The sequence below is a fragment of the Notolepis coatsorum genome (assembly GCF_963971535.1).
Source record: "Notolepis coatsorum genome assembly, chromosome: 8".
In the NCBI taxonomy this organism is placed as follows: Eukaryota; Metazoa; Chordata; class Actinopteri; order Aulopiformes; family Paralepididae; genus Notolepis; species Notolepis coatsorum.
This window is the reverse complement of record NC_140172.1, coordinates 137,615,949-137,685,551: the sequence shown is the minus strand read 5'-3', so window position 1 is coordinate 137,685,551 and position 69,603 is coordinate 137,615,949. Positions and strand designations below refer to the sequence as shown.

Here is a 69,603-nt window from a genome sequence, read left to right as displayed (position 1 = left end):
TCTCAAATTTCATCACAAGCAACGTGTTGCTCATATGCCCACTTGACGTGGAGAAAAATATTGGCTGGAAGAGCAATGTTTACGAGGAAAGGAAGAACAAGGAGATACGTTGACATTATATCTTTATTTTCTCTCTCACTATTTTCGAGAAAATACGGCGATATTGTCTTCGTCACTGGAGTGTCTGGAAGATGGTGATCATTCTAAAATCCTCCACCGGTTTTCGTATTGGGAGCACGCCGCTGCATGCCTCTCAACTGCAGTTCCTTGCTGTGTTGGTTGGGGTGAAACCTTTCAGGACACAGCTGAACTGTAGGACGCGCCGCTGTTGTGAGAAGCGGTGGGTTTCAGGTTGGTGGGTACTGTTTTGCTTGCGGCTCCACTTGTCTGTTAGTGCTATGGGGGCTAACTGACAATGTTTACGAACACCGGCCCCAGATTAAGGTCTTTTGTTCAGCCTCTTAGGCAGCAGCGGAAGACCTTGATCTGAAGCCCATTATAGTTTAACTAGTGGGCCACGACCATTAACACTGGTGATCCCTGTGTTTTCTGGACGAGTGGATATCTCTCTGTCACCGTGTTAGGCCCCATCTTTCATATCCAAATGAGAGTATTCCCTCACGAGGAGATATGGGCATAGATGTTCATTAGCGGAAGATCTGTGTTCCAAGTCAGCTACACAGGCCAGTTGGGTATTGTGCTGGCTCCGTCGGGTGTTGGTAAAATCACCGTTGTAAAACTGTGTTAACATCTTGTTTCTCTTTTCTCTTAAAAAGTGAGGAGGGTTTCAGAACGGCGGCCTGTCTGGGTGAGTGTTATATCATTGTGTACAAGTTCAGGTGATAGCTGCTTAGCTTACGTGCTAGTGGTGGCCTACTGTTAGCCAGTCAGCTGTTAGCTGCGGCGCTAGCCTGCTGTGATCACTAGGTGGCCTGCCTAGGTTAGGCTAGGAAATGTTAGCTTGCTGCTATCGCTGCTTAGCTTACGTGCTAGTGGTGGCCTACTGTTAGCTGCGGCGCTGGCCTGCTGTGATCACTAGGTTGCCTACCTGGCTAGGCTAGGAAACGTTAGCTTGCTGCTATCGGCCGAGGCCCAGCGCGGGGTGGCTCCGGCCCCTCGCGCGCCGCTGCGGTTCCCAACTCCCTTCTCCCTCACGGGGAGAGGCGGGGGGGGATTCAAAGCTCCCCTCTGGTCGCGTGCGCCGTTCGCTCGGCGTCTCACGGGCAGGGGCGGTAGCGACCGACGGTTGGAGCGGCCGTTAGCTTAATGCTACTCTGTTGAACGTGCTTTGATTATAACATGTTTTAAACACTCTTGACTACGACGTCATCTTTGACAGAGGATGTTCGTCGACCCTGCCCTGAGCCAGGACGGCAAGGACTGCATCAACAAAGGGGACCGTAGCGACGGGTTGGAGCGGCGACGCTGGCCGGGTCGGCAACACAGAACGGCTGTGTTTACTACGATGCCTTGAGACTGCACTTCGTTGATCTACGCTCCGGGTAGGCAAGGTTTGGCCAGACCTTGTACACTTCTTCTGGCTTTCCCTTCTAAATGTTTTGTAAATAACGATGTTTTTCAAAACGAGTGTTGCTGCACTACATTTAGGATACGACGCGAGTTATGTGTGAATTGTCTTGTCACTGGTATTTAGCTTCTCCATGCAAATCGGGTTGTTGTTACAGATGTGAAAATAATCTGGTTTGTTGTGTTGAGAAACATCATGTGTGTTTATATGTACCGTGTACTCACAACTAAGGGGGTTAACTAACCTATAAAGCTATGCTTAGTGACAAATGAGTAAAGAATGATTCTTTTCTCAGCCTGTAATGACAATGAACAGTGTGTTCACATATTAACAGGTTTTCCTGTTTTAACTGGCCGTATTAAGGGTAAAGTAGGAGGATTGTGTTTCCCCCCGGTTCCCTGGGGACTTCTTCATCCTCCTCTCAGACATGTTGTTGCACTACATTGTGTCACTGTGTGGTAGGGATGCGATGTAACCCTTAGCTTGATTGCTGAGGTTGTGCTAAAACTGCTGGAGAAACTTTATTTTCCTAAAAGAAAAGATTGTTTGGTCGCTTTCGTGTGTGCTTAGCAAGGCCTGTGGCCGATACTAATCGAGAATTATGTATTCTCTCATTATAAAAAACGGCGTTCCTCTGTAGAGTGTTTTTGCCATTTTTTGTAGGTGATGATGGGTTGTGTGTGTCATGTGACCTACAACTGGGTTGGACTGGCCACAGAAGCACATGTGTAAGTTTGGTACCGGGGCTCTTGGAGAGCCCTCTCTATTCTGTGTTTTTTCCTTAGTAAAAATCAGATAGCAGGTTAGCTCATGCGCTGTGTGAAGCTGTCAGACGCTTCATGGAGCTGACTATGACTGTGTCATACTCTCTTTTTGTCATTACATCGTATCATGGGTGTGGGGTCGTAAAGGGGTGAACTGGTAACCTTTCCTCCCCCTTTTTTCTGTTGGTCAGGGGTAAACCCACCTGTCCTTCAAGGTTCCTGTCACGTTGCGGTTCGGCACGTTACAGGGTGAGGGGGGGGGGGGGGGGGGGGGGAAGGAGTTTCCTGGTCCCACGGCCTGGAATATTGGGCGTGTGCACCGCAGAAATTCCCCCGCCATAGAGTACGTCACCGTGCGCGTCTCTGTTGGTAGGACTTCCGTGTGCTGTTCAGGTTAAGTCAAGTCAAGTCAAGTCAAGAGTTTTATTTGTCACGGCATACGAGTATACAATGAAATGCGGGTGGTCTTTCCCGCAACGATGTGCAATACAGTGGGTACAACATATAATAGAATCCAATACAAAAACATTGTGCAATAACAGGTAACAGGTAACATGGTGTGACATCAAAATCGGTATCTGTACATAGTTATTTACAGAGCATATAGGACATGCTAGGTAGCTTTGGTAGTGCAATACACTGTTACTGTTGCTAATACTGATTTAAAGTGGCCTTTCCTTTTGGCAATAAGTGTGAGTGTGTGCGCATGAGTGTGTGCCCGCTCATGTTGAAGTGGCTGCTAGTGTGTGAGCGTGCACAGCGTGCGTGTCGTGTGTGTGCTCGTGTGTGCTTATGTGTGGATAGTTCAGTGTTCTGTGGTACTCAATGTTCATTATTCTGCAGGCTCTGGATTTGCACCTCTTGTTGTATAAAACCTGCAGGGGAGGTAGTGCAATACCCGTGGTACGCTCGGCTGAGCGCACCACTCTCTGTAGGGCCTTCTTGTCCTGTGCCGTGCTGTTTCCATACCAGGCAGTGATGTTTCCGGTCAGGATGCTCTCTACAGCTCCTGAGTAGAAGGACTGGAGTATCTTACTATCTCCCCCCATGTGATGGATCTGTTTCGGGGGGTGGTCAGGGCTCCTCCTCACCAAGCTCCTATTCGGGCCTTCTGTGAGTTGGGACTCCTTCCGTGAGGAGGGAGCCTCCTTCAGAGTACAGAGCCTCCTCCTCAGATTGTCAAGGTGAGTGGACCCTCTAGAACAGTGGTGCCCAACCAGTCGATCGCGATCGACAGGTAGATTGCGGGCTGATTTCAAGTAGATCTTGATTAATAAAATTTGATTATTAAAAAAAAAAAAAATTTTTTTTTTTTTTTTTGCTAAATCAACTCTTCTTCTCCTTGTTAACTACAACAAGCAATGCTGTTTGTTATTTAAGATGAGGTCGGACTCGGCACTGACAGATTTGTGTTCATTATGCTGCTTTTATAAAGCCTCAAATGACGGCTTACAATATACAATTTTGGCTGGTAGCTCTCGGGCTAGGTGGTAAATAAAAAAGTAGATCTTGGTTCAAAAAAGGTTGGCCACCCCTGCTCTAGAAGGAGTCCTACTCTATTGTGTATGTATTCGATTCAATTCGATTATTGAGTGTGTATGGGTTCAGTGCCTCCTCCCCGGAGAGCCCTAAAACCAAATTTTTTACATGGCTCAGGGTGCAATATATTCTTTTCAATCTGTACAGCTCGCGTGGGAAGTCTCTCTGGGGATTCCCGTCTCCTTCCTATGGGAGGGTGGTGGGATGTAAAAATGTGAACAATTTTTACCCCCGGCTGTGTAGACTGGGATACATACTGTTGGTGCTTCCTTCTTTTCTACTAAAAAGAGTTGGAGTTAGGAAGTATCACACCCCTCTTGTCGTTCCCCTGGGCGCCTTGGGGATTCAATGACAGGTCTAAATAGCCTGTTCATTGATGTGGGTGTGTCCCGACGCACGTATAGTGCTAGCTCGGGGTGTTCTGTAAACAGGCGACTGACTGGCACGCCTTGGTTGCTTGAGGTTAAAACGGCATTTTTATAAAGCAACTGGGATGGAGGTTTTTCCTCTTCCGACGACCAAATCCGACGACCTGGTTTGGTTATTGACGGATTCTCGTTCATATCTGGGGGATGATGACGGAATGGATCTGAACATATGTAGAGAGGTCTCACGCCCTGGGGGTGGGCCACCGGGCGCGGTTCGCCCGAACGTCTGGGTGGCGCCTTCTTTTCATGTTTAAGATCAACACGCATATCTGCCCCTTCTCCTGGAGTAGGCATGTCGGCGTGGTTAGGGCACGGGACTGGTTCTGGTCACGCTGGTCCGGATCAGTTGAACCCGTTGTCCGCCGGGGATGCAGATCTGCTGTTCTGGTACCCTGAGGGACTTGGGCTTTTTTCAGGGGGAAAAATGCCAGGTCGGTCCGGGTGTCACAGGGTTAAGCACTATGGAGACCCTGGTTGGGTACGTTTTTTACTCAGCACTGTCGTAATGGCTTACGGCCATGCCAACCTGTACACGCTCGATCTCGTCAGATCTCGGCCGCTACGCAGGTTGGTCCTGGTTAGTACTTGGTTGGGAGACCGCCTGGGAATACCAAGTACGGTGTGCTTGGGGTTGGTTCTCCATTCTTTTTCGCTCCTCTCTCACGCATGGCGAAGAGGGGCCTGTTGGGGTGGTCTTTGACCTCCTCGGGTGACCCTGTGCTTCCCGTATCGCCGGGCCCGGTCCGAAGTAATGTTTCGTCGACCCGTAGGCCTGGGTTAACCCTTTTTTGAAAAACTGAAACACTTGTACTGCGGTATAGCCGGTGTATACCCGCAGGTGTGTTTTGGAGTTTTTTCTTGAGGGGTTATAGGAACAACCACCGCATTGGGTAACACCAAGGTGGTTGATTCCCTGGTGTGTTGGAGCAGTGTCAACTCCCGGGTTCACCGTTTGAGGGTGCCCCTGCACGTTCATGACGTCTGCTAATCGTGTCAGCCTTCTCTGCCTCAACCCCTCTGGGTGGGTTTTTTTTAAATGGAGGCTTGGTCATGCAACACCGCCAGCTTCCGCCCCTTCCGCCGGGGCGGCTGTGTTCAGCTGTCCCCTCTGGCGCCTGTCTCGTCCGCAGTCTCCAGGCTAGGGTTAATAGCCTGTTGCCTGGTTTTTCCCCGGTGCGCTGCCTGCTTCCGTTGGTTAACCTTTTTTGTGTGCTTACGGCCATGCTGACTGCCTGTTCTGCAGGGTCAGTGTGCCAGGCGGTGTACTATTGGGGGGACAGGGCCCGCTCGGCTGAGGGGCCTTTGTCCGAATACGCTGGCGATGTGGGGGGCGGGGTCACTAAGTGCCCACCTGGTGGGGTCTTGATGCTGGCATCATGGACTTCTCCGGGCCCCCGTTCCAGGGGGTCCAGTCCCTTTGGTGGGTCTGGGTCTTCCTTCGCGCTCCGCTGCTACGGCCTTGCCACAGGGTTGGGTTTGCCCTTGACCCCGTGATTCTGGGGGCAGTAACGAGGTTGTTCCCTCCGTTCGTTCCCGGGTGGCATGCGGGTTGTGCGTGTGTGTAGTCGTGGGGTCAAGCCACGGTCTGCTCACCCTGTGCGTTGAGTTGCTTGAGTGCCTCTTCGCACAGTTGGGTCCGTCGCCCTCCCGTGAAGGCAATAGGGGGGGTGCCCTCCATTAGGGGGGGTCGGGGGGGCTCGGTCCTCCCTGATCTGATGGTTGTGGGGGGCCTCAGCGGGGTACATTTGTCGAGCTTCTAGCTCCCGCTCAGCTCCTATTATGCAATGAGATGCTGAGCGGGAGCTAGTGTGATACAGAACGTTAGGTTATGACTATAACCAAGTTCTGTTAACACTAGTGGACGCTCAGCATCTAGGCGCCGCTGCGGCCCTTGATTTTTCATTGTGGTGAAATTTGTTGGGAAGGAGATGAGTGTGTGGCACCACCCCTGCTTATATAGGTAAGCGGATGGGGGTGTGGCCAGATGAATTCTGGCATTTAAAGGTACATTTTGAAATGTATTCAGTGTATATATGCTGAAGCGAGATATATGCAATGAGATGCTGAGCGTCCACTAGTGTTAACAGAACTTGGTTATAGTCATAACCTAACGTTAAGTGTCTTGCTCAAGGAGACTTCGACATGCTGCCGGAATTACCAGACGACAGCTCTATCTCCTGACCCACTGTTGCCCCCATGCAATGCAACTATCTTGTTATTGTAACTCGCTACAAGGTTTTCTTTTGCATTGTCCCTGACAAATAAACAAATAAATAATTACAATTGTGGATTTAGAGTTAATGGACAACATGGCGTTCCGACGGATTATGGGTGCAATGCACCTTTAAATGATCAACCTATTTTATTGAGTAAAAATACTGCATGGTAAACCTCAGCTTCATATCGCACATGTGTGTGTGTGTCTGCTGTGTGTGTGTGTCTCTGTGTGTGTGTGTGTCTGTGTGTGTGTGTGTGTGTGTGTGTGTGTGTGTCTGCTGTGTGTCTGCTGTGTTCAGCAGGTCTGAGTCTTAACCAGCAGGATTACCAGTGTCTCTCTGAAGGACACGTTACTTAATCACCCCGATGACTGCGCTGCATATAATCCTATTCCAGCCACTGACGGAGACAAAGGAGAGAGAGAGGACACAAGGGGGAAGAGTAACGTGTCGGATGTATACTTCAAGTATATTTTCTGAAAGTGTACTTTGTATACGTTTGTATACTTTTTACGTATTCAGAAAGTTGACTAAAGTCATGTTAAATTGAAACCACTGAAGTTGTAGTTAGTGTGTTAAAAGTTGTACTTAAGATGTGCTTAGATATATTGAAATGTATACTTTTGATGTATGTTACTTTTGCTTACCAACATACAGTAGTACATGTTAATACTTTATACTGAAGTACAACTTCAGAGAGTAATCCTTTTTGTCTTTTCTGTTAAGTGTACTTACTGTACTGTAGATTACACTGACGGCATACTAATGACTAAACATTAGTCATTAGTCACTAAACATACTCTCAGAAAAGTACACTACAATATACTTCCAACACACATATACTAAAAATTACACAATTCTGACTTGAGCTTTGACTTTATTTACATCATTTATAAATAAACTGCAAAACTACATGATTGTATTAATCCCTTTCAAGTGTACGAACTCACACGTGAGATTAGACTCTTATGATGGCGTCACAACAGATACTGAAAAAAACACAAACATTGTAGAACAGACTACATTTGATCTCCTCTTAGTTGTTGATATTAGCAAACGCGGCAAACAGGAAATCAACTGTAAATCCAGCTGTTTCCAAGCAACGCGAGTTAGAAGATTATCTGAAAACATTTCATTAAAGGTGCTGTAAGGTAAAGTTAAATAGCTCTACACTCTGACAGTCATCTCTGGTATAGATCGTCTGGTCAGTAACACAGTCCTGTCTCTCAGTCCCTCCTCTCTGCAGTAAACACAAAAAACTATATCTGGTATCCCCTCCAACTTTATCCAATCAGGAGAGAGAACCCTAGATATTCTACTTTTTTTTTTTTTTTTATCCACCTTTTCTCCCATTTTCTATATTTTCTCCCATCCCAATTTCGTATCATCCAATTCAACCCTCCCCTGTCACGGACGCTGTTTCTTGCCTCCCACAAGCCGGCTGCAATGTGGACTAAGTCATACATAGCACAAGTCCCCTCCGGTACTTGAGGTAACAGCAGTCGCATCTTTTCACCTGCGCAGCTCGATCTCTCAGTGGCGAGGAGTAACGCGTGGGAGGCTCACGCTGCCCCCGACACTTCCTGATTCTACTGCGCAGGCGCACCAACCGACCTGTAGGAGTCGCTGTCCACAACGCCCGATCCCCACCCATCAGTTTCCCACCCCCTAATACGGCCAATGTGTATTAGTATGAACGACCAGCTAAACTGAAAGCAATGTCCCAGCGTCTCCGCATTCGTGGCGAGTGCCTTGCCCACTACGCCACGTAGCCGCCCGAGATATTCTACTTGTTTAACTAGTTTGTATTTCTTATTTTTGTCAGACCATTTGTGCAGTGTGGAGTTCTCTCCTGATTGGATAAAGTGGGAGCAGGATACCAGGAAATGCATTTTACTTTTTACTGCAGAGTGGAGGGACTGAGAGACCCATGTTACTGACCAGACACTCTATATCAGTGATGGCTGTTTACTGCAGAGCAGGAGGGACTGGGAGACCCATGTTACTGACCAGACACTCTATATCAGTGATGGCTGTTTACTGCAGAGTGGAGGGACTGAGAGACCCATGTTACTGACCAGACACTTGAAGTGTCTTTTCTTCATTTATGTATCTCTATCTAAGTTCATTGATCGTATAGTGTTCTATTTCACCCTTTCCTCTGCATGTTTTTAGGTATTTTCAGATGTTCGGTTTCAAGTAAGAGGAGACTGACGATATGGTCAAAATCAACGGGCGGCGGTGTTTATTAATAAAACAGCTTTAGGAATTAAAACAGTACATCGTCTCTTTCATTTGGCTGTTGTCGTCTCTCGGTGCTGTTCGCTGTCTTAGGTTGTCCATGGCCAACACCGAGTCCTCTCTTGTGGTTCGCTGGTCTGGTTGTCAAGACAACCTGGTCTCCTCGCCGATCCGGCAGGGAGTGCTTGATTTCGTATCGGCGGAGTCCGCTATGAACCTCGGCTCGGTCATCTGGTCTCAATGGCTCTCTGAGTCATCGGCTCTTCAGTAGCCTGAGTGGCGAGTCTCCCTGTGTCGGTGGAGGTTTTCAGCGCTCCAGTTGCGATACGATCTCTGTCATCGTCTGTCCCCATGTCTCTGGGTCTTCAGGTCCGTTCTGGTGTGTCAGCGCTTCTCCTGATGCGAAGCGATTTCGTCTGTCATCGGGTCTCAGTCCCTCTGTGTCACTGCTTGGCTCTGCAGGGATCCTTCTCCGTCTCCTCTGAGTGTCACCGGGTGTGTGTGTCGCTCCAGGTCTGTCTGTCTCTCCAGGTCCCCTTTTGGTGTGAGTCCTGTGTGTAGTGAGTCGCCATTCGCCCTTTTTATCAGCGGGGAGAGAGAGAGAGAGAGGGAGGGGGAGACAGAGAGCGAGAGGGAGGGGGGAGACCCTGCCTGCCTGTTCACGTCCATACGCTTTTCTTATTTTGGTCCACATTCCAACAGAAACCTGTCTGTTGGTGTCCTGTGTCCACATGTTACACAATTTCTTCTGCTGACACAACCAGTTGGTTCTGGTGACAACGGTTTTCACAGTCTATGGGGAGACAGACTGGCTTTTGATGCATAAATAATAAAACATGAGCTATTTCCATCTACAAACTCTTTACCATTCTGTAATTGCATTTTAGAATACTAAGATAATTCTTTATTTTCTAGCCAGTGACTCACTGTCTTGTTTTCAGTTGGATCCACTTTTTACTTTATTTGATTGCTTACTGTTTGTTTTTCCTATTCTAAGTACGCTGTAATCTAGGTTTTAGCTCTATTTTGATCACTTATTATTTTGTTCAGTATTAACATTAATTTACAAACAATGTCTTTGTATTTGGTTCACTTATGGTCAACTTTTCATGCCTGCCAAACCTATTTATCTAAGGTGATTTGGTATGACAGCTCACTTTTAACATAATGGTCCTTTTCTTTACATATGTGTTGCAATGTTTTTCTAAAGCCATCTAACTAATCTCTCTGACAAAGCCATTAGTTTTCTTTATATCCTTAAGGTCTAAAAACCGTCTAGTCTACCTATTAGAGTGGCATTCTACTGTGTAAGGGGCGATTTCCAAATAGCCTGTGTCACCTTTCTGACCTCTGGGTTAGTCAGCAGCTGCCGTGTTGTAACCTGAAATTCCTTCCTTGTCTCATGAAATAACTTCACATGGTGTTCAAATCACCCTGTCTTTCAAATCAACTTCTCTGTTTTATCATTTGGTACATTTATAGTTGCTTATGTTCATGTTTTCATTTAGAAATATACGACAATCCACCCTTAGGGGGTTTAATAACCTCCTATACAACATCAATATTCTAAATTAAAACATGTTAAAAATCATATCCATAATTTTTGCTAATATTTTTAAAAATTTTCAAAAAAATCCAAAATTGACCCAAATCAAACTACAAAACCCCTTTCCATCTGTACAGTTACAAAATCATCATTTCACCTACCTTTCCCTCCTTTCACAGTTTATATACATTATCAGTTATTATTATGACATCCAGTCTAGGTCCGTCTCTCTATGCAAAGAGATGATCGTACCATTCTCAGCTTCTTTTCGTTTAAGACTATATTTATCCATGTACTTAGCTTAAATGTCTATTTTGTGTAATGGACTCTGCAAGAAAAGATTAATACATCACACCACTAAAAGATTAACTCTCTAAACATTTGAGGGAAATTCAAACAAGCAACATAAATCATTTGTACTCCTTAAAAAGACCACTGAGGCCTCAATTATCCTTTGCTTTCATCCCTGTCAGTTATCCCTGTTTAAACCTCCTAAGGCCTTTACTGCTAACTCGTTTTTGACCGTTTTCTTCTTGTTGTATCTTGTGCTAATCACCGCCCCTTCTTCGTTGTATGCAGGTCTCTGGTACTGCTCCGATTTTCCACAGAAGGAAACGATTTTCCCTCTGTCCTTTTTGCATTTTGGATTATTATTTACAAACACACAATAGATTGGAAACATTTATTTTCACAGATACATCTTTACTGTTCTGCATTTTGACAATACATTTTTCTCCAATTCATTATCTATGTATTTCACAGCTTCTTACGTTAACATTCAATCAAATCATCTTTGTCTCATTTCTTTTTGTGCTGTACTGTTTTACTAGATTCAATATCTCAAGATCAACACAACTACCTCCACCCTTGACAGTGGAATAACCATTATTTCACTTCCAAATACCTCGTTTCCCGACAGCTCCTCGGTCCGGACAGTCAGCTCTAGACGAGGCCAATCACCAACAGAACCTATGTGCATGGTCAACAAACCACAGTCCCTTTAAACACACATCACACACACTCCGCCAGCTTTCAACAAGCCGGTGCAGAGTCCTCCATAAGTCAATCATCAAATTCACATGTCTGCACCCTACACGAACACTAACTGGCCAAATTGCGACCAACAACCTACAGAGCTTCCTTATAGACAGAGAAATATGTTCCCCCAACACTTACCATAACCCAAAAAGTGACACAACCCTCCAGATTCTACATCTGGAGCCTTAATGAGCGGAAAACAAACCATGAACCAGCTCCCGTCCATTCTCAGTTTCCAGCTCATTATACCAGACCTCCTACCAGTCTCGCTGTGTCACCACCACCTGCTATCCCTGACCGGCGAGAGAACCCTCCCAGCCAGCCAGTTCCTAAAAAAAATATATAGTCAACCAAAAACAAAGAAAATTAAAAATAAACAAAAAACTGTGAGTGCCTACATGCTACACACCCATCCAACAGAATTAAACTATCATCCAGAGGCATAAATACCCCCGCAAAACTAAGACAGCAAAATTAGAAATCCAAAAAGAAATAAAATAAGTAATGAAATAATAATGTTGTTGTTGTTCTTTTTTTTTTTTTTTTTTTTTTTTAATTCCACCTTGACCACCCTTTGATCAAGTATTGTAATCACTACTATAAATAGTCCTTTGTTTCTAACTCTGTCTAATATTATATGTTCCATTGTTCCTGTCTAAAACCCAACTGTTTAACCCTTCTCTGACACCGTCTGGTTCAGTGTTCACATGACCACAAGAGCCATTGCGGTGACCATTTTTCTCTCTCTCTCCAATCTGTGCAGCCGGGCCAGGCTGCACAGGTGGGAGATACCAAAAATCGTCCACCATACCATTCTCCCTTACGTTTTCCTCACTGCCACAGCAAGAGTTGATCAGACACACTGTAGCAAAAAGGAAAACCCATGATTTGTCTATTAATTAACTGTTAGTACGATTGGCTCATGCATCTGTCAGTCATTTCATCTCTCCTTGTTAGTTGCACATCCATCTTAGTTGCTTCCACTCATAATCTAATGTACCAACTCTCCTATATATTTTTTATTCTATTTTTATTCCAATCAGTCCTTCTTCCCATTTTAACTTATTAATAACTCTATTTTCCCGAGCACCCAAAAGACTTTGTTGGTGCATTTCCGCTTTGCTCTTAATTTACCTATGACCTATGCAGACACCCCCTCTGACAATGTCCCAACTCTCCACATCCCCAGCACCCCTGTTTGGACTCTTGCTTCTTTCTGGACGTTCGCTGAGGCCTCCACCCTTTGTCACATGACCGAGCGAAATGGCCAACCTCCCCACAACCCCAGCACACAGCCGACGCCGGCCATCCCAGGGGTTCCAGTTCACCACGACTCCCACAGTCTCTCGGCTGGCCCCCCACAGTCCTCGCCAGGTCCACCCCTCTCCTGTCCTCTGGTCGCATGTCCTGTTGCCTGGAGGAGAGAGGGGCATACCTGTCCTTTTCCGCTGCCTCTCCTCGGGCCTTCTCTTGTTGGGAGGGGCCTGGAAACTCACCCCTCCTGCGGTTCTGTTCACCCTGTTGCGGCCCAGTTCCCTGTCCGGGCAACAGAGCACAGGGCATTCTTTGATCACAGCGGCCTAGGTCAGACGCCCGAAGCATGATCTCAACAGCTGTCGCTTCTAGTAGCACAGTCTTTCTCGCCAGTTCCCGTTCCAATCTCTGAGTCTCGTGTGCGGCTTGACCGATCTCCAGCTGTGTCTTCATCAGATCTCGATGAACTGCCTCGTGTTGTTCGAACGCCGTCACAAACGCTCTCTGTTGTCTATAGTATGTTGCCTCTTCCCCCATCTCAGCACGGGCGGTTTGACGTCCCATCGTTGGGCTCCGCCTCTCATCTTGGCTTTGGTGCTGAGGGCAGGATGGATGTGGGAAACGGGTGGGCTGTAGAAACTGTTCGTGTATTCCATACCTGCTGTCGGTCTCAGTTCCAGCCCTCCGGCCAGAGTGGACTTCGTGGGACGGCTGTAACCTCAGTCTCTTTTTCTGCCCCTTGGTTAAACCGCAGTCGCCTGCAATGGACACTCCAGCTTGAATCGGTTCTGGTTGGAGTAACACCGTTGTCACTGGTTCACTCCCCTGTGTTGGAATCAAAGTCATCATTCCAAGTCCTTCTGTCGTACTGGTCACATGAGAGAAGTCCATATTCAAATCAATCAGATCATCACTGGTATAGTCTATCTGGGAAATGTCTGCAGAGGCCCTCGGCCTACTCCCCCCAATGGCCCGATCACTAAGGCCCTCCTCCATATCGTTGTTGTTGTTATCCTATTGTTACTGCATTTAACGCTTCAGTTGTTCCTATCAAATGTCCCACTAAAGTGAACTTCCTATGTTACTGTCATTCATTCCACTTTCAACACACTCTTGTAATCACCGTTTGAAAAAACAAGTTTCTCTGTCTTCCACTACTTCTACTTACTTGAGTTAAAACACTCACACTGTCAAATTTTTACTGTGCAGACAAGGATTGATAACTGGCTTATCATTCATACTTATACCAAGGCGCATTAAAGCCGTTTTCCCTAGATGGTTGTGGAAGTCGTTAGAGCACCTGTCCGGCCGAGCATCTGTATAGAAAGAAAGCAGAAATATCCAAACTTAATACAGTGGCATTTCCCTTATTATTTCCACTCTTCGTTATGCATTGGAAATGTCGGGCAACACTATACTAATATATTTAAAGAGACACAGTGTGATTTGCTTGAAAAAATAACGATACAGCTTATCTTGTTTTTTGTCCGTTCCTTCAACAGGAACACTGGAGTTTTCCAATCCCCTGTGTGCTCTCTCCTCCTGATTTCCTGGGAAATATAATCATTAATCCCCTTCCTATCCATTGTCTAATAATCCTTTGTAAACCTGGTCCTTCATCTGATTCTAATCTCTCTTTGCTTGATGAATCTGTTCATCCTAACCTTATTTCTTACTTTTAAATGCCCGATTAGCGTATCGACTAAATGTATTATTCCGATTAGCGTATCGACTAAATGTATTATTCGCTTTCGCTTCACTTCTCATACTACATCCATTTCATTCATCCTTACACACAACCATTACCCCCCACAACACTTAATAAAAATTAATCAGTGTTGCTACTGCTACCAACCACCTAATCAGGGAAAACAATAAACTTTTAGCAACTTAGATCACTAAAACCCTGACCGACACATAGTACAGCTGGCCACGTTAATAATTTCATGGACACCCGCACTATGCCACCGCAATATCCTCCCAGTTCTCCGAATACACAAAGAACCGTCCACACACAGCCCAAAGCGTCCTCCCTTCAGTTTCGAACCTGAACGGAATCACCCCAAGCTTCTACCACACCAAGAATATCACAAATCATCCTACCACCACCTGCACCTAGACAGGCCAGCGCCCATCCGGTACCTACTTCACATATACAATAACAACGCAGTACAAATAAACCTACAACCAAATGCCCACAACACGCCGCAATCTAGGGATGGCGAAATACAAGGAGAGACAGGGAAGGGAAAAGAAAAAAGGAGGGAGGGATACAGGGATCCAGGGACTAAGGGGAGGAAAGGGGGGGGGGGGGGGGGGGGAGCACACAATGCAACATTAACTATTACCAAAACCGTCTAAATCAACCTTAACTTTAATCAGACCAAAAGAATGACCATGAATATTCTATTTACCCAATACTCCAAACCCATGATGAATTGAAAATGGGGGACCCTGATGTAAACAAGACGAAAGTCTTTCTCCGGTCTGCATCCCCTTAACAATTGTGTGTATTGAGCTGTACTGTACTGCACCCACTCTACAACCTGTTAACAAAATCTTTCAATCAACCAATCAATCAGGCAATCTATACTAAACAAAAACTCCCTTTGTGCACCTGTCCCCTCACAAAGTTAAGCCGGGAGACAGGGATGGAGCGGAGGGGGGCGGGGGTGGAGGGGGGGGAAGGGAGGGAGGGAGGGAGGGAGGGAAGGAGGGAGGGAGGGAGGGAGGGAGGGAGGGAGGGAGGGAGGGAGGGAGGGAGGGAAGGAGGGAGGAAGAGACAGAGGAAAAAAGGGGGGGGGGGGTTTCACGCAACCAAAGTCACAAACAAACTCACACATCTATCCCATACTATTCCACCAGCGCCATTACCCCTGGCCCATAACAAATACAGACCTACAATCAAACCAGTAAACACACCCATCATCAACAACAGAAAAAAAAAACGATAAAAAGAACTCACAAACTCCCACAGATTGCCGCGCTTCAAAACCTATTATAATCACAACTGCTCTCTATTGTTTACTGCACCTCGTTCCACCCTTAAAGGTGAAACCATAAAAGAGGCAACAGCGCCCTCCGCTGGAACGTCTTGTCCATCACCAACGCACCACAGCACTCACCACTTCCTGTAGGAGGCGCCACGCCTCCCCCGCAAGTGCGTCATTACGTAAACCACCCCAAGACGTCAACTCGACGTTCTACCTCAACCACAAAACTACAATTCCCAGAACCCTCTACACCGGAAGTACCTGTCCATCGCCTCTCTAAGATCCCGCACTAGCAAAGAGTAGCAACACGCGAGATTCCCCGAGAGTTCAATCATGCTATATTGTTAGCACAGGTAGCTTAGCATCTTAGCTTCGTTAGCTCAGTGCCGCTAGCACCAGCTTAGCTTAGCATCCAACATCACTTCTCCTAAACGGCCCAGTCCTGTTGACTCGAGCGGCACAACACATCGCGACGTTTACACAACCCCAGCTACACCCCGTAACATAACTTTAATCCTATTAAGCCCCCGTTTACAGAACCTATATTATTATCCTCATTCTAGCATGCTCGCCCGCTTGGCCCCGGCCGGCTCCGTATTTTAAATCTAACGCTCCCGATCTAGCCCCGTTATTCCAAATCTAACGCACCCCAAGCTCCGACGCTCCCTATGACGTCACCAGCTCTAAAATCCCCGTTTTCTTTGATCTTTACTACATTATTTTTAAACTTCTACAGCCCCGATTTGAAAAATTTCAACGCACATTACACATCTCCTAGGTTCCATCTCACATGTCATTCATTCAATTCACTCGAAAACGCAACACAGCGTCCACACGTTAGTCGCGTCGCGCTCAGCTAATGCTGGCAGGACAGGGGTGTGGTTTCTCCGTTGCAGCCCTGGCCACCTGGTTCATAATAATACAAAAAATACCTTGGCATTCACTCAGAGCTCCTAACATTCATCCATTTAAACACATATACTAAGCAAAACAATGTTTCATTCATAAACATACCATTCATTTATGCACACATTTATTCCAAACGCATTTCCTTGCTTTTTTCACACAACATCCTCCTATGTTCCAATCTCATGTGCAGTTACCCCACGCATTTCCCCCACAAGTGCATTATCTCCAAAGGTTACTCTCCCCCCCCCCATCATTCCTCTTCTCAGCCTCTCAATCTTCATATTCAGCGCCGTTTGGGGAGCTTTTACCTGTCTCACCCCCAAATCGACCAAATACCTTCTCAAAAATCCGTACCAAAGGCGAATTTTTTAAGCAGATTCCGTCGGGTCACACTACAACAGATCTGTATGAAAACGTCTTTCTAAACTCGTCTGTTATACGTGCCGATTCTAAGAGTGAAGTCCGCGAATGATGGCGCGGCAAAAAAAGCAACCAATTATCTCCCTGTTCTCTATTTCTCTTCGCGGAACCAGGCTATCCCTGAACTTCACCACGGCTATCTTATACTACCCTATACTCCACTCCGTTCTCTGTTCTCTTCGTGGAACCAGGCTGCCCTGTGCTACACCACGGTTTATCTCTTCGTGGAACCAGGCTGCCCTGTACTACCACGGTTTATCTCTTCGTGGAACCAGGCTGCCCTGTACTACCACGGTTTTCTCATTAAACTCTTCACCTTACCCTCTAATGAACCACTCCGTCACGCACAGTCCCACTTCCCGCTATCTGTGACTAATCTCCGTCCTACTGCTCCTACGCCGGTCCCCTCAAATATTTCACCTAATCCCTAGCCTATCCCCTAAACTGATATAACTAAATACAGACATCTATTTCCTCTCCTCACTTGGCCCTGTACCAATTATAGGCATCCTAACTGAACATAAGTGCAGCGCCGGTGTGTGGCTGAGACCAGAGCCAGGTTGTGAAACCTGGACCCCGGTACCCCCCCAACACCAACATTATCCTGGTCCATTTACAACTCATTTCTACCTAATGCAATAGCAACCCCAAAATGCGAGCCTGCTTCGACCATTACTAATCTTAAACACCATCATCACTACTTACCTAGTCCCGCTGGCCGTGGCTGAAGTGGACGATCATTCAGTCGCAGAGGGCTTCGATGATGGGGAGAGAACCTCTCTGTGGTTCAACCAGTTCTGGTCGAATGCAGGACGGGTCATGGCACCATTTGAAGTGTCTTTTCTTCATTTATGTATCTCTATCTAAGTTCATTGATCGTATAGTGTTCTATTTCACCCTTTCCTCTGCATGTTTTTAGGTATTTTCAGATGTTCGGTTTCAAGTAAGAGGAGACTGACGATATGGTCAAAATCAACGGGCGGCGGTGTTTATTAATAAAACAGCTTTAGGAATTAAAACAGTACATCGTCTCTTTCATTTGGCTGTTGTCGTCTCTCGGTGCTGTTCGCTGTCTTAGGTTGTCCATGGCCAACACCGAGTCCTCTCTTGTGGTTCGCTGGTCTGGTTGTCAAGACAACCTGGTCTCCTCGCCGATCCGGCAGGGAGTGCTTGATTTCGTATCGGCGGAGTCCGCTATGAACCTCGGCTCGGTCATCTGGTCTCAATGGCTCTCTGAGTCATCGGCTCTTCAGTAGCCTGAGTGGCGAGTCTCCCTGTGTCGGTGGAGGTTTTCAGCGCTCCAGTTGCGATACGATCTCTGTCATCGTCTGTCCCCATGTCTCTGGGTCTTCAGGTCCGTTCTGGTGTGTCAGCGCTTCTCCTGATGCGAAGCTCCAGGTCTGTCTGTCTCTCCAGGTCCCCTTTTGGTGTGAGTCCTGTGTGTAGTGAGTCGCCATTCGCCCTTTTTATCAGCGGGGAGAGAGAGAGAGAGAGGGAGGGGGAGACAGAGAGCGAGAGGGAGGGGGGAGACCCTGCCTGCCTGTTCACGTCCATACGCTTTTCTTATTTTGGTCCACATTCCAACAGAAACCTGTCTGTTGGTGTCCTGTGTCCACATGTTACACAATTTCTTCTGCTGACACAACCAGTTGGTTCTGGTGACAACGGTTTTCACAGTCTATGGGGAGACAGACTGGCTTTTGATGCATAAATAATAAAACATGAGCTATTTCCATCTACAAACTCTTTACCATTCTGTAATTGCATTTTAGAATACTAAGATAATTCTTTATTTTCTAGCCAGTGACTCACTGTCTTGTTTTCAGTTGGATCCACTTTTTACTTTATTTGATTGCTTACTGTTTGTTTTTCCTATTCTAAGTACGCTGTAATCTAGGTTTTAGCTCTATTTTGATCACTTATTATTTTGTTCAGTATTAACATTAATTTACAAACAATGTCTTTGTATTTGGTTCACTTATGGTCAACTTTTCATGCCTGCCAAACCTATTTATCTAAGGTGATTTGGTATGACAGCTCACTTTTAACATAATGGTCCTTTTCTTTACATATGTGTTGCAATGTTTTTCTAAAGCCATCTAACTAATCTCTCTGACAAAGCCATTAGTTTTCTTTATATCCTTAAGGTCTAAAAACCGTCTAGTCTACCTATTAGAGTGGCATTCTACTGTGTAAGGGGCGATTTCCAAATAGCCTGTGTCACCTTTCTGACCTCTGGGTTAGTCAGCAGCTGCCGTGTTGTAACCTGAAATTCCTTCCTTGTCTCATGAAATAACTTCACATGGTGTTCAAATCACCCTGTCTTTCAAATCAACTTCTCTGTTTTATCATTTGGTACATTTATAGTTGCTTATGTTCATGTTTTCATTTAGAAATATACGACACACTCTATATCAGTGATGGCTGTTTACTGCAGAGTGGAGGGACTGAGAGACCCATGTTACTGACCAGACACTCTATATTAGTGATGGCTGTTTACTGCAGAGCAGGAGGGACTGAGAGACCCATGTTACTGACCAGACACTATATATCAGTGATGGCTGTTTACTGCAGTGGAGGGACTGAGAGACTCATGTTACTGACCAGACACTCTCTATATCAGTGATGGTTGTCAGAGTGTAGAGCTATTATTTTAACATGTAGACCACTTAATTTAACAATGAAAATACCACTTACAGCTCCTTTAACGTACGGTACACCTGAACGTGTTAAAAGTGAAAGGATCCAGACGCAGGTGAGTGAGGTTTTATACATGCTTATGTGACGGATCATACTGGTCTGCGTTGTGTTTGATGTTAAATGTTAATGTCCCGAGTGGGAGTCGAACAGGGGGCTCCCGCGTCCACGGGCGACGACACAGGCCGCTGCACTAAGAAGTAAATTCACTCCTAACTACCGTACCTATGCGTCTGTTAACCCTGTTATGGGGAAGTGAGTTTAATTTACCAGCCCGCACTGCCACAGTCACTCGTCAACACACCTGTTTCCGTGACTGTGGACATACCCACGGGCTTCCCCGTTACACTTAAACATCATGTGTAGGCGTTGTGATCGGACCGGAAGATGGAAGAATTGACAGACACTCTATACAATTCTAAGCAATTACAAACTTTAAACTTTAATGATCCGTTGTAGTATTTCTGTAATACAGTGTCATAGTCCTTTTTACATAATGCAGAGCAGTTGTGCCTCATCTCTCTATCAGCTTTTTACAGTTGCCTTATTTTGTATGCTAAATTAATAACAGGTATAATTAAGAGGTGGATCTCCTCTCATTGTAAACGAGCTTGTGTTCTTCACCATGTACAATTTCAAACATAATCTCATTATTTGTTATTAACAGGCAAATACTTTTTTTGTTTGTAGGGTCTTGGCGTTAAATAGCAGTGCCTTTATTTACCATACCAAAATAATGTTATTGTAGACAAAATAGAACTATTCAATTACATAAAATGCATGTGAAAGTAAAACGTGGATACAGTGTACTAATTATTTTGTTACCACAATTGTTCATTTGAAGGGTTGAAATGTAACTTGTCAATTGTTCATTTGAAGGTTTGACATGTAACTTGTCAATTGTTCATTTGAAGGGTTGAAATGTAACTTGTCACTTGTCAATTAAGGGTTGAAATGAAACTTGTCAATTGTTCATTTGAAGGGTTTAAGTGTAACTTGTCAATTGTTCATTTGAATGGTTGAAATGTAACTTGTCAAGGTTTAAATGTAACTTGTCAATTGTCCATTTGAAGGGTTGACATGTAACTTGTCAGTCATGGACCACATGTCGTGACTCATGTTTGGGGTTAAGATTTAAATATACTTGAGCCTCAGAATAGAATGTACTGCAGGGATCTTATCCATTTTGAACTTCAATCAATCAGAAATGTAAACAGAAATGGCTATTTATGAACAGATCATTCATCATTACTCCTCCTGACTTGATTAAATGGAAAGTGAATTGACCTTGATGTGTTCTTCTCACATTCACATAATCACGTACAATAAAAAATAATGCATTGTGTAGAAAATGCAACCATTCAGAATGAGGACCGTGTGTAGACTCAACCACAATTATGTTGGAATAACCGCATCATTTAGTGGTCGAGTCTACATGGGCCTCATTCGACACGGCCCTGCGTCCGCTAAATTCCCGCGCTTGTTCCAACGTGATGGTGAGCGGCTGAGTCTACACACACGGTCCTCATTCTGAACGATAGGACATCATCGCACACAGCGGGTTTCGATCTGCGGAAAAAACCAAAGGTTCGCTTCCTGTCCTCCTAGCTGGCGGGAGACTGGGCCTCGGGGGTGACCTCCTCGCCCAGCAGGAAGAACTTCAGCACGGGCTCCAGGTACTCCTTTAGGGTCTCCTTCACGCCTCTCTCCAGCAGGTATCCCTCCGTCTCCATCTCCGCGTTCTCCTCGCCGGACACGGCCTCCATGGCGGTCTGCAGGTACCGCAGGCTCACCAGCACCAAGGCCTGGGGGGGGGGGGGCAGGTTATATACAGAGTATAACTACGCTACAGAGGATAGGTTATATACAGAGTATAACACTACAGAGGACAGGTTATATACAGAGTATAACTACGCTACAGAGGACAGGTTATATACAGAGTATAACGCTACAGAGGACAGGTTATATACAGAGTATAACGCTACAGAGGACAGGTTATATACAGAGTATAACGCTACAGAGGACAGGTTATATACAGAGTATAACGCTACAGAGGACAGGTTATATACAGAGTATAACTACGCTACAGAGGACAGGTTATATACAGAGTATAACTACGCTACAGAGGACAGGTTATATACAGAGTATAACGCTACAGAGGGCAGGTTATATACAGAGTATAACGCTACAGAGGACAGGTTATATACAGAGTATAACGCTACAGAGGACAGGTTATATACAGAGTATAACGCTACAGAGGACAGGTTATATACAGAGTATAACGCTACAGAGGGCAGGTTATATACAGAGTATAACGCTACAGAGGACAGGTTATATACAGAGTATAATGCTACAGAGGACAGGTTATATACAGAGTATAACTACGCTACAGAGGACAGGTTATATACAGAGTATAACGCTACAGAGGACAGGTTATATACAGAGTATAACGCTACAGAGGACAGGTTATATACAGAGTATAACGCTACAGAGGACAGGTTATATACAGAGTATAACGCTACAGAGGGCAGGTTATATACAGAGTATAACGCTACAGAGGACAGGTTATATACAGAGTATAACGCTACAGAGGACAGGTTATATACAGAGTATAACTACGCTACAGAGGACAGGTTATATACAGAGTATAACGCTACAGAGGACAGGTTATATACAGAGTATAACTACGCTACAGAGGACAGGTTATATACAGAGTATAACGCTACAGAGGACAGGTTATATACAGAGTATAACGCTACAGAGGACAGGTTATATACAGAGTATAACGCTACAGAGGACAGGTTATATACAGAGTATAACGCTACAGAGGACAGGTTATATACAGAGTATAACGCTACAGAGGACAGGTTATATACAGAGTATAACGCTACAGAGGACAGGTTATATACAGAGTATAACGCTACAGAGGACAGGTTATATACAGAGTATAACGCTACAGAGGACAGGTTATATACAGAGTATAACACTACAGAGGACAGGTTATATACAGAGTATAATGCTACAGAGGACAGGTTATATACAGAGTATAACGCTACAGAGGACAGGTTATATACAGAGTATAACGCTACAGAGGACATGTTATATACAGAGTATAACGCTTCAGAGGACATGTTATATACAGAGTATAACACTACAGAGGACAGGTTATATACAGAGTATAACGCTACAGAGGACAGGTTATATACAGAGTATAACTACGCTACAGAGGACAGGTTATATACAGAGTATAACGCTACAGAGGACAGGTTATATACAGAGTATAACGCTACAGAGGACAGGTTATATACAGAGTATAACACTACAGAGGACAGGTTATATACAGAGTATAATGCTACAGAGGACAGGTTATATACAGAGTATAACGCTACAGAGGACAGGTTATATACAGAGTATAACGCTACAGAGGACAGGTTATATACAGAGTATAACGCTACAGAGGACAGGTTATATACAGAGTATAACGCTACAAAGGACAGGTTATATACAGAGTATAACGCTACAGAGGACAGGTTATATACAGAGTATAACGCTACAGAGGACAGGTTATATACAGAGTACAACGCTACAGAGGACAGGTTATATACAGAGTATAACGCTACAAAGGACAGGTTATATACAGAGTATAACGCTACAGAGGACAGGTTATATACAGAGTATAACGCTACAGAGGACAGGTTATATACAGAGTATAACGCTACAGAGGACAGGTTATATACAGAGTATAACTACGCTACAGAGGGCAGGTTATATACAGAGTATAACACTACAGAGGACAGGTTATATATTTTGAAAGACCTATTCCAAATGCTATTACACTCATGTAATTACAATTACCTATGATTAATTATGACTATGAGTCATACCGAATACATCAGTGTTGAAACTCTAATGCATAGGTGTCAAACTCATGGCCCGCGGGCCAAATGTGGCCCGCCACGTCATTTGATGTGGCCCCCCAAGAGCCCTGGTTAAAAAAACAAAAAAACAAAAAAAAAAATGTAAACATTAATCTTGGGTTAAAAAAAAGCTGCGTTAAAATAATTGTGGGTTAATGCGTTAATAAAGCTTTAACTTTGACAGCCTTAGTTATTACACATTCTTACACATACATGTATGTTGAACATCTGAGGTATTGATGAAGTAACAAAGGAAAAAAGCCAAAAGCACTTACTCCTCAGACATTCTTTGACAATTTTACAGCCCAAAATACAAAAAAGATCCAGGCGGAATAGGTAACAAAGGGTTGAAGAAATATTGTCTGAACTGTCAGATGCAAACTGGCTGTGTGACATAACCGACATAACAAGTCCCACCCAAAACTTGACCAATATAGTTGTGAACTGAGACAACCCTTATTTTGTTATTTTTGAGTACAGTTACAGTTGTATTATGCAGACACATAATAGCAATTTCATTAAGAATTGAAAATGGGGGACCCTGATGTAAACAAGTCGAAAGTCTTTCTCTGGTCTGCATCCCCTTAACAATTGTGTGTATTGAGCTGTACTGTACTGTACCCATTCTGCAATCTGTTAATTAAAGTTAATTAAACTATCTTCCATTAGTTGGATGTATGGCCTCTGCAAGGTTGTGTGCAGCCATTTGTTTTTGTAACATCTGCTACATCTGTCCCACGTGTTCTTTGCAGCTCACAGTTGTTAGTTCTGCCCCACTGTGACAAAAAGGTTTTGAACAAACTTAATGTCATAGCTTGTATTTGATGATATTCTTCTTTGTTATTTACTTGAATGGTTTGATCATTGATTGATGGAGTAATATGGGGTTCTGATAAACTAAAATTATTTGTTAAAATAACATAAGCTAACATATATTTTTACATCTATGCAAATGCATATGCAATATGTATAACTTGAATAAGTAATAAATACAGAAACAACATGTTTAACAATATGTAAATGAGTAGCTACATTTATTTTACATTACATTAACATTTATACGGTCTTTGGCCCTTTGAAGGCAACCATAATGCTGATGTGGCCCTCTGTGAAAATGAGTTTGACACCCCTGCTCTAATGTATGAAAGCTTATTCCATCTGGTGCAGTCTTCCTATTCTACCGCTTGGTGCCACCGCTAACCATAATAACCATTAAATGTTCAAATGAATATTATGATATGAAACACGTTTGTCTGTAATAATCACTGATCTTCACTGTGTGGCTAAAATGGGGGGAATCCCCAGTGGAACCTCACTCCAGTGCAGAAGTGTCCCAGTGGAACCTCACTCCAGTGCAGAAGTGTCCCAGTGGAACCTCACTCCAGTGCAGAAGTGTCCCAGTGGAACCTCACTCCAGTGCAGAAGTGTCCCAGTGGAACCTCACTCCAGTGCAGAAGTGTCCCAGTGGAACCTCACTCCAGTGCAGAAGTGTCCCAGTGGAACCTCACTCCAGTTCAGAAGTGTCCCAGTGGAACATCACTCCAGTGCAGAAGTGTCCCAGTGGAACCTCACTCCAGTGCAGAAGTGTCCCAGTGGAACCTCACTCCAGTGCAGAAGTGTCCCAGTGGAACCTCACTCCAGTTCAGAAGTGTCCCAGTGGAACCTCACTCCAGTGCAGAAGTGTCCCAGTGGAACCTCACTCCAGTGCAGAAGTGTCCCAGTGGAACCTCACACCAGTGCAGAAGTGTCACAGTGGAACCTCACTCCAGTGCAGAAGTGTCACAGTGGAACCTCACTCCAGTGCAGAAGTGTCCCAGTGGAACCTCACTCCAGTGCAGAAGTGTCCCAGTGGAACCTCACTCCAGTGCAGAAGTGTCCCAGTGGAACCTCACTCCAGTGCAGAAGTGTCCCAGTGGAACCTCACTCCAGTGCAGAAGTGTCACAGTGGAACCTCACTCCAGTTCAGAAGTGTCCCAGTGGAACCTCACTCCAGTGCAGAAGTGTCACAGTGGAACCTCACTCCAGTGCAGAAGTGTCCCAGTGGAACCTCACTCCAGTGCAGAAGTGTCCCAGTGGAACCTCACTCCAGTGCAGAAGTGTCCCAGTGGAACCTCACTCCAGTGCAGAAGTGTCCCAGTGGAACCTCACTCCAGTGCAGAAGTGTCCCAGTGGAACCTCACTCCAGTGCAGAAGTGTCCCAGTGGAACCTCACTCCAGTGCAGAAGTGTCCCAGTGGAACCTCACTCCAGTGCAGAAGTGTCCCAGTGGAACCTCACTCCAGTGCAGAAGTGTCCCAGTGGAACCTCACTCCAAAAAAGAAAAGCAGAAAAGTGTATGCAAACTGTTGCGGTGGCTCAAGTCTAAAAGGGATTCTGTCGCCGTGGTTACTGTGCCTGGATGAGGAGGTGTTACTGTACCTGGATGAGGAGGTGTTATTGTACCTGGATGAGGAGGCGTTACTGTACCTGGATGAGGACCACAGCGTTACTGTACCTGGATGAGGAGGTGTTACTGTACCTGGATGAGGAGGCGTTACTGTACCTGGATGAGGAGGTGTTACTGTACCTGGATGAGGAGGCGTTACTGTACCTGGATGAGGACCACAGCGTTACTGTACCTGGATGAGGACCACAGCGTTACTGTACCTGGATGAGGAGGTGTTACTGTACCTGGATGAGGACCACAGCGTTACTGTACCTGGATCAGGACCACAGCGTTACTGTACCTGGATGAGGAGGTGCTACTGTACCTGGATGAGGAGGTGTTACTGTACCTGGATGAGGACCACAGCGTTACTGTACCTGGATGAGGAGGTGCTACTGTACCTGGATCAGGACCACGGTGAGCACGACCAGGCCGATGGTGACCATCAGACCCATGTAGTGGTGGACCAGCGCCTCTCTGCAGCCCCGCAAGTAGATGTTGAGCTCCTCCGCCTGGTGCTCGTAGTTGTAGTGGGCAGAGTTGTTGGTCAGCTGGTACTGGAGACACGGCCGCGGGGAGCCAGGGTTACAGCAGCTGAACGGAACACCGTCCACCAGGTAACGGCCGTCTACATTACTCTTGATACGACTGTGAGAGAGGAGGAGGAGGAGGAGGAGGAGGAGGAGGAGGAGGGGGAGGAGGGAGGAGGAAGGAGGAGGAGGGAGAAGGAGGAGGAGAAGGGAGGAGGAGGAAGAGGAGGGAGGAGGGGGAGGAGGAGAGAAGAGGAGGAAGAGGGAGAGAAGAGGAGGAGGAGGAGAAGGAGGAGGAGGGAGGATGAGGGAGGAGGGAAGAGTAGGGGGAGGAGGAGGAGGAAAGAATCACATCCATGAGTTTGACAACAAGAACATGACCTATAACCTCCCTGTGTGACATTAGTTGTGACGGTTATTCTGTGACATTTAAATGAGATGGCTCTCTCTCTGTCTCTCTTGATAATAACTCACTCACTCTTTCACCTCCTTGATAATAACTCACTCTCTCTCACCTCCACAGAGTTGAATAATAACTCACTCACTCTTTCACCTCCACATAGTTGAATAATAACTCACTCTTGTAACGTCTGGGCTTTCTCTCCCTATTCAGGATTGGAAGCTCTGCTGTCATCCTGGAATTCTCACTCTGTCTCTGTAATTATCTTGATTGTCGTCACCTGCTGTCTCTGTAATTACCCTGATTGTTGTCACCTGCCTGTGTTTGTGTCACTGGTTCTGATTGGGTCTGCTGGCTGTATTGAGGCCTTTATAGTAATACTTTGCCTCTCTCTTTCTGTCGGTTCTTCAGCAGTGTTACTGGGAACAGCCGTCCATGGGCAGAAGTCGGATATCTCGCCGGTTATCATGAAGTTATCTTCGCTTATTACATGGCGTTTTCACATTCGCCGAAATGCTTGCTTGTGATTGGTCAATAGCCCCCCGACAGCGGTCATTATCAGACAATAATGACCGCTGTGGGACAATAATGACCGCTGTGCGCAGCTGTTCGCAATCAAGCCCCACTGACACACACTGTTTCAGTGCAATTAGACACTGCCGGTGTTCTGCTGCCGGCGATGACAGGGGGCGGAGCGACGAGCGGAGCCAGAACGCAGCCAGAACCAGTGTTGCGAGTCGATGTAAAATGAATTAGGTATATTGTTAGTAAGTTAGCCATGTAATAAGCGGGATAATGTATAGCTATACTCGATCATTGTCGCAAAATAATTGACCTTCACTGACGTTTAAAACACCTCGCCGAGGCGGCTCGGTATTTTAAACTCTGTGTCGGTCAATTATTTTGCGACAATGACCTCGTAGCTATACATTATCCCTTACTTAAGGTCGAGAAGTCGGATCTCTCTTTGCTTCTTTAAGTTGTTTATCTAAGTATCTTTCCTTGTATTACTATTGCTTTACCTTGTAAAGTATTGTTATTGCTCAAAGTGGTTCTGATAATAAAATAACACGTATTCGAGAAGAGCAGCACCCTCTCCGTCTCCATTCTTTCGTGCCACACTTGAACTCAACATTCTTACCTGGATTCCTAACACACTCTCTCACCCCCTCAGAGTTGAATAATAACTCACTCTCTCTCACCCCCTCAGAGTTGAATAATAACTCACTCACTCTTTCACCTCCACGGAGTTGAATAATAACTCACTCACTCTCTTACCTCCTTGATAATAACTCACTCACTCTCCCACCTCCTTGATAATAACTCACTCACTCTCACACCTCCTTGATAATAACTCACTCACTCTCACACCTCCTCAGAGTTGAATAATAACTCACTCACTCCCTCACCTCCTTGATAATAACTCACTCACTCTCCCACCTCCTTGATAATAACTCACTCACTCTCACACCTCCTCAGAGTTGAATAATAACTCACTCACTCTCTCACCTCCTTGATAATAACTCACTCACTCTCTCACCTCCTTGATAATAACTCACTCACTCTCCCACCTCCTTGATAATAACTCACTCACTCTCTCATCTCCTTGATAATAACTCACTCACTCTCTCACCTCCTTGATAATAACTCACTCACTCTCCCACCTCCTTGATAATAACTCACTCACTCTCACACCTCCTCAGAGTTGAATAATAACTCACTCACTCTCTCACCTCCTTGATAATAACTCACTCACTCTCTCATCTCCTTGATAATAACTCACTCACTCTCACACCTCCTTGATAATAACTCACTCACTCTCTCACCTCCTCAGAGTTGTTGAATAATAACTCACTCACTCTCCCACCTCCTTGATAATAACTCACTCACTCTCTCACCTCCTCAGAGTTGTTGAATAATAACTCACTCACTCTCCCACCTCCTTGATAATAACTCACTCACTCTCTCACCTCCTCAGAGTTGTTGAATAATAACTCACTCACTCTCTCACCTCCTTGATAATAACTCACTCACTCTCTCACCTCCTTGATAATAACTCACTCACTCTCTCACCTCCTCAGAGTTGTTGAATAATAACTCACTCACTCTCTCACCCCCTCAGAGTTGAATGATAACTCACTCACTCTTTCACCTCCACGGAGTTGAAGTCCAGGTATCTGTTGCTGATCCACTGGACGTTGAACCAGTCCCTGTAGTCCGTGTTGCCGCAGCAGTGGAACTCCATCTGCAGCCGGTCGATGGTTTGCTTCTGGAAGCAGCGGCCCGGGGTGTCAGTGTCCCTGTAGAAGCGGATGCCGTTCTTCAGGCCCACCTTGAATGAATGAATGAATGAAGTTTTTTTTTCTTACAGACAAATCAAACACATCCGTGTGGACTTGCAAAAGAAAAGAAAAAAATCACGAATGTACATATATTCAAGGCAAGCTCACACACAAAATCCAAAATCAACGACAGAAGAAAAGGAATAGGCTGAAGCACATGCTTATTTTTGCCTGTCCTTTACAAATTCTTAAAGACGAAATATATTTTAATATAAGAAAGAAAAACGAAAAATATGCTGCAAGATATAATTCTTTGAAAGAAAAAAACAAATGTTTGATGTTTTACTCAAAACTGTACTCCTGAATGATTTTATCCTTTAAAGGCCAACTTGCAGGTTGTATTTTTGTTCAATAAACAATGTGGACTAGGCCAACGGTGACTTTCATGAAGAAGAAAAAAAATATATTGAAATTGACCCAGTTTTAGCGTTTTTATCAAAGATTTTGTCTGCCCAACACAATCACCACGTACGTGGATATTTTAATCAATGGTTCATAACGTGCATGTGTAATCGAAATTATGTCGTCACGGCAGGTGCAGGGCACCTGAGAGTCACACACACACACAGAGTCTGAGAGTCACACACAGCTAGTGGCAGGCAGAGAGCCTTGCTACTACTAGCCGAGGAGTAATGAATGAAAAGTATCTGTTTCACCTAACAACACTATTGCTCCGTGATCATAGCCATCCATCTCTAAAGCTAACCACTATTTGTAAAAGCCACAACCATGTTACCATATTTGTACTAATGAAAATCATTGTGTCGTTGTACATATTGTGTATACACCGTTAGAAGCTAGCTAAGTTAGCTAACGTAGCTTAGCTTAGCTTGGTAGCCGAAACTCATAACATCACCCGATTTAAAATGGTTCTCTCCTCTTTGTATACCTTTGTCATCACAAGTATTCTGCCAAGGAACTTATGGACACGACAATAGTAGTAGTTATAAGGTGTTTGAGCTTGTAGCGTTAGTTAGCTCATAGCTATCGTCACTGATGCACCGAGTGCAGCTAAAGGGGCTACTATCGTATCAACATGCCGGGGCGCATAGCTTGCTAGCCGGCAGGATGTGTGTGGATGTGTGCAGTGCTTTGCCTCACAGGTCTGAGAAGAGGACCTACACATTTTACTCGTTCCCAAAACTCTTTTACATGCACGACAGTAGACATAATGCTAACGTTAGCGGGGTAACGTTAGCCACAGCTATATAGCCAGCTTGATACTATGACCCGGGGTCGGGGATAAGGCGATAGCCCACAGACCAGTAGCGCTGCTGTACTGAACAACAGGCTGCCTAGTGGTAAATGTAGTTATTTTTTACGACATTAAAAACATTATAACTACCTTGTTTCAACCAGTTGTAGCTGGTCCATCAAAGTCTCCCGACGATTAAACCCATTTGCGTCTTGTAAGGCGTCCATTTGGATCAAGGAAATAGCTTTCTGCACTCGTCAAAACTCCTTGTAGTGGATCAGAAGTAGGGGAAAGATACCCGACGTGACGTCATGGCCCTGATAGCTCTGATAAGCTTTTTTGATTCGCGCGTGCATGTTATTTGTGCGTGGACCTTTTTACCCCTTTCGGAGTGGCATTTCCGGCGTCAAATGGAAAAAAATAAATAATTAAATTAGATACCAATGATGTAAACTACCCATAATTGAAGAGTAGGGTTTAACCTACAAGTTTATTTTATTTATTTATTTTTTTTATAAATTTTTTTTTATTATTATTATTATCTTTTCCCCCCTCCTTCTTTTTACGATTTTTCTCCCATCCCACTGTTAGTCGTTATGCCAATTCCCAACCCCCTTCCTGGTTGTTGCGCACTTCCCCCTACTGTTGGTCCGAGAGGCCGGAGACTGTCTCGCAGTGCCCCCATTGACTTACAGTGGTGGCGTACAAGCGCCATCTCACGGATTAAGCTCCGGCGCTGAATGAGTTAATGGCTTTATTTGGGAGGAATCATAGTGATTCCTTCATGTCAACCCTACAGGCCTCCTTGGAATTAATTACTTCATCATAATTCAAATAAATATGACAATATTTGTATGATAAGGGCAGCTGGATAAACCATATCTGAACCAGCTATTTTGGACAAATGTATAATTACTTTAATTACTCAGATATTATGCAATTATGCAATTATTATGAAATGATTGAAAATAATAATTATTTAATGCCTTCTGTGGAATTTGTATTTCTTATTTGTTACATATCTGTTTTATTGATTAATTATACATTTAATTACTGCATTAATATTCCATAAGTCTTGTGTGCACCAGTATAGCCTACGTGTCTAATGAATGAACAGTATACTTATATTATTCTAAATACTTGTTTCATTAGGATTTAGTAGATACTATATATGCTCTGCCCTATACAGTAAGTACAGTACACATATTAAGGCCGCCAGAGTCGGGCAGCAGACTGGTGGACTGTATCTGCGATCTCCTAATAAAACAAGTCATTAGAATAATATAAGCCTACTGCGTTCATTCATTACGCACGTATGCAGTACTGCGAGCGTGTGTGTGTGTGTGTGTGTGTGGGGGCGGGGGGTGTGCCCGCTGCGGCAGGTGGTTACGAGTAGTAGCCTGTATTCTGTATATGATGACAATACATTAATCTAATCTCATTCTGATCGGTCGCAAAGCGCTTCCGCCACAATTTTCACACGGCTGCATCATTAGTTGCATTTAATGAGCTGGACAGGTGTGTCTAAACCCTCGACTTTTCTCGATTTCATTTGCACACGGCACAGAGCCTGCCTTATAAGGAGCTCTGGAGGCGTTGTTTTGTATGCAAATTACCTAGATGGGGGACGCGCGTTCATGTTTCAGAGCGGTGACATTCCTCATCGCGGCATCTCAGCTGTGATAGTTTGAGGCACTTAAGACCTCTTCCCCATGCGTTGGGGACTCAGAGTGAACTTGTCGTAGATTCTGTCTCAGTCGGTTCCAAGATAAGTCTTCCAAGAGAACTCTTTGGAAAATATTCGGGAAGGAGACCCATTGAATACTAGGTAGTAGGCTTTTACTCTTAGCACGGATTTGTATGTACACCATATCTACACATTTTAATGTGCAGGACTTTATGAATAATGGATTTGTCGATTCAAGGTAACTAGCTTTGTTTATTACATGGCATTTTCACATTCGCCGAAATGCTTGATTGTGATTGGTCAATAGCCCCTGACAGCGGTGAATTATTTTTCGATAACCACCGGTGATTATTGTTTTTCGCAGCTGGAGCAATCAAGCCCACTGACACACACTGTTTCAGTGCAATCAGACACACCTGCCGGCTGCTGGCGATAATAATAATCACTTTATTTGGGCTGACAGAGCCACAGAACAACTGCGTCTGCATTTGATCTCGTCTTGTCGATGGTGTAAAATGAATTAGGTATATTGTTAGTAAGTTAGCCATGTAATAAGCGGGATAATGTATAGCTATACTCGGTCATTGTCGCAAAATAATTGACCTTCACTGACGTCTATTTTCCCCCATGTCTGCTTTTTTGCAGCACTACAAACATGGGAACTCTCTAATGACCTCGTAGCTATACATTATCCCTTACTTATTATTCTAATTCTAACCTTCAGGGAGAACTCCAGGCTGCCCTTCATGGCGTAGCTCAGGAGGACGGTCAGCAGCATGAGGGTGGTGAAGAAGCAGGAGCCTCCGAAGTAGGGCTTCATGAAGGAGCTCCAGCGGGCGAAGCGCCCGGCGTCCAGGGCGTCCTGGCAAATCCGCCCGGCGAAGTAGTTGATCCCCATGGAGGCCAGACCGACGACCATGAGGGCGTTCGGCACCATGTGGATCTCCATGTTGTCCATGACCTGTGAGGAGGGGTGTAAAAAGTACCCAGAAATGATACTTAAGTGAAAGTATGGGTACCGTCTCAAGTAAAAGTCAGAGTATCTGGCTAAAAACACACTTGAGTAAAAGTTAAAAAAAGTTTCTACTTTTAAATGTACTAAAAAGTAAAAGTAAAACCTTTTTTCTGACAGTCTATTCTTCTGATAGCAGGTATCAAAGATCCCCGCTTTCTAGTCTTGAACAAGGACCAATCAGCATGGGTATGGGCGGGTTAATTTTCCATTGATGGAGATTTGATTGGCTGTTTTCAAATAAAGTGCGGCCGATTAATATTCTTAACCACTCGACCTGTGAGGAAGCATGTCTTAACCATAGGGCTGAGCCCAAATGTTCGAACGTTCTGACCTTCGTTCATTACGTTGGCATTCGAATTCTAAATCAACATTCGAATTTAAACATTTTAATAATATATATCTTTTTTTATTCATTTATTTTTGTCTACTCATTCTGTTTAAAGCAATGGGGTTTTTCTTCACAGTTGCAGATAAAGATTAGGCTACACTAATATTATAGTATTTGTAGTGGCCAAAATCCAAACAGGTTTGTCTTATAACCTATTTGAATCTTCCACTTGTAGGTTGGGAAGCAGTGTCAGACTCGCAGTCGCAGAACAAAAATCACTGCACGTTTTTGTTGTTCCTTTTGCTCTTTTAATGGTCCAGCAAGAACAAAACATGAAAACAATATCGTACATAAAAATAAAACAAGAGATCCTAATAATCTTAGTAACAAAAAGGTTGCGTCTGCGTTGCGTGTCAATGACAGTATTGCTGCTGCCTGCTGCTCAGCCGTCACACGCCGCACCTGTGGCTTATAGCGTCAGCCCCGCCCCATTCACCTGAGCAAAGCACCCCACTCACTGCAACAGAGAAAAGTATTAATACAGGTTCACAATTAATCAAAACAAATAAGCTTGAATGCGGCTCTTACACCGGCCCCTAATTGTTCTCTAGGAATCAATTACTCAAACAAAATAAAGAGCCGTAAAACTATCAACAAATTAATTTAGAAAATATAGTATATACATTACATCCCTTGTTGATGTTGAAAGAAGAACTGTTTAACCGTATCCTAGGGCCAGAGGTTACTAGCACATAGCCTTAAGGAGGGATCTTTATGATCGCTAGGTCAGTCAAATCAGAAAAAACTAAAAACTGTAATCCAAAGTGGCAAAGAGTGTATATCTCCAGGTATCAGTCTATGCGTGTATGTCTATGTATTAGTCTATGGGTGTATATATATGTATCATGGGTGTATGTATATGTATTAGTCTATGGGTGTATATCTATGCGTCAGTCTATGGGTTCTCTAGGAATCAATTACTCAAACTAAATAAAGAGAGCCGTATAACTATCAACAAATGAATTTAGAAAAATAAAGTATATACATTACATCCCTTTTTGATGTTGATTGATGAAGAACTGTTATTCCTCATTCTCCAGAAGGCGGCACAGCTTAGCTATGGGCCTATCAATAATGGACGTTTTCGTCTGGAGCTTCACTGCACGGGTCAGACCTCTTGCATCAGGCTTGGTCTCCAGTACTCTGCCTAGCGGCCACGACCCCCGTGGAGCAGTTGGGTCAACTACCAGGACGACATCTCCAATGTTAAAGTTTTTTCTCACGGTGTTCCATTTCTGTCTCTCTTGGAGTAGCAGAAGGTATTCTTGTGTCCATCTATGCCAGAACAGATCCGCCATGTACTGGACCTGCTTCCAGCGGCGCCTGGCGTAGAGGTCAGACCTCTGAAACGTTCCCGGAGGTATGATGGGTTGCGTTTTTAGCAGGAGGATGTGATTGGGAGTCAATGGTTCCAGGTCTTGTGGATCCGAGGACACGGTGGAGAGAGGACGGTTATTGAGGATGGCCTCTACCTCGCAGAAGATGGTTTGTAGGCCTTCATCGTCGAGGGTCTGCTGATTGAGAGTGGAGGTCAGCACCTGACGGACAGATCTTATGAGTCTCTCCCAGACTCCACCATAATGTGAGGCCGCTGGTGGATTGAAACTCCACTGGATTCCTTCGGGGTGCAAAGCGCCTTGGATTTTTCCTTCGTTTAGTGAACTTGTTGTGAAGGATCAGATTAAACCGAATATATATATTTATTTATGGATATATATCTAATAGTATTTGTATATCGTTTGATATCCCCTGTATATTCCTTGTACATATACACTGAATATCCCTTTAGTCTACTAACAGCCCATAATAGTTTCATTCTACCATTGGACAAGAACCTGGCGCCAGCAGCCAAGCCCCTTGGTTCAAGTTCAATCGTGCCGACGAACATGTCGTTACAAGCCCGGTTCCGCGTAGGAATACGTCTGGCGAAATACGAATGGTACTATTTGTTCACAGCGCATATATATATGGCGCAAGTAAAGTAGAACTTTCTTTTTAGTCCATTAGTCCTTTACCCTCCAACCTAGTAACAGACGTGAAGCCTCACCCACGACGCACGTGTGGTGCAGTATGGCCTACTTGGCCTCAGAATAGGCATTGAGACATCGTGTGGATTAATAGTTGAATTGTCATAGTTTGGCACTATACCGTCGAGTGGGACGTATTTCTATTAAGTTAATAATAGTCTATTATGTATGGTGCATCGTTCGGTTAGAGTTATAGAGTGAGCAGTACCCCCATCGTTCCTGGCGTTATCTAGAGTCTTAACCAGGCTGGGCAGACCACGTGTGGTGCTTGCATCCGAGGAGCTCTGGGCCAGGACGAGTGGACCTGTACATTGGATTACTTTACCCGGACGACGGCGAGCCTTACACGGCTTGGATTATCTACGTGCTTTGGGTGCTTTGATTATGCCATGGATAACGGCCAACACTGCTGAGTGTTGGAACTACCCCCCAAGAGGAGTCCAGGTGAGACGGCGCTCTACCCCGAGTGAGGTCGCCTCACGTCTCTTCGTTGTGGACCGGCAGCGACCGTCTACAAGAGGGCCCAGCTGTATTCATCTGCGGACCGAGGTTCTGTGGGCACCGTGTTCAGCACTCTGAATTCTCCCAAGAAATCGTCGGCCAGATGGGATATCGCCAGCGGCTCTCCTAACCCCCCCCCCCTACTGACTTACAACCAGCGGGACCCCCCTTTAGTGTATCCAGCTATAATCATTTAAGTACCATCGCTATAGTTCCCTAAAGAACCAGGTTGTATACTTGCTCCCTGCGTAACCAGAGATTGGACATTCAATGTTGATTTGCCTACGAATACTCATTTGCCTTACAAGTGCATTCAAATCATAAATGTCATTAAGTGAACGTTGTATATACCCTTTGCTATATAAAATATTCGATTTATACATTTGTGTGGACTTCGTTTCATCAGGTGGGAAAGTGTTCATCATATCTACATCATGTACTGTGTGGCCAGTATTTAAAGTACATAAAGCAGGTAGTGGTTTAATGATACCATACTTATCAATACAGTCAGGGAATTGTACCCCTCAGTTACAATTGGTCCTTCGAGCCGGAGGGTAACTAGTGTAATATTAATATAGTGTTATTAATATTGAAATGGCCTATGATGAACACTCCACGAAACGGTCCTCCTAACGTAGAACGCCCGCGGCGCAGACGACAGACACCTCAGTACTTAGAGGATTACGCTGTCAGTCAACTACCTAGCCTTCGACAAACGGTAAACGCGGTAAAAGTAGAAAGTAAAATTATGTCTGCCCTTAACGACCAGGTTACCCCGACCACAGAGGCCCTAGTGGGTTCTAATGTAACTGACCAAGCTCACGGTGGGGACCAGGAGGGAGCTGACATGCCTTTACCCCCCGCCAATACCGAAGAAGTAGTCCCCGACCAGCCCCGGGAGGAAGACAACCCTACAGAGAGAGAACTCTGCACGGAAGAAGAGGAGGAGAGCGCCGAGGAAATAGAGCTCCAGGACTCCCCAACGAGTACAGCCAGGAGCGGCTCACCTCTACAACCGTCTTCCCCCAGCGAAGCGGAGAGGATGCTATCACAGGCGTTCCTCGTCAGCCTGACAGCCTCTACCGAACGCGATCGACTTCAGGGTGAACACGATCGACTTCAGGGTGAACGCGATCGACTCCAGACACAGCAACGGAGCGAAGAAGAGCGCATACGCCTGGAGATGAGACGCCTTCAGACGGAAGAGAATATGGCAAGAGACCGAGCAGACACCCAGCGCGCCGCTGACGGTGCCCAAAGAGAGGCAGAGCGCGACCTCGCTCTCAACCAGCGCGACCTCGCTCTCATCCAGCGCGAAACCGAGCGCGACAGACTACAAGCCGAGCGCGACAAGTTACAAGCGCAGCTAATGGAGCAGCTGATCCTCAAGGCAACACCCTCTCCCTCCGCCAGGGGTTCAAGGAACTCGTCGAGACAACAGTCAAGGGCAGCGTCTCCTAACCGAGCAAGCGACCCTGAACTTGACCAACAGACCAAGCCTATACCCCCCGCAGACCCCCTTCCCAGACCGGTCCAAGCGAGACCCAGCTACAAGGAAGGAGCAGCATACACTGCGGAGAAGCTAAATAAACGACTACAGGATCTAGAGGACCTGATAGAAGAAGAAGAGGGAGAGGAGGAGAACCAAGCCCGACGACAGCACAGTACTCCACCGGACCAGGAGGTCCAGTACAGCCCAGGCTATACCCCCGCGGAGCTGCGCTACAGACCCCCAACTCTATTTACGGGTGAGCACGACGCACGACCAGCCCCGAGGAATAGCACCTGGACCAGCGGGCCATGGTACCCTGCCGGTACCAGCCCACAGAGAGGCGCAAGAGGAGACTCGCCTAGGAGGTCTCTCCCCCAACGCTCGCCGATGTATCAGCCATCCACGGCGTCATACATTGCCACACCGACGTTTCCAGACTTCACCTATGAGAATCGAGCACAGTACACGGAGCTCCGGATGTGCTTAGAGACAATGATGGTGGATGTCGCCGATGAACGCCACAAGTATGCAATATTACTGAAGCACCTGAAAGTACCGCGAGCGCACAATATAGCGCTAGCCTATGCCACCTCTACGACCCCATACACCGCGGCTCTAGCAGCGCTGGACCAGAGATATGGACGTATATGGGATTACGTAATCCAAGAGATAAGGCATATTGATCGCCTACCCCCAGCAACAGACAATCGCTCATTAGACGACCTGTCTATAAAAGTGCAGTCCCTGGTAGGGATGCTGGGAGCACAACGGGAAAAGGGTATGCACGAGCTATACGCCAACTCTAACGTCGAGAGGATTTTAGAGAAGCTGCCACCCGCCAGACAAGAGCGCTTCAGGCGGCAGAGAGACCACCGTGATCCTAACGGTCCCGAACCATCCCTCCTCGATCTAGCCGACTTCCTGGCGAGAGAAGTCAGCAGCTTACGACTGGATACGTTCGTGCGGAGCACACCAAGCTCCAGAGAGGGACCCAGGAGAATAAACGATGGAAGAAGATCGGTGACTGTCATGCACCAATCAGAATCAGTACCGAGCAGTAAGAACCACAGTACCCCCTCGAGAAAAGAGAAGTGGAAGATGGTGTGCCCCTACTGCGAGAAGGAACACTGGCTGTCACAATGTGACCTGTTCGCAAAGATGAATGCAGAAGAAGTGAGTCAATGGATAAAGTCCAACAGGCGCTGTTACCGATGTGCGCGCAGTCACATGGCAGCCGAATGCCGCCTAAAGAAGAGGTGCAGTCGGTGTGACGGAGCCCATCTAGATGTACTACACGACAGTAACAGAAGAAGGCCTGCACCTGCACCATCGAGCAGCACCAAGGCAAGTGTCATGTACATTGACCCCGCCAGCAGCAGCGGCGCCCAAGTGCTCTTAAAGGTAGTCCGTGTGACATTGAGCTACCAAGATAAAGTCATGGACACTTACGCCGTCCTTGATGACGGGTCAGAGAAGACCCTTCTGCTCGCGTCCGCTGCGGCCCAGCTGGGACTGCGGGGGAGCGAGAACCAAATGACGATTCGGACAATAAGAAGAGATTTAAAGACGATAAAGGGCGAGAATGTCTCATTCACTATCGCAGCAAGCGGGCAGCCAGAGCGACGGTATAGGATTACAAATGCTTTCACCAGCCAAGAAATAGGACTATCGCAGTACACCTACCCCATCGCCAAGCTGATGGATAAATATGTGCACCTGCGTCAACTACCTATCCCGCTCATAGACGGCGCCACCCCGACCCTGCTGATAGGCTCCGACCATGCAGACCTCATCATCCCGATTGACCGGGTCCATACAGGACCCCGAGGCTGTCCTGCAGCAGTCGAGACCCGCCTAGGGTGGACACTACAAGGCCCCCTCGCTAAATCTCTCAACCGAACAGCAGCCACTAGCTGCCTCCACTCCAGAGCGACAGAAGAAGACACCACTCTCCTGCAGCATGTCGAGAGGCTATGGACACTAGAGACAATGCCCTTTAAGAACGAAAAGAAAGACATTCGTTCTAAAGAAGACATTTACGCCATAAACCTCCTCGAGCAAGGGACAAAGAGAGTCACAGTCGGCGGAGTGATGAGATACGCAACTCCACTCCTGAGGCGAGAGGGAATGCCCACCTTTCACGCAAAGAAAGACGCCACGGAGCGGTATCTATTGAACACAGAGCGGCGCCTAGCCAAAGACCCCGCTCAAGAGAGTGTGTACCGCGCTGAGATTGAGAAGCTAATCACAGCGGGACACGTAACGAAGATTGACTGGCGACGCCGTGCGCTGCTCCGCGCCTCCCTGATCAAAGGCGGCTTTGATCTCAGGCAGTGGGCCAGCAGTGACCCGCACGTATTGCGCAGCCTCTCCCCCGCGGACAAGGCTGCCAGCAGCGAGACCTGGATGGCGACAATCCCAGGAGAAGCCCAAGAAATGACACTAGGACTAGTCTGGCGCTTCAAAACAGACTTGCTCCACTATAGACACAAACCCCTGACCACGGAGCAGGGAAGGTCGACGGCGATACCGACCACCAGACGGAGTGTGTACAGAACACTCGCCAGACAATATGACCCGTTGGGATGTATTCTACCTTACACCACCAGGGCAAAGATGATTGTACGAGCACTATGGGACAAGGACCAGGGCTGGGACGACCCAATACCCGCACACCTTGCCTCCACATGGAGAGAGTGGGAGACGGAGCTCCGCTCACTCCCAGGCGTCAATATACGCCGCAGCTACTTCCCACCCACAGTGAGGCCAGAGACATGCAAGATGGATCTACACGTCTTCAGTGACGCCTCCGAAGTAGCCTATGGATCGGTGGCCTACTTGCGTGCCCAAGAGAAGGGAGGAGAGATACACACTGCTTTCATCCTGGCTCGCTCAAGAATAGCCCCACGAAAGCAACAATCTATCCCGCGTCTAGAGCTCTGCGCAGCCCTAGCAGGAGCGCATCTAGCCACGTTAATCCAATGTGAACTCACCATTCCGGTGCACAGAACAATCTTGTGGTCAGATTCCACGACAGTACTCACATGGATCAAGTCTGATTCATGCAGATACAAGGTCTTCGTGGGAGTCAGAGTCACCGAGATTCAAGAGTTAACAGAAGCAGCGAGCTGGCGGTATGTGGACACCAAACACAACCCAGCTGACGTCATCACCCGGGGAATGTCCCTAGATGACCTCACCCGTCGCAACATCTACAGTGACGGACCAGAATTCCTCAAGCTCCCGGAAGAAGAGTGGCCTACGCCCACCCCACGGGAAGCGAGTAAAGAGGAGGCTGAGAACAAGAAACCTATGTTCTGTGGACTGAGCACAGTCGCCTCCACAGACCCCAACATAGATGATTGCATTACCCTACAGAGTGCGCAGCAAAAGACATTCCTGTGGCACCACCCAGAGATTCAGTCCACTGCCGACATTTCAGCAGCTGACTACGAAGAAGCAGAACTTCTTCTACTACAACGAGCCCAGAGAGACTCGTTCCCCGATGAGCTAGACTGTCTACAGGGAGGAAAGCCCGTCCCATCAGACAGCAGACTGCTCCACCTGGCACCCGAGAGCGACGCCCATAATCTCATCAGAGTGGGTGGTCGTCTGCGGAGAGCCCCCGATCTACCGGATGACGTTAAGTACCCGATAGTCTTGAACAGCCGACACAAGGTCACAGAGCTGATCATAAAGAAATACGACGAGGATGTACACCACGCAGGAGCAGAGAGAGTCTTCGCGGAGATCAGACGTCGCTATTGGATACTTCAAGGAAGAGAAGCGGTGCGACGCTTCCAGCGAACCTGTCTAGACTGCCGAAAGTGGCGCGCGCTGCCCAGCATACCCCGGATGGCTGACCTACCTCCCTGTCGCCTCCGACTCGGCGACAAGCCATTCCACTCCACAGGCATGGACTGTTTTGGCCCGTTGTATATAAAGAAAGGAAGAGGAACCGAGAAGCGGTGGGGTATTGTATTCAAATGCATGACCACCAGAGCGATACATATCGAACTCCTTTCAACCATGAGCACAGACTCATTCCTTATGGCCTTCCGAAGATTCACATCACGGAAAGGAAAACCGTCTACATTGTTGTCTGATCACGGGACAAACTTCAAAGGCGGAGAAAGAGAGCTGAGAGAGAGCTTCCAAGCTATGGGCCCAGAACTTAAGACCCACCTCGCTCCATCCCAGATTGACTTCCAGTTTAATCCCCCGAACGCACCCCACTTCGGTGGAACCTGGGAACGAGAAGTACGTTCTATGGGGACAGTCCTGTACGCCGTGCTTGGGGCCCAGACTGTGGCGGAAGAAGTCCTAATGACGGTCCTCACGGAGATCGAGGGAGTATTGAACTCCAAGCCCCTCGGCTACGTCTCCAGTGATGTAGCAGATGTCGACCCAGTCACCCCCAACACACTCTTGATGGTGCGGCTGGACCCCGCGCTACCCCAGACAATGTACAGGCCTGAAGAAGCGAACGGCCGAAGAATGTGGAGGTACAGTCAAGTACTAGCTGACAAGTTTTGGAACAGCTTTCTACTCCACTACCTGCCGTCTCTACAGACCCGCCAGAAGTGGGTAAAAGAGAGAGACAGTTTGACAGAAGGAACAGTCGTCATGATTGTCGACCAGTCACTACCCAGAGCTATGTGGCCGGCTGGCCGCGTAAGCAAAGTGATCACCGGTGCCGATGGCAAGGTCCGAGCAGCTGAAGTGCTCGTCCAAGGGCGAACTTACACACGACCCGTGGCGAGGCTAATAGAACTGCCCAGACTCCCAGACACTATCGATGACGACCATGACCCCATGACTTTGTGAGTTGACTGACCCTTACAGCGGACCTTGAGTGGTAGACAGTGCGGTTAATCTGTCTCTGCTTAGCTAATTAGGTGGGACTAATTAGGGGGCGGCTGTTGTGAAGGATCAGATTAAACCGAATATATATATTTATTTATGGATATATATCTAATAGTATTTGTATATCGTTTGATATCCCCTGTATATTCCTTGTACATATACACTGAATATCCCTTTAGTCTACTAACAGCCCATAATAGTTTCATTCTACCATTGGACAAGAACCTGGCGCCAGCAGCCAAGCCCCTTGGTTCAAGTTCAATCGTGCCGACGAACATGTCGTTACAAGCCCGGTTCCGCGTAGGAATACGTCTGGCGAAATACGAATGGTACTATTTGTTCACAGCGCATATATATATGGCGCAAGTAAAGTAGAACTTTCTTTTTAGTCCATTAGTCCTTTACCCTCCAACCTAGTAACAGACGTGAAGCCTCACCCACGATGCACGTGTGGTGCAGTATGGCCTACTTGGCCTCAGAATAGGCATTGAGACATCGTGTGGATTAATAGTTGAATTGTCATAGTTTGGCACTATACCGTCGAGTGGGACGTATTTCTATTAAGTTAATAATAGTCTATTATGTATGGTGCATCGTTCGGTTAGAGTTATAGAGTGAGCAGTACCCCCATCGTTCCTGGCGTTATCTAGAGTCTTAACCAGGCTGGGCAGACCACGTGTGGTGCTTGCATCCGAGGAGCTCTGGGCCAGGACGAGTGGACCTGTACATTGGATTACTTTACCCGGACGATGGCGAGCCTTACACGGCTTGGATTATCTACGTGCTTTGGGTGCTTTGATTATGCCATGGATAACGGCCAACACTGCTGAGTGTTGGAACTACCCCCCCGAGAGGAGTCCAGGTGAGACGGCGCTCTACCCCGAGTGAGGTCGCCTCACGTCTCTTCGTTGTGGACCGGCAGCGACCGTCTACAAGAGGGCCCAGCTGTATTCATCTGCGGACCGAGGTTCTGTGGGCACCGTGTTCAGCACTCTGAATTCTCCCAAGAAATCGTCGGCCAGATGGGATATCGCCAGCGGCTCTCCTAACCCCCCCCCCCCTACTGACTTACAACCAGCGGGACCCCCCTTTAGTGTATCCAGCTATAATCATTTAAGTACCATCGCTATAGTTCCCTAAAGAACCAGGTTGTATACTTGCTCCCTGCGTAACCAGAGATTGGACATTCAATGTTGATTTGCCTACGAATACTCATTTGCCTTACAAGTGCATTCAAATCATAAATGTCATTAAGTGAACGTTGTATATACCCTTTGCTATATAAAATATTCGATTTATACATTTGTGTGGACTTCGTTTCATCAGGTGGGAAAGTGTTCATCATATCTACATCATGTACTGTGTGGCCAGTATTTAAAGTACATAAAGCAGGTAGTGGTTTAATGATACCATACTTATCAATACAGTCAGGGAATTGTACCCCTCAGTTACAGAACTCATGGCCTTTTTGAGCTCAGCTTGGGCACCCACCAGGTTTGTACCGTTGTCCGATCTGATATGCTTAACCTGACCTCTCCTGCAAACAAATCTTCTCAGAGCATGAATACATGAGTCCGTGTCTAATGAGTAAGCCACCTCCAGATGTACAGCTCTGCTACTCATGCAGGTAAACAGGGCTCCATACCGTTTAACAATACTCCTTCCTCGCTTCACTTTAAGCGGTCCAAAGTAGTCCAATCCGACGTTGGTGAAAGGAGGGAGGTCAGGTAAGACTCTTTCTTGTGGCAAATCGGCCATTTTCTGCTCACCTGTCTTGCCTCTCACACGCCGACACACAACACACTTAGAGACTATTTTCCTTGCTGCCGAGTTTCCCTTTAAAACCCAATACTTTTTACGGAGCTCTGAAAGCATGTAGTTTCTCCCGCTGTGTCCAGAGCGTTCGTGGATGTGTCGTAGTAGGAGATCTGAAGTGTGAGCATCTTTGGGCAGAATATAAGGATGTTTGGTCTCATCAGGCATTGCAGATCTGTGTAGGCGGCCGCCTACTCTCATGATGCCTCCATCCAGTATAGGATCGAGCCTATAGATCCTACTGCTCTTCTGCACTCTGAATGGAGAGGTTTCCAGCGCTGCCATTTCCACTGGGAAGGATTGCTTTTGAACGTAGGTGATGACGGACCTCTCTGCCTGTGAGAGGTCTTCCACTGTGAGGAGTTGTCCACCAAGTGTGGTCCTGAAAGCGCTTAGCTCGGTGCTCATCCTTTGGCTGCTCGAGCGTGTGTGGCTGTGACCTGGGGAAAGCTCTTTGCGCTTTTTGGCGGTCAACATCAGAGCCTTCTTCACCTTGAGATACCATGCCACTGCTTTAAGTAGCCTCATCCAATCAGAGAAGTATGAAATAAGATGGTCTGTGGGAGTTTCAATGCTTGCTACTGTTGTGAATACAGCAGCGTTTTTCCTGACCTCTGGGTCAATTTGCGACAGTGGCTCGGAGGTCAATGATTTTTCCACGGGCCAGCTTTTCTTTGGCTTCCATAGGAACTCTGGAGCATGTATCCATCTTCTTTGCTGCATGAATTTGACTGCACTCATTCCTCTCGAGGCGTCATCAGCAGGATTTTCCTTGCTGCTTACATATCTCCTACCAGGACGCATCCACGAACGCTCTGGACACAGCGGGAGAAACTACATGCTTTCAGAGCAGCAGGCAGCAGCAATATTGTCATTGACTTGATGTAGTGGCCAAAATCCAAACAGGTTTGTCTTATAACCTATTTGAATCTTCCACTTGTAGGTTGGGAAGCAGTGTCAGACTCGCAGTCGCAGAACAAAAATCACTGCACGTTTTTGTTGTTCCTTTTGCTCTTTTAATGGTCCAGCAAGAACAAAACATGAAAACAATATCGTACATAAAAATAAAACAAGAGATCCTAATAATCTTAGTAACAAAAAGGTTGCGTCTGCGTTGCGTGTCAATGACAGTATTGCTGCTGCCTGCTGCTCAGCCGTCACACGCCGCACCTGTGGCTTATAGCGTCAGCCCCGCCCCATTCACCTGAGCAAAGCACCCCACTCACTGCAACAGAGAAAAGTATTAATACAGGTTCACAATTAATCAAAACAAATAAGCTTGAATGCGGCTCTTACAGTATTAAAACTGTTATATTCATTAAAGAAAGTTGATTTACATGTATTTAATCAGATTAATCACTTTATTCAAATTGAGGATTTAGTTTGAGGATATTTATAAAAAAAAAATAATAATAATATATATATATATATATATATATATATATATATATATATATATATATATATATATATATATATATATATATATATATATATATATACTTTTTTTGGAATTATTTCTTTTTAAAATATTTTTTAATTAAAAACGAAGGTTCGGACGTCCGTTCGAAAAACCTTGACAAAGTTCGAATCCCAAAAACAGGCTTCGGGGACAGCCCTACTTAACCACTCGACCTGTCAGGAAGCACGTCTTAACCACTCAACCTGTGAGGAAGCACGTGTTTAATAACCACTCGACCTATCAGGAAGCATGTCTTAACCACTACATTTGCACTCTGGTTGGATGCCAAACTTTTTTTCATTGTACTGTACTTGTGCTGCATGATGACAATACATTTGAATCTAATCTACCAGCAGCCAGCTGGTATAATCTTTTTTTATAAACCAGTCGAATGTAAATAAATAATAATCTTTTATTTTATTTATTATTATTGATATCACTGGTTCTTGTCCCTTTTTGTGATTTTGTAAATGTGCCTTTAATACAAGCCAATAAATGTGCCTTTAATACAAATCAATAAATGTGTGTTACAAGATCAAGCCTAATCTAGTGTCTAGTGTCCATGTCTATTGATAGTTCTATTGGTATGACACATATTAGAAAATACACAACAAACGTGTTAATCTTAAACATTTTACGCCTGCTTTGAAGTGGTGATAATATATAAATTGTATCATTAATATTGATATATTGATTGATATATATGTCAACTTTCATTCAAATTTGCAAATTCGAAAGTCGTTCGTGTTGCTCGCCTGGACACGATATTATTTCTAAATCAAAGGTATATAATAGGTATTATGTTTCATCATGAAGGCATCAAAGGGGGGGGGGGGGGTCGTTTTGTGATGCTCTGATCGTCAGCAACGGCATACGTTTTGAATACTACATACGTTGATCGTTGCGATCGATGTGAAATCATTGTAGGATCAAAGTAGGATTGATGTCATATAGTCCTTACCTTTGATAGGAGGTATTGCAAAAAGAATATTCCAATTGTCTGATCGCGATTTCCAGTATTGATGTCCATCGGGTCCCCGACATGAAATGGTACAAAATATGCATCAAGTGTGATGGACGTGTTCCAAGGTGCTCGGATGAAGTGTTTCACTTGCCTGGGTCCAAATTCTCCGCCCGGACCATATAAAATGTAACACACAGTGTGAAATAAGGGTAGGCAATCCTGCCACCTAGCAGGATTCGGCCGGCATTGCACTCTCGGGGTCTCAGAATGAGTTCCAATGATAACACAGAGGTATGTGAGAGTGTATAGAATATTAAACTAAAATAAAGATTAAAAAAAAAAAACTTTTTCCAGGACTTTTTTCCACAACTGTTCTGGAAAACAGTTGTGGAAAAAAGTCCTGGAAAAAGTTGTGTTTTTTTTATAAATAATTTTTTTAGGTTAATCTTTATTAACTTTATTATTTTAGTTAGCGACAGCTCCAAGTACCTCTCCCCTCCGGTGGAGCTCCATCTTCAGGTAGCAGCCCAGGGTGAAGGTCACGGCTCCGGACGCCATCGCCAGGCAGGAGAGCAGCCACAGACCCTGCGCCAGGCGCACGCGCTTCTCAAACGGGAACTTCATCTTCGCGACCACCATGACGGCTCTGAGCGGGAGGCGCGAGGGCTTCCTCTACTACCGGCAGAACAGGAGGCGCGAGGGCTTCCGCTCCTACCGGCAGAACAGGAGGCGCAAAGGAGAACAGGGGGGACCGGGAGAACCGGAGGGACCGGGAGAACAGGAGGGACCAGGAGAACAGGGGGCGCGAGGGAGAACAGGGGGCGCGAGGGAGAACAGGGGGCGCGAGGGAAAACAGGAGGGACCGGGAGAATAGGGGGCACCGGGACGGGTAACGAGGACAGACAGAAAGGGTTGGATCAAATCCCCTTTTCAATTCAACCTGATGTGAAACTGTGGTTTTATCTTTTCGTCGCAGTGTGTTCGTTCTCTGCGTTTTTGTAAATAGGCCGGATAGGGAGAATGTGTTGCCAAATGTTTCCTTTAGGACATTTGATTCTTGAAGATAATCCACTCCCTGAATTGATTGAAGAAGAAAAATAACACCTTCGAAAATCAATGGTTAAAAATCCAAACAGTTAAAAAGAATATATCAATAATATCCGAGTGAGAACGTTTTTTTAATCCAAAAGTCAGAGAGTTGGAGAGAACTATAGAAGCAGGGAAAAAAAGATACAAAACAATGATTACATCTCAGTCGGTGTATCTGGGATTAATTGACATCTGTCTTTTAAAAAAAATTATTCACCCGAGTGGTCGCCATCCCCTGGCTGAAAATGGTCCAGATGTCACCTCTAGACCGCCCTGCACTGCCCCGACATACCGGATTTGGCACACTGCATTCACCAAAACTGACCTGGAGGAGCCTCTTACCCCTAATACCTACCTATCCTATTAAACAAGCCATTGTCTTGCTCAGCAAAGCTACACCCCCCCCCCCCCCCCCACACACACCTCCACATAGAGATCTAGGGACATGGATAACAAAACTAATTGAACACGACAGAGAGACAGATATGATTATGGCATTAACACTGGAGCAATACAGTCACCAGTGACTCTGTCTTAAAGACACAAACGCAGAAGAACATGTACAGACACAGATACCATTACATATGAACTTTGACACCAACGTTGTGGTGACAGTGGGTCGGGAGGTAGAGCACTTGTCTGGTAATCCAGAGGTTCCCGGTTCGATTCCTGCTCCTCTCGGGCAGCATGTTGAAGTGTCCTTGAGCAAGTCACTTAACCCCTAACTGCTCCCAATGAGCAGGTCGGCACCTTGCATGGTCGCCTCCATCGTCAGTGTGTGAGTGAATGGGTAAAACGTGAGGAACAAATTGTAAAGCGGTTTGGATAACGGCGCTATATAAATGCACCATATTTACACTATCACAGTATCAGACTTCTTCTTCTTCTGGCGTGTGTCTTTAGACCTGCAGCTCCGTTGAGGCAAGCCAGGCCAACGTTTCGTCGTCCAGTTCCATCAGACCGCGTTCTCCATACGGTGGCCGGTGTTTGGGGCAACTAGTGATTATATGTTCCACAGTCTGTGCAGGGGCTCCACACTCGCATGTGGCACTGTCCTTGAGGCCCCACCTCTTCATTGAGGCGCCGTAGCATCCGACGCCGGTCCTTAGGCGGTTGAGGGTTGTCCACTGCTTCCGGGGCAAGTCCTGACCAGGGACGTCCAGAGGGTCATTGATGTAGAGGTGCAGCCTGGATGGTTCTGCTGACCTCCACTGGTCCCTCCATCTCGTCCTGACCCAGGAGGCCTTGGAAGGGTCAGATGGTGTTGTGTGGAGTAGCCTGTAGGCTTGCATGGAAAAGGGGCGCCGTGACTTTAGGCGCACACGTCGTGGTGTCTCTGTGGTGGTATTGTGAAGGAGGTGGGATGCACTGATCTGTGCCTTGCGGGAAAGGGCCAGTGTGGCTTGTGGGAGTACGGGCAGTTGGGTTACCGGCAGTATCAGACTATTACACTATTACACAATACACTATTAAATTATTACATACTATTATACATTATTACACTATCAGACTATTACAAAATGGTAAGCTTACATGTACAGCTGAAAGAGCTCAGCATCACTTTTCACAGAGACCAAATAGTTTTTCTCATTTATTGGTATAAATTATTAGCTGCAGGGATGTAAAGAGAATTTCACCAAATATTACCAAGATGCTTAAATGAATGTTGCCTACGCCACCTTTAACTAACAGATACATATCTTGATAGCAGTTAATTCTGAAATAATCCTAGACCTGCTTGTAAAGTAAGGGCTTCTGCATAATACAGCAGGTTTTGTAATCATACAGTATCTACATTCAGAGGCAGAGGGAGACAAACTGAACATTTGTGTCTGTATGTAATTAGTATGTAATTACCATGTAATTAGTAAAGCACTCCAGAAACACAATCACTGTAGACTCACATGTTGGTTGTGTCCTTGTAACAAGAAACTTGGCAAATGTTTGAAAAACTATGGAATATTAAAGAAATCCGTTCATCCATCACACATCTGTCTCTAACGAGCACACGTTTGCACAGTCTTTGTTTACATTTGCAGAACCTGTAATTAGTTCATAAAATGTACAAGAATTAAAACTAATTTGGGTTAGGGTTAGGGTTAGGGTAAGAGCTCACACAAACATTTTATGGCCGCATGAAGTCAGAGCCCCATTATTTTTTCAGCACTCGCTTGAAATGATGTAAATAAATAAATAAATGAAATATACCATAGTGGAACACCCCCTCATTTGCCATGCTTGATCGCCGACTGGAAATAAAACATCATCTCATATGGTAGCTAGTGGCTCAATAGCAATATTAAACAGTAGGGGAGACAAGGGGCATCCATGTCTAGTACCCCTATATAGCGGGAAATATTCATATAATCTCATTGGTTCTAATCCATGCCTGTGGAGACGCATATTAGACCTCTATCCAAGAATGAAATATGGGTGTGTATTAATAAATGATTAAATATGGGTGTATTATTGAGTGCATAGCAGGTTCAAGTCAAGCAGCAAGGACCTTCGTTAAGAGATCTTATAATCATTGCAAAGGAGGCTTATAGGTCTAAAAAATGATCACATTTCAAGGGATCTTTCCCTTTTTCATGGAGGACCGAAATTATAGCTTGGGACACGGTTTGTGGCAACAGCAACTACTTTTGATTTGGTATTTCCATATATACCTCACTTATGGTGGTTTTTGCTTGGGTAATTCCATATATATGTCTCTTAGGATGGTTTTTGCTTGAGTAATTCCATATATACTGTACGTCTCTTAGGATGGTTTTTTCTTGGGTAATTCCATATACCTCTCTTAGGATGTTTTTTTATTGGGTAATTCCATAATACGTCTCTTAACACAATGAGTGCCACGCCCCTTACGGGAAGCCTCTATCCCTTCTACAACGGCGCTCAGGTTCCGGGTTCCTCTGATTGGCCACGACGCCCACGTGACCCTACGCTAGCCCGCCCCCTTCCTGCCGCGCCGCGCTTGCCGCGCCGCGCTCCCTCAGCTTCCGCGCTCCCTCAGAAAAATATACCGTTAACTGGAATATGTTGTTTCTTTACACATATGTTGGATTATGTAATTGGTTTGTCATGACAAAGCAATAAAAATCGCGAATTAACCAGTGGCCACAACAACACACAGTACTGGTGGTGGTGGAGGACCGGGGGGCTCCACGTCTCAGGGCGGCAGAGGGAGAGTAGGCAGCCGGGGAGGCGGCCGGGGAGGTCGAGGGGGAAGACGGACGCCTGTCTGCAAGAAAGTGGTCTACGATGACCACGAGAGTGAAGAGGAGGAGGACGATGCGGTCAGCTTGCGATCAGAGGAGGACGAGTACTGTGTGTTGTTGTGGCCACCGGTTAATTCGCGATTTTTTATTGGAAACAACTACACAACAACACACAGTACTCGTCCTCCTCTGATCGCAAGCTGACCGCGTCGTCCTCCTCCTCTTCACTCTTGTGGTCGTCGTAGACCACTTTCTTGCAAACAGGCGTCCGTCTTCCCCCTCGACCTCCCCTGCCGCCTCCCCTGCCGCCTCCTCTCCCCCTGCCGCACCGAGACGCGGAGCCCCCCGGTCCTCCACCACCACCAGTACTGTGTGTTGTTGTGGCCACCGGTTAATTCATGACAAACCAATTACATAATCCAACATATTCCAGTTAACCAATTACATAATCCAACATATGTGTAAAGAAACAACATATTCCAGTTAACGGTATATTTTTCTGAGGGAGCGCGGAAGCTGAGGGAGCGCGCCGCGGCAAGCGCGCCGCGGCAGGAAGGGGGCGGGCTAGCGTAGGGTCACGTGGGCGTCGTGGCCAATCAGAGGAACCCGGAACCTGAGCGCCGTTGTAGAAGGGATAGAGGCTTCCGGGAAGTGACCCCTTCCTTGCCGTCCATTAAACCCATGTAAACGTACACAGTAAAATTCGCAGTGTCAAATTAACACTTAAAGAGTCGAATTTAACACTATTCCAGAGTGTATATGACTCCAACTACGAATAGTGTTAAATCGACTCTTGCTCCTGTGTTAAATTTTTTGAGTTAAATTAACTCTAAATAGAGTACAAATTTAACACTCGCTTACACTGTATGGTGTTATTTAAATCGACTCTTGCTCCCGTGTTAAATTTTTTGAGTTAAATTAACTCTAATAGAGTACAAATTTAACACTCGCTTACACTGTATGGTGTTATTTAAACTTAACACTATAGGTTTAATAACACTTGAGTGTAATTATTATTCTCAGAAGTGTTGATAATTTACTCTTATGTGATAACAAATTAACTCTGATTGAGTTGAATTCCAATGCTCATTAACACTGCATTGAGTTATTAAAAGTTAACACTGAGGTCAAATAACTCTGCTGAAGTGTTGACATTACACAGTACTGTGTTGATAATTTACTCACTAGTAGTGAAAAAACAGCTCTGCAAATAACACCCATTAACACTGCACAGTGTCAATGAAACCGGACACTATATTGGTGAAAATAAACCTCACTGGTGTTAATTTTACACTTAATTTACTCTTGTATAGTGTGAAATTGCATTTACATACAATATACATTAAAAAATCACAAGTTACCACAAAATGATTTCAACAATTTTATTGTTGGTCAGGCAGGGTCAGGCAGGCTTATAAAAAAATAAAACATAAATATACATTGACCTCAGCAGGTCTGCATAAAGTGCAATATGGAACAATACTTCACAGCTGATTTATACAACACCTCTACAACTATATAGGGTTGGGCATCGTTTGGATTTGAACGATTCCGGTTCAGATATTTTTTGAAAATGTGTACATTTTTTCATACTATTCACATTTTCAGTTGACTTGATACAGTTTAATTTGGTTGCTGTACTGTAACTATGGTATTAATTAACAAAGTAAAAAAAATAAAAAATTAAGAATCGAAATGCAAAATATGTTACTTCCGGTTCCAGAACCGGATGTTAGGAACCGGTTGCTATTAGAACCGGTTTTCGGTACCCAACCCTATTTACAACTCCGTCTGGATGCAGTAATAAAACAATCACATTAGCAGGTCTGCATAAAGTGGCAATATGGAACAATATACTTTGAGCAATCTGTCGTTCGATAATTCATTTGAATATCAAATGGTTTAAAGTAACACAGCTGATTTATATCCAAGACCTTTACAACTCCGTCTGGATGCAGTCTGACCTTAAAGGCATGGTAATGGTCATCAAAACACATGGTTTCCATCAGTTTTCCACAGAGCAATACACTGTCATCTTTCACAGCAATAGTCTTGATCTTACAAAACACAGGCATCTCAAATGCTACCTCAGTACAGATAATCAAGTCACAGCGGTACTCTGTACCATGATGTTTTATCCACTTGGCAGAAAAAACACTGGTTACATCTCCAAATAAGGAAGCAATCTCTGGACCTTCTTTGAGCTCAACAAGTGCCACCATCTTTCCTGGACCTATGGTTAATCTTTCTTTGGTAAAGGACTCCCGATACATTGCCATACAACTTTGGTGCTTTTGGGCTAATGTCTTTGTAATGTTTTTAAAGCTTTTTAATTGTCTCTTAAAGAAGTTATGTTTAGCTTCATAACGCATGCACCACATGTGCAGAATTGGGCCAATGTTCCTTATATTACGAGGGTAATGTATCATGAAGTGATGCTTTGGCAATAGGTTGCTTCTAGGAAATAACTGCTTGAAGAGCCGATGATGATCAGTGATTACATGTTTGAGATAAATGGTCATGCCATATGACAGGACTGGTGAAAATACAATGTTAACAATCTGTAGAAGCAAAAGCAGAAGATGCCAGTACTTATCATCAGTCTGTATTAAATCACCAAATATCAGAGGCATATTGCGCAACAAGCACCAAGACTGTGTGGCATTCAACCCCAAATCCTTACTTTCATCCAACAACTTGACTCTTGGCGGACGGTTTCGCTGCTGATTGTAACCATAGTCAAAAGCATGTATTCTGCCAGCCAGTTGTTCAGCATTTAGAAGTTTCTCCTGAAGAATGTACTTGAGAATAAGTTTCACCTCAAACTGAGCAACCCCCTCTAAAATATCATGCATGATATCTACAGAGAAGTTTGTGGCTGTGTTGAAATACTCAAGTGAATTCAACAGACAACTGCGTTTCACGCCATATATATGAGGTAGCGTTGGATCTGTCTGTATAGTTTGACAGTGTTGTGCGTGCATCTCAACAGTTCTTAGTACAACAGCCGGATCATCTTCACAGAATACAGTCTGAAAATGAGCTTTCTCAAGGAGACAGAAACGACAGCAATACCGAGCCCCAAATGACTCCACAAACCCAAACAGACCATGCAAGCCAAGGTTATCCCCAGTGACCTGAACTATGGTACCACGAATTACGTGTCTAAACATGGGAATTTTAAGTCCCTCTGTCTCCAGTACTTTCAGATCATTGACAAGTGGCTCAAGTATCAAATTGAAATCATAACGCTTAATGTCCTGTGCATGGAAAAGAGCACACAAATGAATATTAATCAAAGAGGAATTATAGATTGGGGGGAAATTTCTTAATGTAAAGTATACACCACCTAATTTATGTATACCCTTTTTAGAGCCCAATGGATTTGCAGTTTCAAAGTCATCATAAAAAAGTTGAATTTGAAAGGAATCTTTTTCTACTGAAAACAGGGGACTTTCTTTCAAATAGGTGGCATCTCTCAAGTCTGCATACACACCTTCCTTAGTCATGTGCCTGGGCTTTAACATGTCTGCAAGTTCTGGGTTTTGAAAAATGCTCTTCAGCGTTTCCAAAATGGGAACATATGCAAACTTATCAGTTACAATGACCTGGTCATATGTCCCAGTAGTTTTGTTTCTTCTGCTGTTAAATCTTGTGCCAAGCACCTTTTCAACGGGTTCAACTTTTCCCCATTTCTCTTTGAAGTGTTTGTTTATTTTTGCCTCAGAATTTAAGTGTGTGAATGGGTTTTCCAACTTTTGGAATGACTGTTCTAAGCTGTTCTTATTTTCTGTGTCCTGTGGAGATAAGCACTGTAGAGCTGCATCTTTAGCGTGACTATGAATCTCAGAAATCACTTCTTCCATGGTTGAGACAAAACTTTTTACAGTAGACTGACTGGTTCCAGCAGCCTTGAGTTGTGCAACAGCAGTTGCACACATATCGAGAGTGCTCCTATTAGAGTTTCTGAACAGTCCACATGTGGCCGTCGCATCGACATCAGATGTTGTGGCGGTCTCATCTACATTAGCGATCACCGCCTCTCCTACACTGTTTACATTAACATCAGTGTCAACCTCTTGGTCAATATACTCAGTGTGTTTGTTGTCTAAATGTTTCCTAAAACCTGAAAACGTACCAAACCTATAGCCACATCCAGTCTGAGCACATTTAAGGCGAAGCTTTTTTCCTTGAACGTAACCGTGAACTATTCGCAAATGCCTAACAAGCCTATTTGTACAACCTAACTCCTTCCGACAATCAAAACACTTCATGGCGGAGGAGAAGCCTCATGCACTAATGAAGCAACCTCGCCCTAACTTCAGCAACACGAGGACTCTCCTTGACTTTCCCAACATCAATACTATACACAGTGGTCTGGAGGAACGTGTACATGTTGCGCAGCATGGTGTTGTATGCTGTGCCAAACACATAATGTGCCTTAAAGAGTTCATCTAAAGCACCAAGAGAAGAGATTGACTTGCAAGGTATGGCCTTCTTGTCAAGAATGATGTAGAACCGCTGGATCGCATTCTTCTTCACTCCAACAGCCAGGAGATAGGGTTGATTGCTGGTAGTGATGGCATCAAGATGCTCTTGGATGCTTGTTCCAGTCTGAGAAGACAAACACACATGGAGAAACAATTAGAATTACATGATTGTGGCGGCTGGGTGGCGCAGCAGTCACGAAAGGGGCTAAGAATTGGCATAACGACTAACATTGGAATGGGAGAAAAACAGAGAAAAAGGAGGGGGGGAATATAAAAAATAGTAATAATAATAATTACATGATTGTAGCATTATAATTATAAATTTGTACATTAGGAGAAAATACCAACCTTCTTGAAGATCACAAGATGCTGCTCCGCGTTGGACGCCGACACCTTCCCTGGTCTCTTCCGCCCCTGAGCAGAGGGTGGGATCAAGTGCAACAGCAGTAGAATCGATGAGAGGTCACTGTCCCAACCTGTAACGATACAAGTTGGATGTTAAGACACTTGAATTATGTAGACCATAAACAAAATTCAGTCCATCTGCAATGTTAGCAGTATTTTTACAAAATAAGATAAAAGACAGCAGTTCATCACAAGAAGCTCTGCCACTCAAAATATGAATATACAGTACCAGTAAAAAGCTTGGATGCACTCATTCAAGTGAATGGGAAGACACTTTTGACTGGTTGATAATGCAAAATGCCTCGTACATTTTTCACAGAAGTTCAGTGAAAAACAACAAGAATGGTATGCTCAAAAGCAGCTTACCAACGTCAGCATCCACTTCAGTGTCATCCTCAGGAGGATCAGCTATCAGCAGGAGCTCTTGAAGCTCACTGGTGGATGGAAGCCGTCTGCATTGTTGGATGATCTTTTTCTTGTATGTGGTCGGCCACTTTTCCAGAAGCTTGCCCGATACACCTTCTCCAAACATCAGAACGAAATCCTGTTCAACCTGTAGAGGGGTGATTGGGGGACAATTTCAGGATTTCACAGCCAACCAAAGTTAGTGGGTGCTAGTTGAGGTACAATACATCTACCGTCTATCATTCAAGTGTCACAAAATGGTCAAAATAATGGCAGATAATTACCACAGGCCGAAACGTTGTGTTCAAGTATATTAAAACTTGGGAACACTACAGACGGTGTGCAGACTTTTTTTCCACAACATTACAGATCTATTTTGAGTCTAGCACCCGTGACTATACACTTGGGATGTGCGTGAGTCTTTTCTACTAACTATAGATAATTACCAAGCCCTTGACGTCTTGGAAACGTGGAAAGTCAGACAGTATGTTGCTTGACTGCTGGGGGTCGAGGACCTTGTTGTGCCTATAGTCAAATGTCAGTTTCATCTTGTTCTTCACTGTGTCCTCATCAGCTGAATGTTTCATTAGTGAGATCGCTTCCTTGCACTCCTCTTCGCTCAGGGCAGTCTCTGCAACAACATGGGAATCTCGTCTGGCAGTTGGTCCTCCTCCATGAGATGGTTCTCCACAGGATTCTACAGAATATGGGGAAAAACACAAAAAAAAAGAATCTACCAAAGGCCTGATTGATGGAGTTCTGCAGGTACACAGTCATGGCCGTAGCCAGCTATGAGGCCACCGAGGTCAAACTCCCCAACCAAACAAGCACACCATTGATTTAATTGACATATAAATCACACATAAAGATCTAACTATTACTCCTCTCTGAGCATGAATATAAAACAGGTGATCTATTTACTGTGTAAACCTTATGCAATATTCATCATGGATATTTGGATACTTGAAATCTGTATGAACTGAGTAGTTAGTATCAAATGAAATAAGATGGAACAGCTCCATGCATTAATTGCTCATATTTGCTCATTACCAGTATGGTATTGTTTAAATTGTACAGCTTTTTGTGTCTCTGTCTTTGTCTGTCCTTATTTTGTGTACTTTCAGTGAGCCAAGAAGTGGAGAAATATATTAATACTTCAGTAAAAAAAAATTTTTTACCAACAACAGGTGACTTTATTATAGATAATGCATTTTGAATGAATAGGTTGGGTTGTATAACTCATTTCGGTATGCATTTAGCCCATTCACCAAATTATAAATGCATAAGAGACCACAGGGCTTTGGTACACTCTTTAGGCCACTCACCTGTAAGTGCCCCCACGTCCTGTAAATTACTCTGTGAGTGACTGACCTTAAGTTGATCTCTAGATAATAAAGTTTGTATAAAAAAAAAATTTACCTCCCTAATTTCTAAACCCTGGCTACGGCCCTGTATACAGTAATCAATAATGCTGCTTGTTTTGTTAATCAACTCGTTGTACTCAAGATATGCATTATTAGTGTTACCTCCAAATGATGATCGTTTGTCTTTAGCAGCGGTTCTCTGAATAGTTTTAATCCTCCAGGCCAAGTATCCACTGCCACTCTGGCCATCATAATAATGCTCCTTGGAGGGTGGAATAAAAACAGACACTTCACATTTAAAAGTGAAAAACAGCATGCTCTGGTAGGATTAAAAATGTATCAATATTGCCACAACCATTACTGTGTGCAACTCACATAGCCATTCTTAGAGTGTGGGTCACTGAGGTAGGGGAATAAGGTCACGATTCCTCTGGCATACTTTTCCTTCAGATGTCTGGGTGGTGAAGTACTGGAAGATTAAGATTAAAGAAGAATGTATTTCTCAGTCATATTCCCTGGATTTCATTTAGATTTCAAATTAATCGGAAAGCTAGATTGAGAACAAACTAAAAACAAGGAGCTAATTACCCATTCTTCTCTGTCAAGTCAGCTGCCAATAGGTTCACCATTTTCCTTCTGTTGTCATCGTGCAAGGACTTGGTTCGATTGTATTCATTTATTATGCGTTCTCCACCAGATTTCTCACGAAGAATGGATTCCACCAACTTGAAGCACAAAAGCACATGCACAAAAAACAATTCAGTGTTAGGAATATACTGTAGACTGCAATTCAAAGTTAAGGTAAAGGATAAGTATCCTTAATATCAGTTTTAACCCTATCTGAGGTCTGTCTAGCATGCTTCTGACTCGTGGAGATGATAATTTGAGAGATCCATCCAATCTCAAGTGAGCTACAATATTCTTACAGGCACGCGACCAGTACAATGGAAAAGATGGGGGCATAACATTGACAGTAAAAAACATGCATTTCTGAGTTGTGAATCACAGGGTGATGCATACATATTACATGTGTGTCAACTCTTACTTGCTTGGCCTCTGTATCCAGCCTATGGCGTTTTCGTGAAGGGTCCTCTGAAATGATGACAGTATCCTGTGATCCTGACGAATCCAGGGATGATGGCTGTGACCCTGACGAATCCAGGGATGATGGTTGGGACCACTCAGATGAGGCTAGCGTGGAGACAGACTGCTCAGATGAGGCTAGCGTGGAGACAGGATAAATAAATAAAAAGATTATACACAGTTTCCTCATAAAGATGTCCCTTATCTAATCGAATGTAAGCTTCACATGACAAATAACTTATTCATTAAATATATATTACAAATGTAATCAAACCTGTGTCATATTTGATGATTAGCACCCCAGTGGATGCATCTCTTGCTACCTCCTCAAAAACATCGTCATCCAATTCGGTCCCCGAACTGTCAAAAACTTTCACACCTTCCGTTACAGCTGGGACACCAAACTTTGCAAATGCTAGAAACGGGCACAAAAGCTTTTGTAAACAGAAATGTCATTGGATGTATCCAGTGATTTCTAAATCTACTCACTAAATATTCACTTAATCTTGAATAATTGCTGTCTGCAATACAATAGATGAAGCCACAGATCCACCCAGTGGATAACCATTGAGTATCACATTGAGGACAATTTCCCAATGATCCCAATTTCTTACCTGCACTCAGAAACTCGATCAGATTTATTTCTGTAATCCGAACAAACTTTTGGACATCTCCCAGTTGGACTTTCAACAGCATGCTTGCAGCAAGCCTGCAAGAGAGTTACCAACGAGTGGGCAACTTGAACACAGGGAAGTGTGGGAAATTAGTGTCAGGCTGGAATATTCAGTGACTTTGTACTTATTATTTACCTTATTGGGGACATTGATCTAAGTTAAGTTATTATTAAATGTTTTACTTAGATCAATGTCCCCAATAAGGTAAATAATAAGTACAAAGTCACTGAATATTCAAGCCTGACACTAATTTCCCACAGATGCAAACAGACAAAAAAAGGAGAGCTATATAACCCAGGGTTTTTTCCTTGCATTTTCCCTGTGTTTCTTCCATTAAACTCAATCAACCATATTGTATGCATTCTAATGCACTCACTCTCATAACACACCATTTCATAGTACAGATTACTTATATCATTCAAGGGTATTTCCCCGCATTAACATTAGCAAGACACATTTGAAAAAACTCACGAAGGGTATAGGCTGGCTCACGTTCAAGGCCTCCCTCAACGTGAAATGGCGCACGTGCAGTCTTCTTGGCTGTCGCCGAAATCTGTGGACTTAACAAAATAATAACATTGGTCAAATGCCAAATAACTGTTACTTGATTTCATACTGTAGGACACATTTACCTCAGAACATGGCATGCAAATGTTTGTTACTAAGCCAATGTTAGCAGCTTGGTAACAGGGCCTTCCTTGCATTTTCCCTGTGTTTCTTCCATTAAACTCAATCAACCATATTGTATGCATTCTAATGCACTCACTCTCATAACACACCATTTCATAGTACAGATTACTTATATCATTCAAGGGTATTTCCCCGCATTAACATTAGCAAGACACATTTGAAAAAACTCACGAAGGGTATAGGCTGGCTCACGTTCAAGGCCTCCCTCAACGTGAAATGGCGCACGTGCAGTCTTCTTGGCTGTCGCCGAAATCTGTGGACTTAACAAAATAATAACATTGGTCAAATGCCAAATAACTGTTACTTGATTTCATACTGTAGGACACATTTACCTCAGAACATGGCATGCAAATGTTTGTTACTAAGCCAATGTTAGCAGCTTGGTAACAGGGCCTTCCTTGCATTTTCCCTGTGTTTCTTCCATTAAACTCAATCAACCATATTGTATGCATTCTAATGCACTCATTCTCATAACACACCATTTCATAGTACAGATTACTTATATCATTCAAGGGTATTTCCCCGCATTAACATTAGCAAGACACATTTGAAAAAACTCACGAAGGGTATAGGCTGGCTCACGTTCAAGGCCTCCCTCAACGTGAAATGGCGCACGTGCAGTCTTCTTGGCTGTCGCCGAAATCTGTGGACTTAACAAAATAATAACATTGGTCAAATGCCAAATAACTGTTACTTGATTTCATACTGTAGGACACATTTACCTCAGAACATGGCATGCAAATGTTTGTTACTAAGCCAATGTTAGCAGCTTGGTAACAGGGCCTTCCTTGCATTTTCCCTGTGTTTATTCCATTAAACTCAATCAACCATATTGTATGCATTCTAATGCACTCACTCTCATAACACACCATTTCATAGTACAGATTACTTATATCATTCAAGGGTATTTCCCCGCATTAACATTAGCAAGACACATTTGAAAAAACTCACGAAGGGTATAGGCTGGCTCACGTTCAAGGCCTCCCTCAACGTGAAATGGCGCACGTGCAGTCTTCTTGGCTGTCGCCGAAATCTGTGGACTTAACAAAATAATAACATTGGTCAAATGCCAAATAACTGTTACTTGATTTCATACTGTAGGACACATTTACCTCAGAACATGGCATGCAAATGTTTGTTACTAAGCCAATGTTAGCAGCTTGGTAACAGGGCCTTCCTTGCATTTTCCCTGTGTTTCTTCCATTAAACTCAATCAACCATATTGTATGCATTCTAATGCACTCACTCTCATAACACACCATTTCATAGTACAGATTAATTATATCATTCAAGGGTATTTCCCCGCATTAACATTAGCAAGACACATTTGAAAAAACTCACGAAGGGTATAGGCTGGCTCACGTTCAAGGCCTCCCTCAACGTGAAATGACGCACGTGCAGTCTTCTTGGCTGTCGCCGAAATCTGTGGACTTAACAAAATAATAATGTTGGTCAAATGCCAAATAACTGTTAATTGATTTCATACTGTACACACATTTACCTCAGAACATGGCGTGCAAATGTTTGTTACTAAGCCAATGTATCGCCCTGTGTTTCTTCCATTAAACTCAATCAACCATATTGTATGCATTCTAATGCACTCACTCTCATAACACACCATTTCATAGTACAGATTACTTATATCATTCAAGGGTATTTCCCCGCATTAACATTAGCTAGCAAGACACATTTGAAAAAACTCACGAAGGGCTGGCTCACGTTCAAGGCCTCACTCAATGTGAAATGGCGCACGTGCGTGCAGTCTTCTTGGCTGTCGCCGAAATCTGTGGACTTAACAAAATAATAATGTTGGTCAAATGCCAAATAACTGTTAATTGATTTCATACTGTACACACATTTACCTCAGAACATGGCGTGCAAATGTTTGTTACTAAGCCAATGTATCGCCCTGTGTTTCTTCCATTAAACTCAATCAACCATATTGTATGCATTCTAATGCACTCACTCTCATAACACACCATTTCATAGTACAGATTACTTATATCATTCAAGGGTATTTCCCCGCATTAACATTAGCTAGCAAGACACATTTGAAAAAACTCACGAAGGGCTGGCTCACGTTCAAGGCCTGACTCAATGTGAAATGGCGCACGTGCGTGCAGTCTTCTTGGCTGTCGCCGAAATCTGTGGACTTAACAAAATAATAATGTTGGTCAAATGCCAAATAACTGTTAATTGATTTCATACTGTAGGACACATTTACCTCAGAACATGGCGTGCAAATGTTTGTTACTAAGCCAATGTATCGCCCTGTGTTTTTTTCGATCTTTTTTTCCAAACAATACAATTCACAATCACCCCTCCACATTGTATTTAACAACATTAACATTACCTCTTGCAAGTTGCTGGAAGCCAATAGCTACCGAATTAATTAATTAATATGTGATTAGGAGAAACTTACCTGCCGCGAAAATGGCGTGTCTTGGACGTTCTTCAAGAGAAGGAGATGGGCGGAGCTTCCCAGAGTAGTGATGACACCAGCCAATTAACAAGAAATATTTCACCAACACTGTCTGCATTTTACTCAAACTGTTGTTGTAATAACTCTGAAAGAGTCAATGTACTTTGACACTGCATATTTGACACTGCGAATTTTACTGTGTAGTTGTAGTTTGTAGAGCTAAACCTATATTTTATAGTATAGCTATGGGTCTAATCAGGGGCGTAGCTGGGGGGGGGGGTAGCTTAGGATGATTCCAAGGGCCCAGCACTGGGGGGGGGCCCACATTTTTTAATTTTTTTTTTTTACTAGACATCACTCGCATTCACTGGGGGCCTACAAATACATTCTTTCATGGGGCCCAGAATCTGGAGCTACACCCCTGGGTCTAATAACGCAGTCGAGTCTCAGTGACTTGCTTCTGGTCAACGTGCAAAAAACAGATAATTTTTTCATCCGTACATTTCCGTTTTACACTGTTTTGAATATGAATATAGTTTGGGTGCTCATTCCAGGGAAAAGACGCAAAGTTTTTGTGTAATTCAATAAACACGTTGTCATTTTTCGCCTGATCATCGGATCTTCCTGAAATCAATGCTAGATCATAATTATTATCCTTCCTCGTGCACGCATGCAATGTTGTTTAGACCGGCGCACCGCCCCCCCCACCCCCCCCCCACCCCCCCCCCTCCTGCAACCCAACGGCAAACAGCCACACATACAGACACAGAGACAGCGTCGATCGGGGTAGAAATAAATATCAGATCAACACAAGCTTTCATATTATAATGTCCTTACCTGGTCTCTGATGTAATGCAAAAAAAATTATCCAAATATCTAATCGCCATTTCAGTTATCCACAGCGATCCTGTCTCCGACGTTGTTGGGCATTGCACTTCAATGGGTGGGCGGGGTCAGTAGTCAAAACCATCTCTACAAGCGTGTGTTTTGCCGGAGTGTTTAGGACCTGCCCCCACACCGCAGCTCGGTAGATAAAATAAACTAACCCGTTTCTAACAGGGTGCAATAATGGCCGAAGGCGTTAGAGGGCGGTATAAGACCGTCTGCCAGCTCAGACACATTCAGTACAGCATGCACAAGGTGCCCCGCTGAATTATGAATGGCAATAGCGAATAAAAGAAATACTGTGAGAAAAACGTAGATCTACGTTTCCGGCACTCAACGATCGGGCGACAGAAACGTAGTTCTACGTTAATGGCACCGGTTGTGTTAAGATGGTTTTTGTTTGGGTGTTTCCATATATAATAATACATAATTTAGGACCTGCTCAGAGGTCATCAAGCGATGCATGCATGCGATTCGTCTCTGCGATTAACCCATCCCATCATCCTTCCCCCCCAAGGCCAGCCAGGAGCAGACAGGCGTCAACGTGAGCCGCGCCAGGGGACCAATCCAAGTGCTCCTGTCCGTCTTCGTCAAGGACGCCACAGCGTTAGCGATCTTGTTGTTGTGCATGTTTTTCCATTGGGTTTATCTTATCGGGGGGAAACCCTTGCGAGCACGGGGAGAACATGCAAACTCCACACAGAAAGGCCTGGGAGATACCCCACCTGGGTAACTGGCATCATGGAAACCTGGTCCCCACGCGGGAATCGAACCCTGGACCTTAGGATGTTTTTTGTTTGGGTAATTCCATATATACATCTCTTAAGATGGTTTTTACTTGGCTGTTTCCATACATGTCTCTTAGGATGGTTTTTACTTGGGTGTTTCCATACATGTCTTTTAGGATGTGCATCAGAGTGGACCTTTAAGAAAAGTCACTTTAGTGACAGACAGCTATACTAAATCAAAGAAAATGATTCTTTACGAGCCATGATGTTGAAACATGTTTTATACATCTGCATTCGTTTTTATATTCAGTTTTATTCTATTTTATATGGGGAATGACACATACAGGCTAAGATACATTCATGACAGAGGGTGAGAACTAAGAACCCAGAGAACTCTGGAGCTACTTGTCTGTACCATAGGTAGGTTAGAGGAGAGGAAATAAAACTGTGACAAAAAAGAGAGATAAAAAGAGGAAATCAAAGTATTCCTTAACCCCCCCCCCCACTTTTCTTTTTTTACTCTTTGGCTTTTCTCAATTGCATTGGGTCCTTGGATCCCTCTTTTTTATTTTAATTTTTTTTAACTTTTTTCTGTATTTTTGCTCCCATCCCAATTTATTCGTTATGCCAATTCCCTTCCTGGTCGTTGCACGCATTGCCCCACTGCCGGCCTGGGGAGGGTGTAGAACTACCACATGCCTCCTCCGATACATGTGGAGTCAGCCAGCCGCTTCTTTTCACCTGACAGCGAGGACTCTCACTGGGGGAATGTAACGCGTGCAGAGGTTCACGCTATTTCCCCCCGATCACCTCCCTGCTGAACAGGCGCCCCGACCGACCAGTAGGAACCACAGTTTACAACGACCAGGACACATACCCCGCCGGCTTCCCACCCGCTAACACTGCCAATTGTGTTAGTAGGGACGACTGACCAAGCCGGAGGTACCGCTGACAGCTGGATTCGATCCCAGAGTCTCTGAGGTGGTAGGCGAGTGCATTCTCCACTGCGCTACCCAGCCGCCCCGGATCCATATTTTTTATTGGTATTGGAGAACTTTGTGCACTTTTCACACGAGAGGTTAACACTTTCAGTGCCGGCCATTAACGTTGATTAATGTCCTTGAGTGCCATCATCCACTTCAATGATAGTGTTAAAAACGCATAATCTATGTTTTAAATTATGGCTATGTGTCTAATCTGCCCGTCGCTTATCAATGACAATGACTTAACACGTCATTCTCCGCCATGCGTAATCTGCCAATGACGCCGTAAAGCGTCTTTAAGATCAATATTTCATATTTTGCTGTAGGACTCCGCTCAACTCTGCAATGCTTCAATACCGCCACCTCGTGGCCAATCGACGAGTTGCCAAACCGGAAGTGGCCGGAAGTGCTTGGTCCGTCCCCTATTTTCATCCGGCCACTCGGTACAGACACCGTGGATATGGATCTTTGCCATAACTCAATAATCAACATTATTTGGACGTGTATTAGTAATATATAACCCGGCAATGGATTGCATCGATCAACATCCCATAATAGCGATCTTTTTGCTCCACTCTCATCACCCAACGCTACGAGGAGATTGGGGTGAGTTTCAGCGTTTTTCTTTACCATTTTCGATACAAACTGCTCTGATCAATATATCACCCATACTACATGAATCATTTAACGTCGGTCACGGAATTATAAACAACCCCCCCCCCCTCCGTTCATCCGCGCATGCAGAAAACGATAAAAACATATTTATACTCTAGACCGTATTTTTGTATGAATGTGTGAATAAAAAAGTTAAACGTTCCTACATCCTGAACGATAGATAATTGATGTTGAATGGGCCATAGTAATGTCAATTTAACAATACAATTTAAAAAGTTATAGCCATGCAAAGAAGGTGAACATCTCCATAGACAAATAGAGCTGGCAGAGGATGGTTTAGGATGGGTACAATGCCCGGCGGAGAATGGGTTAATCGGTTCATATCCTTTTTATAGCATTTCGAAAAGCTATCGTTTTCTCGAAAACTTCCGGAAAATAGAAAGATTCCGTCATAAACGGCATTTATTGGAATATTCTCGAATACACTAGACACGTTGTCATTTGTCTGCCTATTTATGAATCGTTTTCAAATTAATGCTAGATTATCGATAGTATATGTGTACTTATGCACGCTATAGAAGCGAGCTGAGAAATCGATTCTCTTATTTCCTCAACAGCACACACACACACACATATACACATACGGGACACGCTGTTATCTCACTGAAGACAGCTCTGATTATCCTAAAACTGGTAACATAGACTCCTTACCTTAGATCAGATGTTCTCCAAAAAGATTATTCCAATTCCTGATCGCCATTCCAAATATCGATTGCGTTTATTGATTGATTATTGGCTGCTGTAAATATATATTCCAGGCTGCTTTCCATCTCGCGATCACTTCCCTCGTCATCAGATCCCTCGCCAGCATAGTGGAGCCAGTAGGCTCCCCCCCAACAGATCCACCAGTTTAATCGAATGGCCTGCAGTTACACAGGGATAGACGATAGGGGGCGGTATTTTCCCATCGGAGCTCCTAGAGGGGCTCCTGTACCAACGGGAGACTCGGTTGATGAAATATGAATTCAGATCGCTAATAAAAAATCAAACAACAATTTGCGTCGGTGGCACTCAACGGGGGGCATGAAATGACGACATAACACGTCTGTGGCACTCAAAGTGTTAAAGGTGCTATAAGATACGATTTTTATGTAGAGCAAGGATTCTCAAACTTTTTTATACCACGACCATTTTATTTCGGATTTATTTTGGCGACCCCACACTTAACTCATTGACTGCCATGCTGTTTTTCCATCTTTACTCCCGGGCGCCAGCGTTTTTCACGATGTTTGCGGACCCAAGTTCAAGTTCTTTAATAGTTGTCATACAGAAGTACAGAATACTTTCATACAAAATGCTTCTTACTGTTACGCTCCAGAGACTGTGCTAGACAAGATAGTATCAAATAACATAATATAGCATGTAATTTAGAAGAAGAAAAATGAGGTCACAGTGTTCGGTATAGACATATGTACAATGTTCTGGGTTACCATATAATATACAATACTATGCAGTGTACTAATGTACAGTACTATCTAGTGCAAAGCAGAAATGGGATGAGGTACAATTTTAGGTACAATTTACAGTAAGGTGTACGAGTTGTAGTGCAATCCTTCATCAATAAATATAAAGTGTGGGGAGTGGGTGCTACAGTGTGTTTGTTTAAAGTGGGTGTGTGCTATAAAGTGTGTGGAGTGGGTGCTACAGTGTGTTTGTTTAAAGTGAGTGTGTGCGTGTGGATGTGTGTGCTATGTGCGTTTGGTGGTTGTTGTTGTGTAGTGTTCGTTCATATATTCATATATTCTATATTATAGCTATGGAGACAATAGTGTGAGGTTCTCCTCTCCCTGGACCTTTAATTCCTGTTCCCTGTACTTTAATTCCCTGTCTCCTCACTTCACTAGCCCCCACCCTCGCGTTCGTTTGCTCTTCAGCAGCCACACCCTTGGACTACCTGTCATTATGTGTTTGATTGGTCTGGTGCCGAACACACACTTCTAGTTTCAAGTATCAATTACCTTCACGCACCTGACGTATATTCTAATTAGTTCCCCTTTGGGCTTTAAGTACCTCGCTCTTCCCCTCTGGCCTTGTCGGGTCGTTCCGTATCATATCTCTATCACCTAACTCCTTCGGGAGGTTCTCTGTCTATAGGCTCCTACGGGAGTTCTGTTTCTGTCTGTATGCTATTTTATTCTCCGGCGTGAGACGAGGTGCAAGCTTTGGCCACCTGTCGCCGTTGCCTGGAGGGAGATATTGTACTGCGCTCCCTAATTCTCTACGGGAGGTATTCCAGTGTTCCACCCCAGACCTCCGCGCAGCAGATGCGCTCTCCGTACCGGCGCGTACTCAAAGCAGACGCGCACCATCCAGACCTCCGAGCCTGACGCGCTCTTCACTCCAGACGCGCATCCAGACGCGCATCCAGACGCACTCCAGACACGCATCGCTTCCTAATACTCTACGGGAGGATGCGTCTCTCCGAGCCGGCGCGCTCTTCCGCGCAGACGTGCTCTTCACCCCAGACGCGCATTCAGACGCACTCCAGATGCGTCCTCCGTACCGGCGCGTACTCCAAGCAGTCGCGCACCACTCAGACCTCCGTGCCAGATGCGCCCTCCGTACCGGCGCGTACTCCAAGCAGTCGCGCACCACTCAGACCTCCGCTTGGACAACCCGTTCCCCGTGGCGACGCGCTCGCCCTGTTTGATCCTGCTCTCTTTACGCACAGCGCCTGGGTGAGTTTTGCAAGACTGTCTTTGACCCTATCGTTTTTCGTGTGTGTTAAACACTGAAGAGATCCTGCTTTTTGTCAGACTGTCACTCACCCAGTGCCTGTTTTTGGATTGTTCATTTGGGATAATATTTGCTTGAACATCGCTCACTGTGTGTATTCACACCGAAGATATTATCACTTGGATTATTATTGGGACTTTGCTCACTGTGTGATTTCACACCGAAGATATTATCACTTGGATTATAATTGGGACTTCGCTCACTGTGTGTATTTACACCGAAGATTCTGTCACTTGGATTACTCTGTTTTGGGACAAGTCACTTCTCCTGTCACCTGCTCTGTTCCCAACTGTACTCTGAGCTAACCCGCTCTCTCTCTCCCTCTCTGTCCCGTTTCCACCTCGGAGAGCTGCCGAGAGGATTCTGCAGAGCGGCTCTGACGTCACTGTCAGATTCCTCAGACGAACCTTCCCGGGAGAAGCTGCAGAGCAGCAACATTCTTCTAATGCTTGTATCCCAGTCTTCTTGTCCTCCTAGTCTTCCCTGTCCCCAGCCCGCCTCCGCGGGCCTCTGTCCCTGTTTCCCTTCTCTAGTCCTCCTTGTCCAGTCCTTCCAGTCCTCCTAGTCATCCTAGTCCTCCCTGTCTAGTCCTTCCAGTCCTCCCTCTCCCCTGCCCGCCTCCGCGGGCCTCTGTCCCTTTTTCCCCTCTCTAGTCTTCCTAGTCCTCCCTGTCTAGTCCTTCCAGTCCTCCCTCTCCCCAGCCCGCCTCCGCGAGCCTCTGTCCCTGCTTCCCCTCTCTAGTCCTCCTAGCCCTCCCTGTCCAGACCTCCTAGTCCTCCTAGTCATCCCGTCCAGTTCCTCCTAGTCCTCCCAGTTCCTGCCCTTGTCCCTTGCCCTGTCCTGTTTCCCTTAGCCTTCCCCTTAGCCAGCTCGCCTCTTAAAGGCACTGTGCCTTTTTCCCATTTCTTGTTTTCCAGTAATTTGTGTTCTCCCTTAAAGGGACAGTGCCGTTTTCTGTGTGTTTCAATAAATGCCCAGTTCTTGGCTTACTCTCATACCTGTCTTGTGTTGTGCGATTGGGGTCGGTTACAAACCATAACTGTTGTGAAGGATCAGATTAAACCGAATATATATATTTATTTATGGATATATATTTAATAGTATTTGTATATCGTTTGATATCCCTTGTATATTCTTTGTACATATACACTGAAT

General features: G+C 44.9%; 1 protein-coding gene across 1 annotated transcript; it reads right to left on the bottom strand.

Annotated features, from left to right (window-relative positions):
- Positions 1-21,177: 21,177 nt before the first annotated feature.
- LOC311233597 (peripherin-2-like) lies at positions 21,178-47,237 on the bottom strand (the record flags this gene model as incomplete). Its single annotated transcript, XM_084320564.1, has 5 exons — positions 21,178-21,378; positions 26,316-26,562; positions 28,989-29,176; positions 32,787-33,029; positions 47,088-47,237. 5 exons carry the CDS (start codon positions 47,235-47,237, stop codon positions 21,178-21,180), a joined length of 1,029 nt encoding a protein of 342 aa, XP_084176690.1.
- Between the last annotated feature and the right edge of the window lie 22,366 nt (positions 47,238-69,603).